Consider the following 72,089-nt stretch of genomic DNA (forward strand, 5'->3'; position numbering starts at 1 on the left):
ATATATTGTGACAATAACACTCCTCTGAATCCAGCGAGAATGCAGAAAACTTTCGGAAACTTCACAGTAAGATGCACACTTCCATTCTTGCAAAGTAGGGTAGTTCCAGTTTAAAGAGATACTGTGCTCCTGTAGATGATATACAGTTCTTTCTCTGTAACAGAGAATCTTAGTTTCCATGGGTGTCCTTTAAAATTTTCCCTATCCTGACTTGCCAACACCATTTTTGTTCAGGTTTGTACTGTAAACAAGATAATGGTTCTCCCAGCGATGTTGAAATTGGTCAAACATAACCTAAATTTGCAGATTCTACCAAGTGTTTACTGCGCTTTCCTCTTTGTCTGCCTTTGAAAAGATGCTCAGCCAAGAAAACATTGGTCTGCCAGTAAGTTTACCATGCCAACTAATATCTCTGGGGTCTGATCTTTTTCAGATAAACGCAAACACTTACATGAGTTTTCCAGAATTGCTATTATTATCTACACTCTGAATATCACTTAACTTGGTTAATTATGCCTGGTAATTTACTTTAGGAAAGCATCAAAGGTGTGCTTTTTTATCTATTTGAGAATAAATTATATAATGATTTTGGCAATGTCTTCCAGTAAACAATTCTCTGAAAACTGAATTCAGAGTGACCACATTTATTATTGTAATCCTAAACCATCCAGAGTCACTTAACTCAGATGGGCATTATTGAAATTTAATAAAGGAAGGAAGGAAGGAAGGAAGGAAGGAAGGAAGGAAGGAAGGAAGGAAGGAAGGAAGGAAGGAAGGAAGGATGAGCCAGTGAAAGAAAGATATAATTGAAAAATGAGCCATCTTCAGCTTGGGCTTCTAAAAACTTTTTCACAATATGTAGCTACAGAGGAGATAAATTTGGGCAATTACTTGGAGTGTAGCTGATTACTTAGTTCTCAAGCCATCCCTTCCTCTTGTCATATGACTCAAAGTGAAAGTATTAACTTCCCTGTGCTTCCTATGCACCTAGATATAATGACAAAGTGGAAACATACATACAGATACACAATATTTTTCTTTGTTACAAAATACACTATACATACACAATATATTCTTTAAATATACACAATATATTCTTTGTTACAAAAATAAAAAAATACAATGCTCTCAAGGCCATATCTCTAAAATGGTTCAAAAGAATTCTAGCAGCTATGCCTGGAATGTTTTACTTAACAACTTGCTGGAGTTTTTTTACTATTTTTTTTTTAGTTTTACAGGTAGGTCCAAATTCCACATTTTTAAACATTATAGAGAAGTATAATAATGTACTTCAAAGAGTTAACTTTACACTTGTAAATTAATGCCCTGCCTACATATTCCTGATATAGTCCCTATTAGACAGACGGATGGATAGTTTATAGCTACCCAGATAGCTGAATGTAAATTCAGCAGAAAACATGACAAATTAATTTCAGTAACAAATTTATTTTCAATAATTTAACAAAGATAATTCCCTGCAAATCTTGGTTTTATTATTAATTGGATTTTTTAAAAAATGGACAAGTAAATGTTTCTTTATACATACTAATTTCGCTAGAGAACCTTCACTAGGAAATGTATTGTATTAGTAGCTCCTAGTTGGTGAGATGCAGATAATAGTATGTTGGCTTGCAAGATACTCACCAATTTTCAGGGAATAGTGTTAGCATGGACCTTGGTTGCATTTGTAGTATATACCGTCCAAAACTCAGCCACATACGCTTCCCTAATAATCTGGTTCTGCAACCCAATTGATTCTGCAATCCAACAAGACAGACACAGACTTCAGAGGATAATTAGAACTGCAGAAAAAACAATTACTACCAACCTGCCTTCCATTGAGGACTTGTATACTGCACAAGTCAAAAAGAGGACTGTAAAAATATTTACAGACCCCTCGCATCCTGGACATAAACTGTTTCAACTCCTACCCTCAAAACGATGCTATAGAGCACTGCACACCAGAACAATTAGACACAAGAACAGTTTTTCCCCAAATGCCATCACTCTGTTAAACAAATAATTCCCTCAACACTGTCAAACTAGTTATTAAATCTGCATTACTATTAATCTTCTCATCGTTCCTATCACCCATCTCCTCCCACTTATGACTGTATGACTGTAACCTTGTTGCTGGTATCCTTACAATTTATATTATTGTTTCCTAATATGTCTATCATTAAGTGTTGTACCTTATGATTCTTGAATGTATCTTTTCTTTTATGTACACTGAGAGCCTATGCATCAAGATAAATTCCTTGTGTGTCCAATCACACTTGGCCAATAAAGAATTCTATTCTATTCTATTCTATTCTATTCTATTCTATTCTATTCTATTCTATTCTATTCTATTCTATTCTATTCTATTCTATTCTATTCTATTCTATTTATAACACAACTCACTTCTACTTGTCATGAAAGCCTTATTTGACCAAACCCATGAAGAATCATAGAAGTCATTTTGATCCATCCAAGGATGATTATGACATATAGCAGTTTATGATTTGGGATTTTTATGTATTTGTTCAACTTGTAAACTTAATGTTTACATTTAATTATGAACGAAAGGGCTAGAGTGTATGTCATGAAAAATGAATTGGCATCATCTAATTGTTATGGATGTGTATGAAAGTAGAAAGGCATTGGTTATTGATAGTAGCATGTTACTCTGTAGTGAAGAGCAATAATGAAGACTTTGGTAAATGCAGAAAGAATGAATCAGGATCAAATCACTAAACAAATGTATAACTAAAGAGTGAACGAACTAAGAGGAAGTTGCAGAAAGAGGAAGCCGAGGTTAAAAATTGGAGATGAGTTCCTTAGAAAAGGAAAAATTAGGTTTAATTAACAGAAAGTTATGTACGGAGTAGGGCAGTGAATCTCCCAATTCCCTTTACTCCAGTGTTTCATAACCTTGGCAGCTTGAAGATGGATGGACTTCAATTCCCAGAATTCTGTGCTAGCTGTGGGGAATTCTGGATGTTGAAGTCCACTCATCTTCAAGCTGCTAAAGTTGAGAAACACTGGAGTAGGGGGAAGCAAGTTTCCCTCTTTGAGGGAATTGGAAGGTTCATAAATGTAATAAATAAGTAATGGATACTTTGCAAGGATAGAAAGATATGACAGGTATTGTCATTGATGTTGGTGTAAACCAGTTTTAGCTTTATTTATTTTTATTTTTTCTTTGTTCCATGGTTTTGAATACTACTCCTTAGCCCCTACTCTGCATTTTGCATAATGCTTCCTTGCAAAAGAAAGAGTGTATGGATGCATAATTCCAAAGCGGAACCCACAGGTTGCTTGTATTTCAAATCAATAATCTACAACACAATTCACATCACTTCCACCTCATTCATTACATTTACTGAATATATTCTTTCTATGTAAAAATGCACTGACTAATTTCATAACTTTATGAACAAATATATAAAGTAAAATAAATGTAGAATTGATTATTTTAAGATATTTAAAAGGATCTGGATCAACAGCTAACAAACAGAGTTAGAATTGAGGAAATCTAGATGCAGGTCTGACCTCTGAATTATGTAGTTTCCAGCTTGACTTTATTTAGCTTTATTGAATTTCTGTAAAATTAGCTCTGCCTCACAGGAGTATTTGGAAAATAAGCAAAATTATGAACACTGAATAAAAGTGAAAAATTGCAGTGCTTTAAATATGGCTGGAAATTTATTATTTCTCTATTTTGGATAACTTTGTGATAATATAACCCATAGATCTAATTGACAGGTTATATTAATAAACATAAGTGTGGTTCTCCAAAGAAGATTCACTTCCATAGACAAAAGCTTGCCAGTTGTCACTTTGCCCAAACATATTAGTTATTGTAGAGAAATTATTTTGACTAAGCCTCATTCCTAAAGGTCAAGGCCAAGGTTATTTTACTTGTTTTTTGTGCAATCAAGTAGGAATACAATCACTAGAAGAAGTGGCTATTTTCTCAAACCTTGTGTACATAAATACCATCCTTTAAATCACTATCTTTTAAGATGCGGCCTCTGGATCATAGTGGGTCTGTGAGTCCTTGCTAACTGGCCTTCTGAAACTCTGCTTCCTTATCTGTGTTTTTATACCTTACCAGTTGCCATCCCTGCTGTATTCTTTTTAATACATGCTAGCATAAAATAAAACAACAATCATATGTAAATGACCAATATCTTAAGCCATAGGTTCGATACAAAACTGATCACGAACATTGGTAAAATTACTTTTAAGTATTAAATTATTAGAAATTGCAGTTATCCCAACTTTGTGCAGAGATCTTCTCTAGAGAACTCTAAAAGCACTGAACACATTTATCAGGTGGTTTATTTTCATGTTGATACCATATTTTATTTCTGTGTACCTCTTGTCCTGTGAATGGAGATAAGGCAAAGTAATTGATAGCCCTGAAGTGAGCAAAAGATCATTACAGTTATAAGTCTAAGATTTTAATTGTTAGAAATAACTAAATTATAATTAAAGAGGATTTTTTTCCTCATTCATGAAAGGACCACACACCTCTTGAAAGATCCTGTTAACAGCTTCAGGGTTTTCTGAACCCCACAATGTCTTAAGTACTCAGGTAAGCACAACGGCAAATGATGTCTTCTTTCAGTTGTTCATAATATTATTGGTGCTTCTGGGATTGACCTGGCATTTGTAGTCCATGCACTGATTACTTCCCAAATATATTATTATAATAGACTTCGTGTGGGACACCTTCTCAAGGAATCATGGAAACTGCAATGGAGCCAAAACACAGTCATCTCTCTCTCTGGAGTTCCTTGGTGACAGCATTCTATACTTTCCTTGATTCAGCTTCATTGCCTTTCAACTGCAGGAATTACAGTACAGGCAAGGATCATAATCGATCAAGAACTTCTCCTAAGAAAACCGGACGATGATTGAGGACAATCAATGCTATGGATTATCTAAATGAAACTGTAGTGATGGAGGCCACAGCATCCCTCATATACTAATCTATAAACTAATTGAACTGAGTGGGATCCAGTACAAGCATAACTGCATAGGTTGGTTTTGTGAGTATGTATCTTTGTCTATGCCTATACAAAGAATGCTTCTACTAGGTCATTCAACAAACAGTAAAATAATTGTAGATGGGTTTCAAAGCAGGTGCATGAGCCTTACATAAGATGCAGCTGATTTACCATTTCAAATTGAGGTGCTTTGTTTGCCTAGAGCAGCGGTGGGCAAGTGTGGCCCTTTTACAACCTGTGGACTTCAACTCCCAGAATTCCTGAGACAGCCAAGCTGGCCTAGAGAGTGCTGCAATTTCACCTTTTTCAAATGCTTTTTACATCCCTAGAAAAAACAGTACCGTATTTTACAGTTTTCCCTTAAACTAGAGCCAGCACAATCAAGGATAGCATTGACTGGGGAGAGGCTGGGGCAGTAAATTATCATGGCATCATCACCATCATTTTGGATTGTCAAAAAACACAGATTGGCCAAAGCTGCGCTATTTTTTGTCCAACACACTTTGGGCTGCATTTAATCCAACCCTGCACAACATTCTGCAATTAATTACCCGTTGCTTTAACCAAATGGTGTCCAAAGAAGAAACTAATGGCACAGATCCGTTGTATTGAAGGCCAGCCTTATTCATTGGGTTTGGGGAAGCTGGTTTTGTGCAAATGTGACATACTGGAGTGGTGTAGGCAAGGAACTCCAGTTTTTCAGCATTGATTTTCTCGGTTCCCGTTGTTAATGATAAACCACTGTAGCACACAATGGAATAATTCAGCATTAAATACATGAAATGAGCTGCCTGACAAAGACAGCCACAGAAAAGGTGGCTATTACCACATAATTGTCTAACTTCCTACATCAGCAAAAGGATGTGTATTTCACATGCCTCATTATAACTCTGTCCCCATTATAATTTTGCAGTTAGTTGCTATGAGTGCTGGTCATGAAAACATGCCAGATTTTACCCAGGATTGAAGCCTGCCTAATTTTAGCAAATTGAGAGTTGCACAAAAGAAAAGAGATAACTACTATGTTGTTATTTTTCATTAGAGAATTGCTATATTAAGAGGATGTGATCCAGCTGTGTTTGTTTAAATAAAAGTGTGATTTGAATACCTCCTACAGCTATGCTCCTGCCAATGAATAAAAGATAAAATGCAGCTCTCCTTGGATGCTCAGCTCCCAAGTTTGAGCTGACTCAGAGATTTATTGTTTAACATAAGGAAGGGGAAAAAGCATGTTGAGCAGACCACACACAGGGCTCTTTTGTGTATTGTTTCAAGCCATACTGCTAATAGATTTGTTCCAGTAAGGCTCACAGCAATTCAGCTGTATTAAAATGCTCCACTTAACTGGGAAAAAAATAAAAAATAAAATAAGTCATTATCTCTAAATAGTAAATGTTGCTTAGATCAAGGCCATGACTAAGATAAACAGGAAATAGAGCCATTCAAAGCTGCAAGGAATCGTCTTTCTGATAATGAAAGCAAGGTTTCCTGGCCTCGGTGCTTCTAGCACTTCACAGCAACCAGGATACAATCCGTAACATTGCTTGAAATCACATTCGCTTTATAAGCTTTACCTTTTGCAGAATAGCTTCAAAGGGTGATGGTGGTGGCCGCCAGATGTAGTATTTCTGATGGCTGTTTCCAGATCACAAATTCAGCAGCACAAAAATACATCCTGGAAAAAAAATGAAGGAATCATCACACTGGGGAGATGGAATTGGTGGCAAACATTAAAAAGTTATTGGCCTTCTACAGTTCTAATTCCCAGTTACTGAATATTATAAATACATCTGTGCTGTGGCAAAGTCTTACAGTGCATTTTACTGAGAATTTTAAAACGAGGTGTCCCTCCGTGCATTACAGGTTTTCAGGCCAATGAAACTCACTTATGAGGATGTGTTAGGTAGACATGATTAAATCAGGGGTGAAATCCAGCAGGTTCTGACAGGTTCTGGAGAACCGGTAGTGGAAATTTTGAGTAGTTTGGAGAACCGGCAGCAGAAATTTTGAGTAGTTTGGAGAACCGGCAAATACCACCTCTGGCTGGCCCCAGAGTGCGGTGGGAATGGAGATTTTGCAATATCCTTCCGCCAGGAGTGGGGAAGGAATGGGGATTTTGCAGTATCCTTCCCCTGGAGTGGGGTGGGAATGGAGATTTTGCAGTATCCTTCCCCTGCCATGCCCACCAAGCCACACCACACCCACCAAGTCACATCCACAGAACCACTAGTAAAAAAAAAATGGATTTCACCACTGGATTAAATGTATTTGGCATTAGCTTTTGAGGAGACTCACTCACTTCATCAGAGGAAAGTTCATCAAATAAAATGACTTTAAGATTCAACATTAAAGCATCACAATCGTATTAGCATTTAAGATGCCACAGAGCATTTTGTAAGTAAGCAGAATATATTGTAGCTTTAGAGTAATTCTCCATTCAAGCATGTGCTCATTCTGATTTTGCTGAAGGTTCTAATTATTTGACCAAATATGGAAGCCAGTTGGAGCAATCCAACAATACTTTATTGTTATATGGATTTATGATCTGGTCTAGTTGAATTCAGCTAAATAACATCAATATTTTCATGCTTCTTCAACCATCTATCCAAGCTTTTCCTTCTAATTAAAGCAATGTGGGTTCCTAATTTGTTCTTGTAGACCAGGGGTATCAAACTCACATCATCACAACAGGATCATATTTATTTATTTATTTATTTATTTAAATGGATTTATATGCCACCCTATCTCCACAGGACTCAGGGCGGCTCACAACAATAAGCAAAACAAGCAGACCATTAAAAACAAAGTCCATGATAAAATTGACAAAAAATCCAGTAAAACCCAATTAGGTTCTATTAAAAACCCCATCAGTCTAGGGCGGCTAGATGAAATAGCCATGTTTTCAGCCCATGGTGGAAGGAGTGAAGGTCGGGGGCCACCCGGAGCTCCAGAGGGAGTTGATTCCAAAGGGTGGGTGCACCTACAGAGAAAGCTCTCTCCCTGGGGGTTGCCAGACGACACTGTCTGGCTGACGGCACCTTGAATAGGCCCTCCCTGTGAGAGCACACCGGGCGATGGGAAGCTGTTGCTGGCTGCAGATGGTCTGCCAAGTATCCCGGGCCTAAGACATGTAGGGCTTTATGACATACTGGGACTTTTTTCCCCTTCCCCCCCTTTTTTTCTCCCTTCGCTAAACCAAGGGGTGGGCATGGCCAGCACATGACGCATCCGGCCATGGGCCAGGAGTTTGACAGCCCTGTTGTAGACCCTGGAAGAATGGTGACCATAATCTGAAGTGCAGGACAACTTTCACTAAATGAAACTATGTGCATTCATTGGGGAGCCTTACATAGGCATGCAATAATAATATAATTAATTCAGTCTGTGCTGGTTCTATAATTGTATCGACATTGCTAATGGGCATTGCATGCCAAAACACAGTTTTTCTCCCTCGTGCCATCACTCTGCTGAACACCTAATTACCATAGTACTATTTTATGTCTAAGGATATTTACTCATGTAGCATGGTTATATTACTATTATCCTTCTTATCTTTCGTACTACAATCTCCTATTGGTACCTTGTTGTTTGTATGTAGACAGAGAGCTTATGCACCAAACATAAGAGACAAATTCCTTGTGTGTCCAATCCAGTGGTGGGTTTCAAATTTTTTTACTACCGGTTCTGTGGGTGTGGCTTGGTGGGCGTGGTAGGGGAAAGATACTGTAAAATGTCCATTCTCACCCCACTCCAGGGGAAAGATACTGTAAAATCTCCATTCCCTCCCCAATCCAGGGGAAGTTTACTGCAAAATCCCCATTTCCTCCCGATCGGCTGGGACTTGGGAGGCAGAGAATAGTTGGGGTGGGGCCAGTCAGAATTTTTACTACTGGTTCTCCAAACTACTCAAAATTTCCGCTACCGGTTCTCCAGAACTGGTCAAAACCTGCTGAAACCCACCTCTGATCCAATCACACTTGGCCAATAAAAGTATTCTGTTCTGTTCTGTAAAGTATTTTATCTTATGATGGGTTAAGCAGTTCATTATATGATATTTTCTCTAATACTGTAAATCTTGTCCACTTGTAGTAAGGTTCTAGTTTTCTAAGTTTGGTGAGAGTGACTGGCATGTAAAAATAGAGCCCTTTCCAGTCTGTTGGAAAAGCACAGTGATTCACAGGAGATAATTACCACAGACACTACATCTTAAAAAGACACAGAATTCCAAATCGAATCTATTTCTGATGTTGATGTTTGTGTTCACATGCTGATGGATTTTGGAATGGGGGTGAGTGAGCCAATTGTCTTCCAATTCAGTTACTTCTATTCTCCATTTAATAATTGGAGATCCTTATTTCTGCAAAGTTTTCTAGGATGGCTGGCCTGGTTCTCTTCGTTTCCTTGGCTGTGATGTTTCTAGAATATTCCAATATCCTTGAATTGTATTGTTCCCCTGTTCCATGGACCATCATGATACAGGAAAGAAGGAAGGTGGGGGGTTTTTTGTTAGAAAGTTGCTAAATTCTGCTGTTGGTCAGCTAGTGGGTACACAGCTCATTTCTCATTCTTCAATTCACAACAGAGACGAGCACAATTGTGCAGTTTTGCAAGAACTTGTTTAAAACTTTGGAAAGTATCATGGGGAGTGTGTGATGGTGGCTTCTTGAAAGTGCCAGGAACTTTGTATTCATTCAGAACTGTTTTTCTTTTTTCATCGATTGGCTTCTGCGCCAAGAAATAATGACTTTCCTAGCATATGTACACAGCTTAGGCTGCATCATTAGAGATAGTTCATTAAGTCTTGTTGAATCCAGAGAGCTATTTCTAATAACCTTGCTTAAAGTGGGGGTGAGAACACTAGTATAATAGACATTTTCTGAAAATAAATATAAATATCAAAATTTATATTTTGTACTTTAACAAAGTCACGTCACCAGTATCACTTAAATATAGAAAGCACGGAACAATTAACCAGCAGAACAGCCTTTGTGGACATTGTGGGAGCTCCATTACTGGAGGTTTTCAAGAAGAGACTGGACAGCATTTGTCCATAGTGGTATAGGATTTCCTGCTTTGGGTTGGGGGTAGGACTAAAAGACCTCCAAGGTCCCTTCCCACCCTATTATTCTATGTTGTAAGACACACAGAGATTTTGATCAGACTGGACAAAGGCATTATTCAGGAAATATACCTGCATTTCATTTCCTCGAGTGCCTTCTCCCATGAAATTAAGAAGTCACTTTGCTCATGTGATGGGTGGACGCATCAAGAGTCAATGGAACCATGGATTGAAACTACAGAAGCAGTAAGAATGGGATTGTTACTATGTACAGGTAGTCCTCAACTTACAACCGTTCATTTAGCGATCGTTCAAAGTTACAATGACTCTGAAAGAAGTGACTTATAACCGTTTTTCACACTTATCACCATTGCAGTATCCCCATAGTCACATGATCGAAATTTGGATGCTTGGCAACTGACTCATATTTATGACAGTTGCAGTGTCCCTGGGCCATGTGATCACCTTTTGTAACCTTCTGACAAGCAAAGTCGATGGGGAAGCTGGGTTCACTTAACAACCATGTTACTTACTTAACAACTGCAGTGATTCACTTAACAATTGTGGCACAAAACGTCATAAAATGGAACAAAGTTCACTTAACAAATGTTTCACTTAGCAACAAAAAAATTGGGCTCAGTCATAGTCGTAAATCAAGGACTATCTGTAATCTCCTTGATTTGGTTGTGACATCTTTGTTCCTTCCCTTTACCTCAGACCTAAACCCAAATCAATTTTAAAACTAGAGGTGAAACTGTATATTAATAGTGGGGAAAGATAGTTTCTTTTTTTTCCCCCTTTCTTTTTCCTGCTACCGCATACAGTCCACGCCTACACAAACTCTTAACAATTATTGGGAAACTGTTAGCAACAGAAATAGTAGGGATGTTTTCCTTATTATGTTTGGTGTTGTCCCATTTCCTTTTCTCAGCAAGCACACAGTACTGATTAATGAAAATTTTTCTGGCTTCTTTTCAGTGTCTGGCTTCAGAACATTTGCTATTTGATATCCGAGATATGTACAACATGTTCACAGTGAATTCTCCAACTGAAAACAGCAGAGTTCAAACCAAGTCAATTAATTCACAGAGTGAATGGATTTGAGCCCAGAATCTCATGCCTTGTGGAGGGCCTCTTTGATATTCCTGCCAAAAGATATCTGGTTATAAATGCAGTCAATGTAACTATTTGGTACTTATAGCTCTTACAGTCGATTTCCCTCCCACCCCCCCAACCCTCCCTTGTTATGGCTGATCTCCGATAATTGAGTTACATTTTGCAGACATTTCAAGCATTTTTCTCTCCCTCTGTAGTCTGCTCTCCTTCTCTCTGACACTACAACTCAGACAGTACTTTCAGTGGTTTCACGTTTCCTCTCTCGGCCCCCCTCCCACCCTCGTTGCCTTGGATATTCTGCTGAAGTCAGGCATAATAAAAGACCTATCCAATATCTGTTCATCCAGCCAGCCTCTTTCTTGGATCTGTTTTTGTTACTTTGGAATCTGAGGGAGCCTGCCTTATCTGGGAAAGCAGGACAGTTGCGTATGCCCTTGATGAAAAGGCACACAATAAATGCTCTAAAACACTCGTAAACGTGTTTCATTTACAGAAGACATGTTTCTTCCATTGAACACCAGAAAAGGAGCTGCCGCTGAAATTCAGCAGGAAAAATCAGGTTCTTATAAGCAAAGAATAATTTTTAATAGCTCCCACAGACAGCTGTTCTCAAATTGGGGAAAAAAATGGAATAGCCTGAATGGAACTATGGAAGGTGAACACCAAGTACTCTTGTTGGAGTCCTTCAAAAGGGACACGAACAGGACAGGCCTTCAAAAAAATGAGGGAAGTGGGAAACAATAGTGTAGGGAATGAAAAGCTAAGGTTGACAAGAAGGCCAATCTTCCTCCAAGAACTGGTGGGAAGACGGACACTTGTTTCTTGTTCTGGATGAGATCGTTGAGGGAGTGAGAAAAAGGACTTCCCTTTTCAGACATCGACTTGAATGAGTGAGGGCTTGGAAGTGAATTTTTTTTTAAAAAAGTGAGAAGTCTGAAGAAGAGCTGAATTAACTTTGTTTCAGTGCTAACACAGCTATCGTCATGATCTAGGATCTTGAATTTAAGCAAATAGCTGTCCTTCAGATTTCCAGTTGAATGTGTGTTGTGTTAGAGGTCAAAGAAAGCAGAGAACAAATTGTGAGCATCTGTCTTCCAGCTTCCGAGTGGTACTTTTCAAGATTATTACAGTCTTTACATATTTTCAGTTTAATTCTTTTCACAAGAAATTATGTTTCTTTCTTAGGAAGAAATTAAATAATACACAGCCTTTTTATTAATTTGGCCTACTTCTGTTTTGTTTTTGTTTTTTTTGTTTTTTGTTTTACTTAAACCAGAAGCCCATACCACATAAATTCTCCAGTGAAATCTCTCTTCCTGCTAAGGTAGGAAACCTTATGCCTCCATATTCAGTATTTTTAAGATATTTTTTGTCTTCAGTACCCAACAACTATGATTAATGAGATAGGATTCTGGGACTTATAATTCAAAACCTGTGGAGCACACCACATGGCATATACCTTGTCTCAGGGGTGCTTTTCCGCAGGTTCTGACAGGTTCTGGAGAACCGGTAGCAGAAATTTTGAGTAGTTCTGAAAACCGGCAAATACCACCTCTGGCTGACCCCCAAGTGGGGTGGGAATGGAGATTTTGCAGTATCCTTCCCCTGCCAGGCCCATCAAGCCATGCCCACCAAGCTACACCATGCCCACCAAGCCATGCCCCCAGAACCGGTAGTAAAAAAATTTGAATTCCACCACTGCGGGCTTGTCTACATTTACCCATCATAGTGAAAAAGAAGAGGCAGAGCCTGGGGTTGGAGTCAAGAGAGGAATCAGATAGGAATCATTGTGTTCCCACAAGCGATCAAAGTCCAGCCCCCTTTGAATTCCATTATCTCTTATCTAGTGCCAGTTTAGTCATGATTCTGGTCCTGATTCTTTGTGCCTGACACATACCTATCTATGACACAACCAGTCATGATGATGCCAAAATGATGAAATATGCCTTATTATGTCATAATTAAAGTCCACACTTTCAGATTTGTGTTAAAATGCTGAAGACAAGTATGTAAGTTAGTTTTATCAAACTGTAATATGCATTTCATCATTTGTCCCTCCCCTGAAAGCTGTACTAATCAGCTCACATTTTTCAACAGTTTATCAGCAAAATTCCTTCCTTGATTTTCAACCATCCTATAATCTGCATAAATTACCTCAGCAATATAAATTCAATAGCTTCATCATCTGTATATATTTTGGGAAAACTGAGAGTTTTCAAGTAAATAAAATATCATTTATACAATAATTAAGGCAATATAATAATGCTTTTGAATGCAAATGCCTTAGAACTGCAGCCCAGCATATTGGGAAAGCTAATAATTGTACCATACTGATATTAAAAATCTCAAAACGGCATATAATAACATGAAGAGTTTAGCAATTTATTGCTACATGTCTCTGGGTAGCTGATTGTAACCTTTCTGACTATGAAAGAGGTATTGTTTTCTTTTCTTTTTTTTTAAAAAAAAAATTCTAAATCTTGAAACACTACAAACAAAAAGGTCTATTCATTATGGATATGGATGAGGAATTCGATCTTTGCAGAAATTAACCTGCTCCTCTTGTCTTGAGTCAATTTATGAATTAAAATTTAGCTATCCTTCAATTTGAAACCTATACATGGAAACTTCCAATATGCAATATTGAACAATTGATAAAACCAATGCTGTTGTTTTACTGGAGTATTCCAAGCCCAATAGATCTGCAAGACAAAAAAAATGGCATATAGTCTGTGTTTTGTTTTGTTTTGTTTTGTTTTGTTTTGTTTTGTTTTGTTTTGTTTTGTTTTGTTTTGTTTTGTTTCGTTTCGTTTCGTTTCGTTTCGTTTCGTTAAAAAAAAAATCCCATTGCTTGCAATATATCTTCTAGTGCACATAAGAAATATGCTCAGAATAAATAGTATCTTGAAGGTTTTTTTAATCAGATTAAAACTGAAAATGGTTTGAATCAGTGGTGAAATCCAAATTTTTTTACTACCGGTTCTGTAGGCGTGGCTTGGTGGCCATTGTGTGGCTTGGTGGGCGTGGCTTGGTGGGCATGGCAAGGGAAGGATACTACAAAACCTCCATTCCCACCCCACTCCAGGGGAAGGATACTGCAAAATCCCCATTCCTTCCCCACTCCTGGGAGAAGGATATTGCAAAATCTCCATTCCCACCTCATTCTGGGGCCATTTAGAGTTGGTATTTGCTGTTTCTCCGAACTACTCAACATTTCCGCTACCGGTTCTCCGAACTGCTCAAAATTCCTGTTACCGGTTCTCCAGAACCTGTCAGAACCTGCTGGATTTCACCCCTGGTTTGAATGTTTTATTTCACTTTTAAAATAAAACTTTGAGCAAATACCGGTATATATTGTTTTGAGATTGGAACATTCTATTTTGTCTAATTGAAGGTTAATATAAAGTATTTTGGGGGTGAAATTGTGTGTTTTCATTGTTTCCTCAACTCAGACTATTCAAAAGGCCCCTACCCACAAGTGAGTTTAGTTCTTACCTTACGAAAGGAACATACACATTTTCAAAATGGTTGAAACAATCATGTTACAATCAACCCTTTTTGTATACAGAGAGCCCTTGACTTACAATTACTATTGGGAAGATAATTTTTATTGCTAAACAGTGCCATTAAGTGCGTGGTACCCAATGTTATAAGCTTTTTTGCCATGGTTGTTAAGTGACTCAATCAATTAATTAAGTGAATCTAGCTTTCTCCCATTGGCTTTGCTTGCTGGAAATTGACTGGAAAGATCACAAATGGTGATCATATGACCTCTGGACAAAGCAACTATTGTAAATACATACTGGTTGCCAATTGCCCCAATGCTGATCATGTGACCATGGGGATTCCCTTGTACAATTGTAACTTTAAATGGATACTAAGCAAATGTATTTTTAATTGATAGTTAAAACTGGATAATCTAAATATTTTCCCATATTTATTTATTTATTTATTTAATTAAATTTCTATACCGCCCTTCTCCAAATAGGACTCAGGGCGGTGCACAGCCTAAGTAAAAACAGAGCATACAAAATTTAAAAACAGTGTTAAAATAATTAAATATTTTGGCCGTAATTAAAACAACCCAATTTAAAATCAATTTAAAATTTAGCTCAAGCCAGCCCAGCTAGTTGAAATAAATAAGTTTTCAGGGCCCGACGAAAAATCCGGAGGTCTGTTATTATGCGTAACTCTGGGGGAAGGTTGTTCCAGAGGGTGGGCGCCGTCACAGAGAAGGCTCTCCCCCTGGGGGTCGCCAGCCGACATTGTCTGGCGGACGGCACCCTGAGGAGGCCCACTCTGTGCGAGCGTACTGGCCGGTGGGAGGCTATTGGTGGCAGAAGGCGGTCTCATAAGTACCCCGGCCCTAAGCCAGGTACTTGTTATATTGTTACTGTGAAGAAAGCTGGGAATGTTAAATGTTCCTCCCTAATAGTCCAGCCCAGGAAAGAAATATTGGAGCAGGATTCACATTTTAATACAGAAGATCCTTAAAGTGAATATAAAGATAAAGCCCGAGACTTTTCTTTGGGGCTTAATGGGTATGGAACTTGGGAATAAAATGGAACTTTGATGTTATATATGGCGACAGAAGCAATGATACCCTATGCACAAAAATGGAAGGACCACAATGGATGAATGTGGTTCAAAAGTTGATGGATTTAGCAAAAAATAGCTACATTGATTGCTTTCATCAAAGAGAAGAAGACATTTAACTTTGTTTCTACTTGGAAACCAAAGATGGGTTTCAGCAGGTTCTGACCAGTTCTGGAGAACTGGTAGCAGAAATTTTGAGTAGTTTGGAAAACTGGTAAATACTACCTCTGACTGGCCCCGTCCCCATCTATTCTCTGCCTCCCAAGTTCCAGCTGATTGGGAGGAAATGGGGATTTTGCAGTAACATTCCCCTAGAGTGGGGTGGGAATGGAAATTTTACAGTATCCTTCCCCTGCCACACCCAATAAGCCATGCCCACCAAGCCATACCCACAAAACTGGTAGTAAAAATTTTTGAAACCCACTACTGTTGGAAACCCCTTTTGGATTTTGTGCTTGAGGTGGGAAAAAAATGAAACTTTGATTTCGGATTTTGCAGATTAGAGAGACTTGTTGTTATAGAAATGGCTAGTATATATTATTGTGTAAAAGTAGAAAGCTGAGATGATATGTTATTACCTTATTCTACTGTACTGAAAAGAGTTTGAAGTCAATGCTTTTCCCTTTCTTTTCCTCTTTACCCTTTTGCCCACACTTTTTTCTTTTTCCTTTCCCCTCCCCTATTTTCCCATTATTTTCATTTTTTTTCTTTGTATTTCTGTATTTTACACTTTGATAAACTAATAAAATGTGAAAGCTGGTAGTTCAGCCCAATCTCTTGAATGCTTCTGTTTGTGAATATAGAGCCAGAATGGACATTTGATGGGAATAACCAAGAGCAGATTGACAGCTATAAACCATCTGCCCATCGCATCCAGAGTTCAGATCTCTTCTAAAAATATTATTTATCTGATCAGATAAAACTTGCCAGTACTGTACACATAACAATGGACTAACACAGGGGCTGGCAACTACAGCATGGCTGACTCAGGAATTCTAGGAGTTGAAGTCCACGGGTCGTAACATTGCCATAGTTTCCCATCCTGGAACTAACATCTGAAATCTTTGACTTTTGTGAAGAGATGGCAATTGAAAGAGAAGATGAAATCAGCTTGCTCTGGGTGGGATTTAAAACCACTGGTAGATTGAAACAATACCCACAGTTCTGCAATAAAAGCTAGTGATTTTTATCTTGAAATGTCACGGATTGTATTAGCATTGATTGTCTTTGCTAATAATATAATCAAGACCATGGTGTTAAAAAGTTATTCATTTGTTTGGACACAGCTTTTATGTGAGCACAAGGGTTGTGATTTATTAAGCTTGGGATTGGGGATTTAGTCCACCCATTACTGAAGGCTTCACTTGCCACCTAAAGGACATCTGTTTCTTTCTAGATTAAAATAAGAATAATAACAATGCCACTAGCTATATTTTGATAACTTTTGAATTTAAAAAGTGTGATGCCCTGTCTAAGGCCTTCAGCTGAAAAGTAAGAAATTTAAACTGATCGAAAACTTACAACTTTTTTGCATTAGCAATATGTCCAATATTTTCATTAGAATAGTTTTTTAGAGTTAAAAAACAATGACCTGTTTATATTTTTTGAACTTTCTGACTTGAGACTAAACCGATAGCATCTGACACTAGAAGATTCCTAAAGTATCTAAATCCAACTTCAGAGAGTATATAAAATTAGTAACCTCTTGCCCTTCCAGTATTTATTTTCTTAATTACTGTCAAATTATGGCCTAATCCATGTTAAGATAACATGAATATGGTGGAGGGAACCAAGCCTTTTCCTCTGACCATTTTTCAATGGAATGAATGAATGAACAAATGAATGGATGGATGGATGGATGGATGGATTTTATGGGCAAATGATAAACTTTACTAACATAAATCCAAATGTGAATGATATGACCTCTTTCTCGATATCCTTTAGGTCTATGGTTTTTGGGTTTGTTTTTTTTTTGTTTATTTTGCTTATGTGGATCTATGAAAGAAATTAGACTAATAACTATTTGCTTGTTTTTTTATTGAATGTGCTCATTTCTACTGTGCCATTTGCAACATTACAACAGAATATAGTAGTAATATACCTATACTTACAGTTTCTTTCTATATTTCTATTTAAGTGTGTGTACGCACACGTATCACACACATATACATACACAGAGAGAGATTAAAACATTTTACTTGGTTCATTCTTGGGGATAGAATTGTTTGGGTCCTGGTTTAGAAGGAAGAATAGGTGTAGGTTCTTTCTGAGAGTGAACAAGGTCATCTGCGAGAAAGGGTGAAGTTGGATTTTTTAAAAAAGTCAAATCGATAGCTGTGACTGGATGCTCGAAGGCCTCATATATCAAAATGTGTATGATGTCTTTGTGACATAAATTCTGCTTCTTTTGTACATACTTCGTGACACCACACACAGAGATGTAAAGGAAAAGGATGCACATCGCAATACACATTTGTCCTTTTGATAAAAAGGTTGGATTCTTCTGGAATTTAAGTGTTATTTTTTTACTTTCCTTCATACTGTAAATACTCCAAAATAATTCCTGGAGAATCAACAGACATCATGGATAGAGTATTGATTCTTAGCTGCAACTCAAGAAATTTAAAAGGCTGGATTTTCTGCTGGAGTGGATCTTGAAAATCTGAATGTGTAAAAACCTCCAATTTCTGAAAAACAAATAGAGGGAAATTTGTACAAACTTGTATTTTTTATTTGCAGATCCCTTACCATACTATTTGTGAACAATTTGATTGACCCCAAGCTTCAGTCCAATTCTGGTTATATGTTTGATGAGCAACATTCAGAATAAAGACTCCATGATGGATACGCTCTGGGTTATATTTTATCACAAGCAAATGACATAGCCATTTACTTGGGCTGACTTGGCACCCATAAATCATTTTTAAAAGGACAATCATGTCCTTTCCAATAACAATTAATGGAGGGAAATCTCTCAGTAAAGAAAAGTGTATTGTAAGCACTGTATGACTTCTAAATAAATTGGTTCTGAATTTCTTGTTTAATGATCTAAGAACATAAAAAGAGAAAAGCACCTGCCCTAAATTGTGAAATATTACACAACTGCAGCAAATCATTCCAGATAATACTAAGCAAAGAATTTTATTAATTTGCAGAGAATTGCATAGTATCTATTCATATATATTCAGCCCAGCCTAACCTGGTGTCCTTCAAATGTACTGAATCAAAAATTCCCGAAAAATTATGCCTTAAGTCAGACTTAACTCCTGCAGGTCCCCACAATTTTCTTTGCAAGGTTTTCAGATAAAACCTTAAAATACTATTCATCATCAGATCAAGATGGATTTTTATAATAGTGTAACAGTTAGAATTACCAGCATCCAGAGAGGGATAGAGAGCCAAAAAAGGCAAGATGGCGGCTGCAGCAGTGCAACCAAAGTCCTACCTGAGGCCTTTGGTTCAACTGCTATAACGGCTATCTTATTAGCCCTGCAAGGTTGTCCAGACAATAAATACAACCAGGAGTATTAGCTCTATCTTTATTGTAAGATTACATTTGCAGAATGTTGCAAGACTGAAAATATTTATCTCCTTTCCTTTTACTCTGTAGAAAATTAGGAAGGGTCCCTTCTGAAACATTTCCCATGTATTTCCCTTTCCTTGGGCTGAGATACCTTATACACACCAGTTGTCCAGTCTGTCCAGCTCTTCCTCTTGTGTTACAAGGTCATTCCCAAAAAAATACATTACTTTTCTTTTTTTCAACCCTCATGCCCACCTTCACTGGAATCCAGTGTTTAGAACTTGGGCAGTAGATTCTATTTGAAACAAATAAAAAAGAGTGAGTTTTAGCACTGTAAAACCTATTGTGGTGTTGCAGAGTAGATATTGCAAGTGTACAAATATTTTGTGTCCACTCAAATCACTTATTTTTTTTCCTCCCTTGGTAGCTTAGTGTACAGTTCATCCAAATGTACGTGTCAGATTTAGTCTGATAAAAGTCTATTTTGTTATGACATTTCAAGGTCACTATTTTAAATGGGTAATGACACTAAGGATCAATAATGCAAGAAGAGGCTATATATTGTTTCAAAGAGAAAAGTAGCTACCACCAAAGTGAGAAAGTGTGAATCCATGTCTAATATACAGGTAATCCTCGATTTATAACTGTTCATTTAGTGACCATTCAAAGTTACAACAGCACTGAAAAAAGTGACATGACATAGGCTTCAGAAATTGTGGGTGGTTCATCACTGGAGTTTTTTAAGAAGAGACTGGACAGCCTCTTGTCTCAAATTGTCTCCTGCTTGAACAGACTAGAAATCCTCCATGGTCTCTTCCAGCTCTATTCTGATTACAATGACTGCACTTTTTGAAGATCAGACTGGAGGTAGCTCATCCTGGAAGAAAGTCTAATCATGTGATCAATAGGATTGACACTAAGGACCAATAGTGCATTAGGGGTTGACCCTAATTTAATGTTGGTATAGTTAGATATACTCAATCATATATTAGGGAATGGGGATAGTAAAGAACCATCTTGTAGATGGTTGCAAGACTCTTCATTTGCAAATATTTTTCTTTTAGACTGCAATCTATATATATTCGATACATTCAAATGCCAAATAACAGAATAACAGAATTGGAAGGACCTTGTAGGTCTTGTAGTCCAACCCTCTGCTCAAGTAGGAAACGGTAAACTTCATAAATACACAACATTGTTGATTTAGTTTTGATTTAGCACACTATAAAAATAGTCATTGTGGCTAATGTGTGAACCAGACTGTTGTTGAGAAAATCATGTCTAAAGCATATTATAGCTTAGAGTGATGTAAAAGCCTAAATCTCACTAGATATCTCCATAGTTGCATATAGCTAACAATCAAACTAACACATTTTAAATGTTTAAATCAGTCTTCAGATTAATTTTAAAAAACCCTTTCATCTTAATCTACTTATGAATTCTTTTTTTCTTTCCACTTAGTAAGTAAGCAGACAGAAAGAGAGAGAGAAAGAGAGAGGGGGGCTTTACATCTTATTATTGTCTAGTATTATGTGTTTACATTTGTTTTACTTAAACACATTACAGAAAAGAATGGCATTTATCCATTTTAAAACAAGGTGAAGGTATCTCTCCATTATTACTTGCTGAAATAAGGTTGATAAATTACTTACATTTATCAGTTGGGAAGCCGTCTTAGCTTCCCAATTTCACAAGTGGCTTTGGAAAGAATGCATCTTTTTCTTGATTTTAAAATGTGGATTGAAAAAGATCCGCACAACCATCCAATGGCAGGACATTCTTTCTCTTTGTTCCCATCTTGTGGTCATTCAGATTTTTGCAGCCCAGATGTACCTACATACCTGCAGCCCAGGTATACCTACATCTACTTGAATGACTGACAAACTTCAAGATCTTCGACATTCAGCCCAGGTGTAGTATGCCTATTTTAAAATGATCTTTTTAAATCTTACATCACAAGCCATCAATTCAATTTATTTACATATTTTAATCTCGTTCCCCTCTTTGGTCCCACTCCCCTTGCAATCTTCCAGTTTTCTCTTCCCAAAATCAAACATTTGCTGTCTGACAGCAGCAAGGTAAATGCAGCACGTTGATCATGGCTTAAAGTCAAAGCAGTTTCTCTAAACCCAGCAGGGGTCACTCTTGGGCAACCATTCCAAGCTACTTGGAGGCCTTGAGCTGATTTTACTTGCCTTTGGCTACCCCAAGGAAAGGATGGCCTCTGGAGGGAACTCCGTTATTTGTTTCATGGAATACTCTGCCCTTGCCTTTAAGATCAACCTCTAAAGAGGGACAGTAATGCTTTTGCAGCATTATTTGCTTCTCCTGTTCTGTAGCCAGATTCACAGTTCAGAGTTTCTTTAGCCACAAAGTGCTTTCTGCTTGTACTATAATCCCAGTGCCGTGGGTTGGGAGCATTGGTCTCTTATTGTCCAAATAAATCTGGGTATAGAGAGCTGACAGACCGAGCACAATTAAAGAATCAATTTTAAAGTTCAACTATAGCTATGGGTTGCTGGCATCAGGCCAAAATAATCCAATACCAAAGTCTGGTTGACAACATTGTTAAATATCATGGGAAACAGGATGCTTGATAAAGTGCTAGGCTTGTCTTACATTTTGGCACTCCTACGTTTAGCAATCTTAAATGTACTGACAAGGGAGTGAGCAGTAGGGCTGGGCTAAGCATTTGAAAGACGTGTTTTACATAGCAAGTTAGCCTAAGCCAAGCATCCTTCCCAACAAATAAAAAAACAACTGAGTGTGATTGTCCCCAGCTGTCTGAATTTGCATGCATGTTGACCCAATGAAAGTGTTGTCCGAATGTGCACAGAGCCATAGTCAACTACCTGCACAGATAACTAGGATGAGCTTCAAAGTTGAGTGAGCTGTGCAAATGACACAGCTGCTTTAAATGTCTCAGAGTCAGTCTTCATGTACAATTATGACTGTACATGGCAAAGAAGGTTTTGAGAATGGTTGGGCAGCCCTGCAGAGAGAAGTCTTGAAGCATTTTTCTTTAAGCATGGAGTGAAAGGGGTATTGCTGTCTTCCAACACTGGTGAGAACAGATCCTTAGGAACATCAGAATTCTCAAATGCTCACTAAGCTCTTTCACAATAGTGTCATTATTAAAGTACAGAGAATGGATGTCCACTAAGACAGAGAAGGAGGCTCTGATTTCCTACCTCATTCTCAGCTTTCATCTTAATCTCTTTCTAATGTCATTCTTGCAGTGTTTAGAGACCACATTCTTGGTTTTTTTAATTGTGACGATGTGGCAGATGATGTTGTTGTTTGGCATTTTTTTGCTTTTTATTTTTCTTTTGCTAGACTTATCTCCGTGGGATTAAGCCCCCTTAGGTGTCCTCTGTTTTCTGGTCTAAAACAGACCCACAGGAGGAGGTCCTCCCAGATTTATTTCCATGGGATTTAATTAAAGTGTGGGAAGCCAGACATGAGTTGTGGATCCCCGGAGAGACAGTTAGTTGTATAATGGAAAATAGAGTCCTTTCCAGCTGTGAAACTGACTTGAGAATTAGAACTGATTATTTCTTCATTGGAGGGAGGGGGGATTCTACGAGCTATTTTTCACCAATTTGAAATAGTGTGGTAAAAATGTACACAAATATTTGTCACTGTATTAATAAGAAGTCTACTTAATGATGATATCAGTTGCATAACTATTTCTTCCAGTAGTAACATATCAGGCAAGCTGTTGTAATGCAGGGCGGGTATTTTCCCAAGTTTCCTCCAGAGTTTTTAATTTTTTGTTTGTTTTTTGTTGAGTTATTTCTCTCTTTCCCATTATAGAACCTCAGAATTTAGAGTAGCAGTTGTGTTTAAAGGGCAGTCTACTGCCTGCAGCATTAATCAGGAACTTGAGTGGTATATTAAAGTGGCCAGTAAATCCTTCATTCCCTTCCCATCAACACTTTCTGGAATCTTGTACCTCTTAACATTAGTTTTCACAATGGGAAATGGTCACTGTGGGTTGAGAGATGTATCTCCAAGTTGAAAGCAATGGGTCAGTTTATATTCAGATATGGCAAGAGGCATGCCCTTCATAAAAATGACACTGGAGGAAAAGAACATGAGAAACAAAACTGGATCTGTCTACTATGATTGTAAAAGTGGAGCCATATGGGGTTATGCTACATTTTGTGTCTTTACTAAAAGGAACAGGACTGAAGGAATTTGGGGGATAAGAATAACATAATGACAGCATTGGAAGGGACCTTAGAGGTCTTCTAGTCCAAACCCCTGCTCAGACAGGAAACCATATTTCATTTCTGACAAATGGCTCTTCAATCTCTTCTTAAAAACTTTCAGTGTTGGAGCAGCCACAACTTCTGGAGGCAACTTGTTCCACTAATTAATTGTTCTCGCTGTCAGGAAATTTCTCCTTAGTTTCAGGTTGCTTCTCTCTTTGATTAGTTCCAATCCATTGTTTCTTTTTTTTTAAAACAAAAGTTTTTATTTTTTTATATTCAAAGAACCAAACACTACACAGTCAATTATTATACTTCATTTTATCCCCACCCAAACCCACCTCTCCCCCATTCCCCCCCCCATTTCCCAGAGCAAAAACAGGATATAGCATTTAACAAACATAAGCTAAAATATGCTATTACAGAATTCAAAACTCTCTCACACTTGTTAACTCCCCTTTTAAAAATTACACTTCAACCTTCCTTTTATAAATTCTCTTATCACATTTCACATTTATAAAAAAAAGAGAAAAAACAAAACAAAACCATAATCTTATTTTAAACATTTTAAAATCTCTTAATACATTAGCAGAACGTTCTCCAAAATATAAGTTTCAAAACTTTCAAAAAATTATCCAATAAATTTTAAGTTATCCACCTTTAAACTTCAATACTTTAAAACTACAATAAAATTCAGAAAGTTATCCAACTTTAATTAGATCTTTTAACATCATGAGACAATCTCCAAAATATAACCAGTCTTTCTTTCTTTCTATATTTTTTCCAGTCCTTCTTCAATAATACTTTCTTCTTCAGCATTGCTCCTCCCCGTGCTTTTATTTTCGAAAATTTTTTGTTTTGAAATTGTAGTTGGTGTGTCTTTGGAATTCATTCTCTTCTTGGGGTTGTTTCCTTTAATTTGAAGCCCTCATTTCGACTCTTCATGCATTTGTAGTCCATCAGTTCGTTCCTTATATATTGATTCTGTCTGTAGAGCCAAAACTTGTCAAAATATTTATCAACCTGCAGTAAAGAGTCTTCTTGCTGTTTCTCAGTTAATTGAATGGAAGCCTCTTCCAGAACCTGTATTTTCGGTATAATAACCTCCATTTTAGCCCCAACAATATCTCTTTTATCCTCCAAAGGCACATTGTCCTGATTAATTTCTTCCTCTTTTCCAGCCAGGAAGTCATTATTATTCCTCAATTTAAAATCTTGAATAGTTCTTTTAATTATCTGTCTTATCTCAGCAGTAAAAGATTTTAAAAAGTCTTTTAAGTCCTTCGCAGTCACTACTTGTAAGTTTGTTGACTCATATAATCCACCTTTAATTTCAGCCATTTTTCAATTGTCTCTTTATGTTTGTATTAATTCAGCTATCAGGTCATTAACTCCAATTATTTCCACGCAAATTAAGGATGTAAATTAGTTAAAATCAATACCACAGTCTTTTCTATTCCACTTCCACTTTAAATCATTTTCTTGAATAACCTGATAGCTTTAACAATGTTACTGATGTTAACAAGGACTTTCACTTATAAGTTTCATTTTCATGCCCTAAGGCGCCATCTTTCCCTTTTTAAACAGAGTTAACATACAATACTTGCATTTTTAGTCTCCTGGATTAACTCTGCCAGCATCCAAAATCCAAAATCCAAATTCTTTATAATCTTTCTAGTTGCTTTGCTGGTGTGGTCGCGACGCTTAGGTCTGCTTTAAGCAGACTCGTCCTGGCTCCGGAGCTCTGAAGGGCTTTCAGGGAGCTCTCACCCTGTAAACCCCAGGCTTAAAAAAAAAAAGCCTGGGGGGTCTGGGGGAGCTCTACCCAGACCCTTCTGCTCTTCTCTTCCCCTTTCCCCTGGGGGAGAGTTTTTAAGCCGCTAGACAGCTGATTTTCGCTGTTCTAGCAGCTATACGGAGTCACGGGGCTGGAGCTCCTAAAAGGAGCTCCATCGGCATTTCGCGGAGCCACCCCCAATCCATTGTTTCTTGTCCTGCCTTCAGATGCTTTGAAGAATAGGTTGACACCCTCTTCTTTCTGGCAGCCCCTCAAATATTGGTACACTACTATCATGTCTCCCCTAGTTCTTCTTTTCATTAATGTAGGTTGTATGGCAGGAGTGAATGCAAACCAAGAGAGAACTATTAAAAAAAATATAACATGACTTAGTTTCATCTTAGTGTTATTGATTAGTGTCATCTTCAGATGGCTGAAAATGATGGAGGCAAACATTTTTTTTTTTTTTTAATTTGATTTATATGCCGCCCTTCTCCGGAGACTCAGGGCGGCTTACAATGCGTTAAGCAATAGCCTTCATCCTTTTGTATATTTATACAAAGTCAGCTTATTGCCCCCACAATCTGGGTCCTCATTTTACCGACCTTAGAAAGGATGGAAGGCTGAGTCAACCTTGAGCCTTGGAGAGATTCAAACCAGCAGTAAATTGCAAGCAGCTGTGTTAATAACAGGGTGCTTTAAACCACTGTAGTACCAAGGCTCTAGTAGTACATTCATTCACACAGAAGTCTTCACACTGTGTTTAGAAGGGGAAAGGAAAAAAAATAAGAAGAAATTATATCCACTCTAGCATTATCTCAGGCAAGCTAAATACCTTCCATAACAAAGAAAGGCTAAAAAAAAGACTATGTTCAAAGGGTTATGAACTTTCTAGTTTTACTGGACAGACTAGTCAACACATTAACCAAGTAACTTAACACAAACATTTCACAAAATGTAACAGCTCAAAGACAACGTAACAGCTCAAAGACAAATAAAGTCTATGTTCAGATTATCAGTTTTCAATTGCCTGTGCAATTACTCTCTAATTTTCCCTCAACTAATATTCTTATTTTATTATTTGAAATTCCTACACGGAAAAACCTTGAAGGATATAGCTCCCAAATTATTACTTGATGCATATTTGAGGTTCTGAAACATAGTGATGGATGCTAGAGCAGTCAACAGCAGAGCTTTCCAATGCCCTGCCAGCTGGCTAGGGAATTCTGGGAGTTGAAGTCCAGACATTTTAAAGTCGCCAAAGTTGAGAAACACTGCTGTAGAAGACTTAGCAAGGTTCCCCTCCCCATTTATAATTGGCTTGTCTGATGATCAGTCACTACTAAAACCCACTACTAAAACATATTTCAATATAATACAAGTATACAAGTATAAAACTGTACAGGTTTTAGACATGCATCTTGATGTGCAAGCCTGGGCTGTCTTAAATGGGAGGTGAGGACTATCTTTGTTTCTCTGACTGTTGTCATAATGGGACTTTCAAGGCAGAAATATGAAATGTGCTGTCTTACCGGGCAGCTACTAAAATGCCCTATAACATCTAATGCTGTCTTACTGCTAGGTTCAGTCCCTTTCTCACTTTCCCCCTCTTTCTCTCCCTCCCTCTCTCTTTCTTTCTCTCTCTTTCTTTCCTTCATTCCTTCTCTTTCCCTTTCTCTCTCATTCTCTCTTCCTTCCTCTTTCTCTCTTTCTTTCTTTCCTTTCTTTTCCTTTCTGTCTCTCTCTCTCTCTTTCTTTCTTTCTCTTTCTCTCTCTTTCTGGGTCTCTTTTTCTGTCTCTCTCTTTCTGTTTCTTTCTTTCTCTCTCTGTCTCTCTCTCAAGCCATCTCTTTTCTTTTATTACACTGTGTGTGCTCAATAACAGCAAGTGGCTTTAGGCTTTCCTTCCCACCCACCCACCCCTTCCCACTTGAAACCTGCACAGTTTCCAGCCTTGGAAGAAAGAGGGCAACTGGTTCTCCGTGGTTGCAGCATAGCGACTCACAGCTCCGTCCCAGATGCTGTCACTGTCACTACCAGAGCAGATTTGCAACATCTTGTCACAGGCACACATCAATGCCTGTGCCTGCTGCCTTTTTTCCCAGAGGACAGGCTAACACCTGCTGCTGGCAGTGTGCCGGGCCTTCAGGGAACAAATGTTCGATTGCTGCTCGGTGATAGGATGGGACAGATTCTAAATTTCAAGTGAACTGGCTAAAGGCACCCTAGGCTCATCGCAGCCAGGCCTGCACCCAGATGGTTCCAGGTTTTATGGAGTCTGGGGGAGGTGGGGGGAGAAGGGGTGAGTCATGTACATGCAGCAGTGTTTGAAAAAAAATCAGAAAGAAATCACACCAACAATAAAGTTGTAGGATTAGATTTGTAGAGAAAAAATATTTCTTGCTAAGCATTGTTACATGGATGGGAATTTTAATTTTGGGCATTTCTTATCTGTGATATAATATTGTGCGGCCATCCTTTCCTTCCTTCCTTCCTTCCTTCCTTCCTTCCCTCCCTCCCTCCCTCCTGCTGTCCCTTCCTTCCAAACTAAACCACAAATATACAATGACAGTTATTTCAGGATATAATGCGTGTATCATGAGCTAAACAGCTAACCCTTAAAGGTTTATAGGCTTTGGAAAATATAAGTTATATAAAATACAAATTGCCTCTTGCTTCTTCAGAATTTCTTATAATTTTATAATCTTTTAAAATTTAAATTTTAACATGAACATTTCAATTCTCATATACTGTTTTATATTTTTTTACTGTACTGTACATTACCCAGAGTCCCTCTTTGAAGGAAATGAATTGTCCAGAAATATGAATATAAAGAAAATAAACAAATAAATAAATTGCTTTTGAGAATTGTTTTGGTTCTGAACTTTTTTCTTGGTAGTGAAATAAGATATCACAGTTCAAGACAATGGAAGACAAGCAAAAGGAAGTTAATTTTATTTAGTGGAGGAAAGCGTCTTTTCTGTGAAAATGATAAACTTTTGTTGAACATATGCAGGACAGCAAGAAGATACAATTCCTTCTTTCAGTTTCATGCACTTTCAGTTAGACTGAAATATTCCAGAAAATAAATTTGGCTTTAGGCCTGGGTTTGGAACGAACACTGTTTTGGTTGCACTCAAATTCTGAGATTTCACAAAGAGTCTCAGAAGCATTGTTTTTTTTTTTTATCATCAACTGGAGTGCTGTTGGCATCTGCGGATGGTTGGGGTTTTAATAATTCCTTTCCCACTTAAGTGGAAATTTTCAGAAGCTGCTTCCCATGGGTTTTGCGTGCTTGTGTGTGTTTGTGTGTGTTTGTCTTCAATACTCTTGGCAACTGCTTTGACAAGTCCCTGTAGTTTCCTTGGCAAAGCTTTTCCAAAATGGATTGCCATTGCCATGTTCCTTGGGTGAAGAGAGTGTGGCTGGCCCATCTAGCTTTGTCCCTCAGATGGGGACTATAACTCACTATCTCTCAATTTCTAGCCTGGGGCCTTCACCAGGACACTAGATTGGCTGTTATTCCCATGAATTGAAAAACTACATAAATATTCTTGAGGAGGTTACCTAGCAGAGGTAGCACATGGCTTTCCCTCTTTTTGCAACTCATCTTGGTATGACAATAAATATCCTAAATTAGTTTAAACAGCACATATTTAATGTGCACGTTTGGAAGGATGTCTTGTTGGCAGGTGGTTTGTCTGTCCATAGCTTGTTTTTCATCTCATCCTGATTTAATTCAATCCTAAGGCTTCCAGTTCCAAATAATTAAAGGACAGGAGTCCCTGACTTCTGGATGGGTAGATATCTGTATCTGGTGATAGAAAAGATGAGCCACTCTGTCTTGGAGGGGTTGAGCCTGAGCCTTTAAGGTTTAAGGTTGCAGAGCCATGGTATAGATGCAGACAAATGTGAACACAGAATCTAAGAAGAAATGTATCTTGATATCAATTCCTCAGATATGATTAAAGTCTTACTCTATTTGTATATAATAAAGATAGATCATAATCCTTCCAACGTGAGAACAATGTCTTTCTTGCTATTATGTAGGATTTCATGGTTTAAGCAAGCTTCTGTTCTCAGGATAGCAGCAGGGAATATAACATGATTGTTCCTGAAGACAAACCAGATATAGCCATAACTACTGAATTGGAAGGAAAATGGTTATAGCCATAGAGCAGCTTGTTAGCATATTATTACCTAGATAAAGAAAACAAGTCTTGACAACGTTCAGTGTTACAGTGTTCACATATGACAAATGTAACAGGGGAAACAAATGAATAAGCATATACTTGTATTTATATTGAAAAGAAGTTACCTAAAAATGACTTCATGTAAAATATTTCTACTTTGGAACTGACTTTAAGAAAACAAATCATGTTCAGTTACAAAAATAATCAAGATCTCAACTAACATCTTCTGGGTTACCGTTACCAGATGTGCAATTTTCAGCTGACATGTAAAATAGAAAGGGGGAGAAGAAGGCATACATCTGCATTTTCTAGGTGTTTATTTTTAAATAGAGGCTCAGCACCTCTACCCTGCCTACCTCATAATAATATTAATTGGGGGAAAAAAAACACACTTCATTGTTTAAATGCTTTAGTGCTTTTTTTTAAAATTAATCGCAAACTGTCATTTGAACTTAGTATAATTTTAATAAAACCAAAAAGATAGATAGATAGATAGATAGATAGATAGATAGATAGATAGATAGATAGATATTGATATTGATATATTGATATTCTATCAAAGTATTTTGTTATGGAAAGGAAGCCAGTGACAATGCAAACTGTTAGATATGTGATTGTCCAGTAAAAAACGGGACTTTCTCGCCACCTCTTAATTAAATAAATGGGGAAAAAATATTTCAACGCATTAGAAAAGAAGAGAAGAGAAGAGAAGAGAAGAGAAGAGAAGAGAAGAGAAGAGATTTTTTTCTATTTTGAATAAAAAAAATATTGAATATTTTTGAATAGAATCAAAATGCGTTTTTAAAAAAAATATTAGAAATACAGGGACTGATGAAATAGGATTTCTAGTGTTAGATCCCTGGATGAAAATCATACCAGTGAGATAATTACCAAGGGCTATTTACAGTATATGTGATTACTCGTTGCATTCTTCAATTCATACTCTGATAACTGACTTTTCTTCCCTTTGCTGTAAATAGATTTAACTATATAATCAGCATGTTTCTGTAGAGAAGGCCTTAAATTTTGTAGGCCAAGATATGTATTTTGAAGAAAAATCCCTTGCTGTTTTTGATAAAGCAAGCAGCTAAACAAAACATAGTCACTTTCAGCTGGTCCATGTATTTAGTATGTGTTTATTTTATTAGATTTTTATTCTGCCTTTATTACTTTATAAGTAAATCAAGGTAGCGAACAGGGGTGGGCTTCAAAAATTTTAGCAAAGGGTTCTCTGCCTGGTTGCTGGGTGGGCGTGGCCATGGTGGGCGTGGCCTAGTCAGCCTCCTGCACCATGGGAGTCATTTTTGCCCTCTCTGGGCTCCGGAGGCTTTCCCTGAGCCTCCAGGAGGGAGAAAACGGCCTCCCCAGGCCCCTGAGGCCCTCTGGAGGCCAGAAACAGGCCCATTTCTGGCCTTCCCAAACTTCCTGTAGGCCCATTTTTCACCCACCCAGAGCCTCCGTGAGCATCCTGCACTTACCTGCATCCAAAATGGGCCACATGAGGACTCCTGGGAGGAGAGGGGCAGGGGATGGTAGGGCAGGCCCAGCCAGGAGTGGGATTTGGGGGTTCTCCGAACTGCACAGAATCTTAGCTAGAGGTTCTTCCGAACCCCTGCAAACCGCCACAACAATATGTTCTTGTAGCAAACATATTTAATATTTTGTCCTCCACCTATGCATCCCACAACAACCCTGTGAGATGGATAGGGTTAAGAGAGAGTGACCGGCCCAAAGTCACATAGTCAGCTTTTATGGCTAAGGCAGGACTAGAACTCACAGTCCTGGTTTCTGGACTGATAAGTCTTCGTGCCAACCAGACATTATTTAGCATTTTTTTTCTTTTTAAAAAATGCCCTGTTAATTCAATTTGATAGAACATAACTTAGATGGGTTTTTTTTCCTGATTTGAGGAAAATATTCCATGATTTGAGGGAAATCATGTGTGCCTATGAAATTGCCTTGTCATTTATGTACTGGAGAAGTGTCTTTCTAGTTTTCAGCACTCTATTATGCTTCTTAAGTCTCAACTCAATGGTAGACCTCGACTTACAACAGTTCGTTTAGTGACTGTTCAAAGTTACAACAGCCCTGAAAAAAGTGACTTATGACCATTTTTCACAGTTATGACTGTTGCAGCATCCTTCTGCTCACATGATCAAAATTCAGATGCTTGACAACTGACTCATATTTATGACAGTTGCAGTGTCCTGGGGTCTTTTGTGACATTCTGGCAAGCAAAGTCAACGGGGAAGCCAGATTCACTTAACAACCATGTTACTAACCAAAACCTGCAGTGTTTCACTTAACACTGTGTCAAGAGAGGTTGTAAAATGGGATAGTCATTTCACTGAACAACTGTCTCGCTTAGCAACAGAAATTTTGGGCTCGATTTTAGTGGTAAATTGAGGACTACCTGTAATGGTTTGCATTTTTTGGCAATAAAAATGTATAGATACAGGTTTTGTTTATAATTTGTTGTTGACAAAAATATATTGTTTTTAAAAACTATCAGGTGCAATCCTGATTTTCACCAGAATGGCAGCCCACAACTGCAGTCTCAGCAAAACTTTCCACAACATCAATTAGCTTTGGGGCAGGATGGCGGGGGGGGGGGGAATAACCACTGGTAGCAGCTTAGAAAGATGTTTCTTATGTTAATTGCCTTGAAACTAGGACATTTTTGTCAGTATCATGGCCTCATGCTCAGGGTTAGTGTTAGAGGCCTCTTTAGCTGGCATTAACATTAGAAATGGAAGTGAGGAGCCCTAAAAATATTATTAATTGCACATTAGCAATATGCAGGTCCGTGTAAATCCAGACCATTTTACTGCTCACTTAAAAAAAAACAACAACTAGAAATATATTTATTGTTCCATTAGGGACATTACTTTTGAAAATGCCTGTGATGTCCAGAGTTATTGGTTTATGTTCAATCACTTTCACAAAGGTTTAATTTTGTAGCACTTCCTGGAATCACCATATTGTTTAGACGATAAGGTGACATGTAGATTTCAATCCATCCACCCATTCCAGCAATGGAAACCTGACTGGGAAGCCGAATTCCATGAGTGCCTGACTACAGTCCCATGATACTGTGTGGATGCATATTCTTCCAGGAAGTGCTGATGCTAGAAGAAACAGGTTCTTCCAAGAAGCCTAGATTACTATGCGTGCTTGGGAATCTGAAAGAAGGGAAGGGAAGGGAAGGGAAGGGAAGGGAAGGGAAGGGGCACTAATGAAATAGTGCCCATTCTCTTTTCATTTTCAAAGCTAAGTCTTTGGTTGCTGGTTGCTGGGCTTATTTCTGTTATATTTTATTATATCTCCATATAAAACCCTCAAATCCTTTCGCAGGAACTTCCAAAGGAAACTCCATTTACATCTCTAAATAAAAGTAAAATACAATTTGGCTGTCTTAAGTTCACCAATTTAGAAACACAGTTACAAAAAAAATCCATGATACAGGCTCAATAGTATAATATATACAATTATAGTTACTGATAATATGGATGATAAAAGATACTCTTCCAGCCTGCTTCTCTCAAGTACTGTGATACTACCAGTATAATAGCATACTTTGTATTCAAGGAAGTTGTGGTTGAGCATATTTGGAGGATGCCAAGTTAGCTAAACCTTGGAGAAAGCAAGATATTGCATGATACAGGAGTGAAATCTAAAAATTTTCTCTACAGATTCTGTGGGCGTGGCTTAATTGGTGGGCATGGCTTGGTGGTCAGGTGATCTGGTGGGCATGGCTTGGTGGTCAGGTGACTGGGTGGGCATGGCCAATAATAATAAATACTAAAAATAATAAACAAAGTACACAAAACAATAAGAGATACCAAAAACCAACTTTCACACTTTACACAGACAAAATGCCACATACAGCTTTGTGAGATTTTGTGTGTTTGTGTAGTTAGAGTGAAACACTACAGAAACACACCAAATCTCAGAAAGCTGCACAAATATTTTATTTTATTATTTTATTTTATTTATATTTTTAGATAAAAGCAGCTAAATTTAAAACTTCCTTAATTTTAAATTGCTATGTCTAAAAATAATAATAAAACTCCTAAAAAAAAACCAATTAACTATTTTTTTAAAGCTCTCCCCCCCCACAAAAAAAACCAGTTACTTACCAAATTGAAGGCACAAGGCAGGCAGATTGAGTTGCTCAGCGATTGGATTGATTGCAGGCAGGCACATTGAGTTGCTAGCTGATGCAATCAATTGCAGCAGCCGAAGCAAGGCCGGAAAAGCGAGCAACCCCAAAAGAAGCAGCAAGCTGCCAAGTGGGCAAGTGGGAACCGGGCAATTGGGTGGGCATGGGCGGGGGGGGGGGCAGGGATTCTTGCTACCGGTTCTCCGAACTACCCGCCTCCATCGCTAACAGATCCGCCGATCCGGTCTGAACCGGGAGCATTTTACCCCTGGTATGATATCTGTACATTTGGATAGTTTGAGATAAAGCAAGACATCTTTGATCTTGAATTAATTGCAAAAGACCGGAACAAGATTTCTTCATTTACATTATTGAGGGTGTGGGAAGTTGAATGTAGATCTTTTTGTCAGAGAATTGCATCCATATCCTCATTTGCCTTGACTTCCTAGGGAAAGTGATTTCAGACAAATTAATTAAGCAATAAGACATGACAGTGTGTGAATCATCTTGTAATGATTTACACTTTATTGTGGTGTTAGGCACAAGGCCAAAGGCCAGAGTGCTGTCAAAGCATCTAGGTGTAAATTATTTGATTATCCAAGCCCTAGAGTATTTTCCAGTAATTAAAAATACTATAAAACTTTGCATTAAGAATTCAGGGGATCGTACTTTATTGTTGTTTAGCAAATTTCTAGGAAGGCTTTCATATTGGCTCAAACATTGTATAAATAACTAGTTTTCCCCACCTATAGCACACCCATATCTTCAGTGCACAGATGATTATATTTTCTCCTCTGTGCCAAAATCCAGTCTACTTAGAGAGAGACCAATCATATGAAGTGTTTTGTACATCCTCTTCAATTGTTAACACTGAACCTTATATTGTTGCTGTAGTTGTTACTCATACTCATGAAATATCACTCTAATATAAATTTTATTATTACTTTTTTTTGTGGTCAACCTCTTCTCCCAATTCTATAAATGGCACCATTCAGACATGTTGTAGGGTCAAAATTATTTACTGAGGGATTTCTACATGCTAGTTCAAATATTAAGTGTGACCTATTTTACTCTGACTTTTCTGTTATTTCTTTTTTCATTTGTATGTCCTTAAATGTCTGAAGCCCCTAGAAAGACATGGTTATGTTATATTAAGTTATGTTTGGAAGATCCTAAGTTGTATAGCGACAAAGAAGTGATTACACAAATTACTAACAGCTAATCTGTTGTTGAATCATCATCTAGCAGTGATCATTTTTGCCTTTGAGTATTTACAGAGAAAACATAGTACAGGTAGTTCTCAATTTACAATCATTCATATAATGATTGTTCACAGTTACAATGGCATTGAGAAAAGTGACTTTTGACCAGTCGTTGCACTTACGACTGTTGCTGTATCCCCATGGTCATGTGATCAAACATTGGGCCCTTGGTAACTGGCATATATTTATGATGTATTGAATAATGGAGCACCACAACTTCTGGAGACAAGTCATTCCACTGATTAATTGTTCTAATTGTCAAGAAATTTCTCCTTAGTTCTATGTTGCTTCTCTCTTTGGTTAGTTTTCATCCATTGCTCCTTGTCCTGCCTCCAGGTACTTTGGAGACCCCCTCTTCTTTGTGGCAGTGCCTTAGATATTCAGACTATTCCAAATCAACTTTTAGGTGAGCCACCATTTTCAATTTTCAATGGTAGCAGCCTAGAAATATGTTAAATCAATAAACAAACATAATCTGCAAGTTATTGTTCAGCTGTACATTTATAGATGATTATAGAATCTATCTAGATGCCATGAAATAGAAATGGAACATTTCCACATCATTCAGTCTTTCCTTTCAGAGCTTGTTGCTGAGTATTACCATTTTTTTTCATGTAAGCCTCAATTACCCAGAATACTATGCAAGCATTTGGAGAAACTGAGATATGAACAATAAACTGATGACATTAGGCTGAAAGCAAGATAAAGATCAAGCACTTTTTACCTGCACATTAATTCCTTTTGTAACAGGATGGAGAGTATCTTCTAGCAGATGTCAACTTTGAAAAAAAGAAAACTGTTGCAACAGAACTTCCCATATAAGTCACAATATTGTGATGATTATGAGTAATATAATGAGAGAACAGGGCATGATTTTTAAATGGAATAACTTTCTAAGTAATGAACGACGTAAGTAGAGGAATAAAGCATGGATTTTATTTCATTTTGGATTAATTAAAAACATTTTTTGTAAGTCAAGTTTTCCAGGCAAGTTCCTGGAGAAAGTTTCATGAGAGAAACTCAAGAAGGACATCCAAAGCATTATTGCAGATTGAGCTGGAATAGCATCATGCTTGTGTTTTGCTCAGTGTATCTTGGCCAGTCCTGGATATGTTAAATAAAATAAGCACCTGGATTAACCATTAAACAATAAAACAAAACAAAAAATGTTGCTTAGGACACCAAGGAAAGAAGGAAATTACAGAGTCCCTCCCATCCTTGGCTATTATGCCCTTAACTCTTTCATAGCCACACTCAACTTTAGTCATATTTTTGTAATTCTCCTTATCTCACGTTTAGATTTAATCTACTTCATTTTTTTAAAAAAAATTACTTTGACATGGTGAGTGACTAAATTGAAAAGTTTGGTTTGAAGGTGTTGTCAGATATCATCTTTGTTTCCATTTCATGATGCAAGAATCTCACTTCCATTGTTGGGCTGTGCTTAGGGGATCAGTTGGCTTTAATCCACGCCTGATCTTGTCTGTAAGAGTTGCTACAGAGAAATTAGAGAATTATTGGTCCTGAACACAGATGCCAATTCTCATAAATGCCACTCAGCCTTTTACATTCTTTTTATCATTCTGTCACTGAAAAAACTTAAGTTGGTAGGGACAAGAATAATATTCACAACCCTGTCCACTCTTGCTTCCTAGTTATCGGTATTTCAGATATGCTACCTTTGATAAAGAAGTTAATATATTACAAATCTCCAAACCTTAAGTGTATTTCTATGAAGCCATATTCTGAAGGGGCACTATGTTTCAAAAGTTGGGGTTGGCCAGCTGCTTTCAACTGATAAGCCTGTTGAATTGGATATGATCCTAGTCATCAAAAACCCATCCAGATTGCAGGCTTCCTCCATAACTGAGAGCAGTGAATTCCTGTTCTGACTTTCCCCATCTTTACTTGTAACATTGACCCCAGTTTTAATGCCCTTTCAGTAATCTGCACAACTGTAGTATTCTATGCACTTTTAAATGCTGCATTGACCACATAGACTGAAATTACCATCGGATCTGATACAAAATATAGTACCGACAATGTGCTGCACATATAAGATTACTGCAACACATAGAATAAGATTTTACCCAGAGGATTTAAAATTGTCAGCTATAGCATAGAGGCTTAAGGGACAAAGGGGAATCCCCAAGGAACATTTTTTCCTAAGTGATACTTCATCTCTCTGTCTGTCTCTGTCTCTCTGTCACTTTCTCTGTCTCTGTCTCTCTGTCACTGTCACTCTGTCTCTTTCTTTCTTTCTCTCTCTCTCTCTCTTTCCTGCCTTCATTATTTTTACAAATAATTTAAGATGGCAAACATATCCACCACACCCGCCTCCTCCTATTTGCCCCACAACAACTCTGTGAAGTGGGTTGGGCTGAGAGACTGGTTCAAGATCACCCAGCTGGCTTTTATGGTTGAGGTGGGACTTGAACTCATGGTCTTTTGCTTTCTAGCCATCTCTGCTTAATGTGAAGGATCTTTTAGTCTCTTTCTCTTTCTACCATAGAAAATTAGAGAATCAGTTTGGTCTAGTGGTTTAGGCACCAGACCTGAAACCGGGTGACTGTGAGTTCTAGTTCCACTTTAGACATAAAACCCTACTGGGTGATTTTGGGCCAGTCACTCTCTCAGCTCAACCCATCTCACAGCGTTGTTGTTATGGGTGAAAATAGGAAAAAGAAAGAGCATTAAGTATGTTCACTGCCATGAGTTAGTTATATAAATAATAAAGGTGATATAACATAAATTTTAAAAAATAGTTCACCTTATCCAAGAGAGTTTCTTCACCCACTCTGAAACATTTTTAAGGCATTCTAGGAAGTCCTGGGAAAAATCAGAAAAATACGCTTCTATGAATTCTCATCAATCAGCCAAAGACTGATTATCTTGAAATGGAATTATGCTATATTGGACTCATCTGGTTTTACAATATTCCCATGTAAATCATTTTTGTGCAAAGTATCAAGAATGGGAATAAATCCACAGTTCTTATAATAGAGTAGTAAATATAATGAAATCCACTAAAGCTGTCTGTTAGGATAAGGGCTTTTTAATTTGTTTCTAACTGATTTGGAGATAGATGTGAGCTAATGAAGTAGCAAAGTACCAAATGAAAGCAACATATTTAGGACAGTTTTTTAAAAGGAGGAACTTCAAGTGTACCTCCAAATCAAAGAAATTGACTTGAACAATCTTGAATTCTCAGAAAGCATGATAAAGTCTTCCAGTGACTGACCCCAAAAGAGATTTGTAACTGTGATAAATAGTTCTGTACAAATGTCAGCTAAATGGTGGAATCTTGAAAGAAGATCAATTATTTTGGTTGGCGGTAGGAATGTCTAGAAGAGAATTGAAAACAAGATTGTCACGTGATTGTATAATTTGTATATTTATGGTATGATTACATATAGTCAGTGCCTCTTAAAAATATACTACACAGCTGGTCTCTATGATGGGCAAATATCAGATTTGAAGTTTTTACATGTTGTGGTAATATATAGTCAATAGCAACATTCTGTGCAATAACAGGTTTGAGCTTTGTGTCTTGAATGTTGAAGTTTTGCCCAGATCCTAGAATGAAGGAACTTCATTGAATGCCATTACATTGATCAGAGGTGAATATAAATCTCCCTTTCTATTTTTTTTTTCATGTTTTACTTTGGATTCACTTTGGATTTCTGCCATAGTTATAACTCTTGTTCAATACAAAAATATATTTTAACCGCTTTAGGACTTAATTGCTTTCAAGGACAAATAATCAAATCCTCTGACACATATTGGTTCTACTGTGGTTTATCTTAGTGCTTTTGAAATATTGGCTAATGCTGTAGTACAAAGGAAAGAACCATGCTTAACTAGTCTTTAGGTTGCATCTGTCTCCACCTCAGGCTCTATTCTCTGGCTTTCATTTACCATCTGATTCCTCCACAAAATGCAAAATCTCATATGGTTTGACTACCAATTTGGAAATTCCAGCAACACCGTTTTAAATCTTAGGTTCTTACTTATCTGGATGCATTTAAATCTTAGGTTCTTGACTTTCAGTACCACCATATGCTGCTCATTCCATCCATCTGCTACAACATGCCCCCAAGTTTATTTGCCTCTATTGTGCAATTTTTCAATAGCTATACTCCTAGCATAATGACCCTTAGACATATTTTAATTTGTGCCATAATAAGTGTATTTGTTTTTGCAAGGTCCCAAAACTCCTTGCTGTTTTGCTGCAACAGATGAATGTAGCCACATCTCTGGAAAATGATTTAGAGACAGTTCATTATGGATGAAATCCCTACCTAGGAAGTATGTCAGGTCTCTCTATTTTAGCCTCTTATTTCGTAAGTTTCTGTTTAAGCAAGTTGAAATTTACATCTAAGTATGAAGACATACTTTCTTCCTTAGTGTCACAGCTTCATGAAATAAATAATTACTGAATAACCCAAGAGCTGTTGGAAATGAATTCAGCATGGAAGTAAATGTGTATTGAAAATAAATATTTGGGTTAGTGTCCAGCACTTATTTATTTTGCAAAAGATTTTGAAATGGAACAATATGCATTTCAAATTGCAGCAATATACACATTCTGTAATAAAATAAAAACCATTTACAGCATCACAGCATAACTGCATTATTAAACAAACAATTTGACTACAAAACTATTTGTAGTATAATGATTAGGCTAGAAATCAGGAGGTGGTGAATTCTAATCCTGCCTTAGCCATGAAAGCCAGCTGGGAAACTCTGGGCCAGTCACTTTCTCCCAGTCCAACTCACCTCCTGGGGAAAAGAGGAGGAGGAATGAATATTTGGTATATTCACTGCCTTGAGTTATTTATTAAAATAAAGGTGGAATTAAAAAAAATTAAAATAATGAGGTGACATAAAACTGAAATTAAATTCTCATGTACTGCCTTACCTGCAGAAAAATTCATTCATAGTATTCTTCAGAAAGCCGAGCAAAAATTCCATTTGAAACACCCTGGGTATATGCTGAAAACATCATGGTGTTAAAAATGAGTAATTATCACATTCAATATAAGGTTGCTTCTTATCACCGTAGCTTGGACTGGCTATTTTGTTCAAACAATAATAATCTTTTTGAACAACTTTTTCACCTCATGTTCACATACCTTCAAGCATAACGAACATACACATATACACCACTTCTTAATTCTTATCTTGTGTTTTTTCGTCTTCACTACTTGTGCAAGTCTCCTTCATATTCAAAGATTGGAGGTATATGATGATACTGTATGATACTAATTACTCCTCATGTATAAAAGACATTCCCAACTAAATGCCCATCAGGGTGTTCTAACCAGGATCTGGCAGTAAATCAAGATTCCCACTTACTACATGGCTTGGCTTGAATCCTCCAGGAGATTTAATAGGAGACTCAGAGATACAGTTTTCCTAAATTAGAATCTTCATTGTAGATAAGAAAGGAGCTGTGCAAAACAGTTCATTGTCCATTGTCATTGAAAAGATGTAAATGACTTGTATAGCATTGCTGACTAAGCTCACGGCTTGTGCTTACAGCTTTTCTAAAATGCATATTTGATGTGGAATTTGCTGGAACTTGAAGCTGTGCAGTTGTAATAAGTTTATATAATGAGTATCTGGGAACCAGTGGTTCTCACCTCAGTCCTTACACCATGTTTGCCAAAACTCCACATTACAATGGTATCAACTCCAACATTACTCATGCATATTGGAACTTAACCATGATAGATTTATATATGCACACCCTGATTTTCATTATTATTCTGCTCTAAAGAAAATCTAGTCAACTACCAGGATATAAAATAACTCAGAGCTAAGAAAATAACTTTTTACAAAATAGTTCTATTCTACACAAACAGGGTTATGCTGGCAACACATGGCAAAATCAAGTAACTCTTGCCTAATTTAAATGCATTGTCGTTTTATGCAACATATGTTCATTTTTTAAATACTTGCCTTGCCAGAAGCTAAGGAACCAGCCATAAAAATAAATTAAACCAGACATTGTCTGGTAAAGTTTAGGGGGAAGGGGACCTGGCACTAAGATACACTAGATTTACTGTACTGATCTCTGCTATATCCTAAAAAGTGGGACACTTCAACTGACATTTATTAGGCTACTGCATACATAGTTAGATTGAAATTAATAGGATTACTACAAATGACTTGAGATTGTAGGGGAAGGCAAAGCTGGAAGGGATTTGTTTAATATCTCTACGTTCAGAGATGGATTAATTAGAATCCAATGGGGTAATTCATTTCTTCTCCTGGATTTGAACTTCTGAGGAGAAGGAGAACAGCTTTCAAGCATTCCTAAAGCCTCTAGCCCTTAAGCACTAGAATGAAATGTGTGGGGATTAATCGTTTAATCACCTTCAGCCAAGTTTGTGTCAAGTTTCCTTCACCTGAAGACTCCCTGATGATACTGAGGGTCACGGAAAGAATAATTTTAAAAATTAGAAGGGGAGGACTGTGGAAAGGGATATTTTCTGGAAAAAAGGCATGGCAAAATTACACTCTGATCTGGCTTTTTTTTTTTTTTTTTTTTACCGTATTCTCAGGCAGAAAGTTTTCAAATTGGTAGAGGAGGGGAAATGAGTCCAGAAAAGGAGAATTGAAGGGAAAGACAGAAAAGAAAAGAGGGAAAGAAAAAAAACCGAATTAACCATAGCATTATACTGCCATTGCTATGGAAATATATCACTAATAAAGACAAGGCTGCAGGAATCACTGGGTAATACTTCAAATTACTAAGGCAGAAATGTTCTGGAGAAAAAAAAAGAGGTTCCTAACATAGTTTATTTTCTGATAAAGGAGAATATTTGTAGCTTTGAATATTTGAAATGAGGGGTCCTTGGTGATCTCTGAGCCTGCTTGTTTTCTTGCAGATATTTTATTATCCAAGCTAGGTAACATCAGCACTGCATTGAAATGTCTGCACTTATATATATTATATATACTTTGTTTGTTGTTTGTTGATACTGTTGATTGTATTTTAAGGTTGTGAATGTTTTATACAATTTTATTTTTTTTAAATCTAATAAAGTTTGTTTTTTAAAAACTAAAAAAAAAAGAAAAGAAAGAAATGTCTGCAAGAAAACAACCAAGCTCAGAGAGGACTCCTCACAGCTTCTTTTAATCATAGATTATTTGTTTATTTATAATTGATTTTATACATAGGCTTTCTAAGGCCAATTGTAACAATACCAGTAAAATATAAAACAAAGAGCTACTTTTTAAAAATTAAAAATAAAAAGCAGATAAAACAGAATATAAGGGTGAGCAAAACAACTAATTAAAGAATGTTTTGATATATTTATATCCGTTTAGAGACCAATGTAATGTCTAAATAAGAAAATTCAAATAGCAGATGTTCAGCAGAAATTGGACTAACTACGTATCCCTAGACGAGGAGTGCTACAAAATAGGGCTTTTCAAGTAGAGCTAGCCCTCAACTTACGACCACAATTGAGCCCAAAATTTCTGTTGGATTTTTTTTTGCCCACTTTATGACCTGCCACAGTTGTTAAGTGAATCATTACAGTTGTTCAGTTAGTAACATGGTTGTTAAGTGAATCTGGCTTCCCCATTGACTTTACTTATCAGATGGTTGCAAAAAGTGATCACACGACCCAGGATAGTGTATCTGTGCTTGAACTTGCTGGTGCAGAAATGCTCAGGGAAAAGAGAGAACTTCTTACCACAGTTTCTTTGCCAGGTAAGGTTGTGTCACACATCTGCATCAAGAGATGTGTGGGGACACAGTTAAAAGCAGCAGGATCATGAGAAATAATAAGGCCAAATTCACCCCTGTCTCTTGATCCATTACTACCCTTAGTAGTAGAAATGCTTTAATTTAAACAGCTATAAAGCTTAGATCCCCTGACCTTTATTTGAACTTTTGACTACAATATAATTGACATGCAGAATTAAAATAGCTATTAAGACCTGGAACTGAACTTCTTCAGACACCACACTTGATTTATGCAGCTCACAGTATTATAGAAGCTTCTATGAATGTAATAGAAAGATACCAACCTGGCACAAATTAACAAAATCTGCCCTCACGCTGAAAGGCTATAATTTGAACATGATGTTCAGTTCCTACTGTTGTCTCAGATTTCCCCAAGGCACCTAGGCTATTTCTTCCCTTCCTCTATGAATTTTATGCCCCATTCTCCATGCTGGTATTTTGGGGATGAGGCTTTGTTTATTTCAATTCACAATAATAACAAATGGGAAGACTAATACCTGTGATACGGAACTATAGAAACCAAAAGCGGATTGTTTGCTTAATTATGCCTTGCTTTGGTGCATTGGTTATCTAAATGATGCTCAGCGCATGTAAGAGCAATGATAAAAGTGTAAATAAATAAAAGAGTAAAACAACAAAAACATTTTATTTTTTTTATTTTTTTTGCAAAAAATAAAACTTGAAGAAAAATAGCCCATTCAAAACATTTATACATCAATCAATTTATACAGCTGCCTTATCGTTATCTGGCTCAAGCTGACAATAACATACTTTCTGAAAACCTTTTAAAAACGTAAAACATTCAATGCAACTTCACCTAGTCCAAGGGTCAGCAACCTGCAGCTCTGGAGCCGCATGTGGCTCTTTCACCACTCTGCTGCAGCTCCCTGTCACTCAAAATATGCATCCCAACTGCCAATGTGTGACACCTGCCGGCACACGATTTATTGAGCTTTTCAACCCCCAGTAGGCCAACCATGGATAAATCCAAGAATAGAAAAGTTTCAGAAGAAAACAAAATGTTTAATTCAACATTTTGAATTTTTGTGGCCGCTCAAGAAATAGTCAGGCACGGGAAGGGTTTGTGACTCCCAATGTTTTCTTTTCTGTGGGAAACGTGTCCAAATGGCTCTTTGAGTATTTAAGGTTGCAGACCCGTGACGTAGTCCCCCACAATCCAAAAATGCACGCAAACTCCTAATCTAATCCCTGAGAGAAAAACAGATCCTCTGCTCGTTCTAAAAGTAAGACAGAATGAGAGCCATTTAAATCTTGGGAGGAATGCAGTTCTATAGGGCAGGTGCAGCACCAGAGAAGACACATCTCCTGGGTCCTGCCAGGTGACTCCATTTAAGTGACAGGACATGGATCGTGGCCACTCTCTCAGAGATCATTGCATGGGTAGAAGGAATTGGAAGGAAGCAGCCCCAGAAATAACCACCCCCTGTGCCACAAAGGACTTTATAGGACACAACAAGCATCTTGAATTGTAATTCAGAAATGGACTAGTAACCAATGAAATAGCAGTGTAAACTAATGCTATTTGCACTGCTCCATTTTAGGCTAGCTGTACTTTCTGAATGGTCTTCAAAGGGGAGGCCCCATGTAGAATGCATTGCAATGATAACAAGTGGCTCAGACGTCCATGACTATGTGTAGGGTTTCATATGGCACATAATACGGATCAGTGATGAAATCCAAATTTTTTTACTGTGGGCGTGGTGTGGCTTGGTGGGCGTGGCAGGGGAAGGATACTGCAAAATCCCCATTCCCTCCCCACTCCTGGGGGAAGGATATTGCAAAATCTCCATTCCCACTCCACTCTGGGGCCAGCCAGAGGTGGTATTTGCCGGTTCTCCAAACTACTCAAAACTTCCGCTACCGGTTCTCCAAACTGCTCAAAATTTCTGCTACCGGTTCTCCAGAACCTGTCAGAACCTGCTGGATTTCACCCCTGATATGGATGCTCCTGATCAAAATGGAGGCAACTGGCACACAAGATGGGTTTCTGCAAAGGCCCTCTGAGACATGACTACTGCCTGCTTTTCAACTCGTATTCCCTTATCCAAATCTAGACACTAAGAAAGCACTTTTACAGAGGAATTATTGAGTCTGTCATCTGCACCTCTATATCACAGCCTTCAGAGGATAATTAGAACTGCAAAAAACAAAACAAAAAACAATTACTACCAACCTGCCTTCCATTGAGGATCTGTATACTGCACAAGTCAAAAAGAGGGCTGTGAAAATATTTACAGACCCCTCGCATCCTGGCCATAAACCGTTTCAACTGCTACCCTCACAATGACGTTATAGAGCACTGCACACCAGAACAACTAGACACAAGAACAGTTTTTTCCTGAATGCCATCACTCTGCTAAACAAATAATCCCCTCAACACTGTCAAACTATTCACTAAGTCTGCACTACTATTAATCTTCTCATTGTTCCTATCACCCATCTCCTCCCACTTATGACTGTATGACTGGTATCCTTACTATTTATATTGACTGTTTCCTAATATGATTTGATTGCTTATATGTTTCCTATGACTATCATGAAGTGTTGTACCTTATGATTCTTGATGAATGTTTCTTTTCTGAGAGCATATGCACCAAGACAAATTCCTTGTGTGTCCAATCACACTTGGCCAATAAAGAATTCTATTCTATTCTATTCTATTCTATTCTATTCTATTCTATTCTATTCTATTCTATTCTATTCTATTCTACGCTACGCTACGCTACGCTACGCTACTCTACTCTACTCTACTCTACTCTACTCTACTCTACTCTACTCTACTCTATTCTATTCTATTCTATTCTATTCTATTCTATTCTATTCTATTCTATTCTATTCTATTCCTAGCAACATCACTTGGATTGCCAAGGGTTGAACAGTATAACTGAGTATCAAAAGCATACTGCTACTGAATGACTTCACCTAGCAGCCTCATGTATGGTTTAAATTGGAGCAAGGAAATAATTCAGTGTTGAAATACAATACAGAGCAGAAATATCTTCTCTCCGTTAACACTGATTGGAACTGACCTATGGAAGAGAACCACAATAATACTTGTGTCTTACACTCCAAACCCACTGAGCCTGAGCAGAAATATAATATGATCAAAAAATGAAGGCAGGCCAGATGGATGCATAATTTCATCCTAATTCTACTATAAGTCATGTACAAATGTATACAATTCTGTTTCAGTAGTATGTCCAGGACTGAAAATTCAGACAGTCCATTTCCTCCAATGTCCTCTGGAGCTACAGGCCAGCCACCTTCTCAGCAAACTTCCTCTGAAGGAAAGTTGGAAACAGGTCAGAAATTATTGAACACTGGAAGATAAATTAAGCCCAAGTCTTAATAGAAAAAATCTCCAAGTGAAATAGAGTTTTGTACGTTGTATCTGGAAATATAAATTTTGTTTCATGTATATTGCAACTCTTAGTACTGCAACTGACGTGAGTAATCTATTTTCCCCCCCATAGTACACTTCTTTTGGCTTTGCCACACAGGAAGACTCATAATATTTTAATTATCCTAATCATGTACTTTACTGGAATGATATTTTAAACAAATTGTGGTTTATCAATTAATTCATGAGGCTACAGATTAAAAGTATGAAACACTAATGAGTTTTGATTTACTCTCTTGGGGATTTTTATTTTAAAAATACTGATAATACAGTAGGTGCATTTTCAGATTTAATGAAGACCTTTTAACAGAAGAAAATGTGATGACCAGATGGGATCCTCAAGCTTTCTATATACAAGGTATGTATTGGCATCATCTTTTCTCGTGCATCCCCCTTCATGACTTTAAAGGAAAAAGGTAATTGTCTCCATGAATTTTTATCTACATAAGAAATTTTCAAACTTTTTCATGCTATGGAATCTGTTTGTCTAAAACAAAAATTCCTCAGAACATTTGATCAAGAGGGCTGGGCCTTTTAAATATCAGCTGATAACTTCCATCCTTTTTGTTATGGTTTACACACACACACACACATACACACATAAACACACAATCTCTACAAGAGACTAAAGGAAAACTCTCCATAAGGGTGTAAAGGGAAAAAGAAACCTCTTGTAGACAGTTTTCCCTTTAGTTCCCTGTATATATTTTCTATGAATATCTAAGGATTAAAAATCCCTTCTTGTGAGGGACTAGGGAAAAAAACATTCTCCACAAAGGAATAAGAACCTTATTGTGTATCTCTATTTTATTAAAGAACAGAAGATATGTCTGCTATTCCTCTCTGTGACACAGACTTTTAAATTGTCAAGTACTTCTACCTGAGAGGTGTTATACTTCTGACTAACAGACCTAAACCATCCAAACTGTTAAGATAAAGCCCACTTCTCACAGTCTGAGCCATGCTTAGAAGAGCTCTGTCTGTTTATTGGTTTATGGCCTATCCAATTTTTCAAGGGGATTACATACAAGAAATTCAGAAGTCACCCAAAATGTCAAACAAGAAGTGCTTTGGGGGATATATATATACCCTTTCTATTTCCAAACCAATAATGTTCTTTCAACACCCTATTTGCATTTTACTCTTCATAGAACAAGCATTGAAATAAGAGTTTGCTTTGTCTGCTATAGGGCACATGTCTTAATACCAATCTGTTTTTTCTTTAGTATAAACCGGAAACAGAGAGCATGTGTGAGATGTGGAAACGCCATAGCATTTTAGTGATATGTTGTCTCAAATGGCTTATTTCATACTAGGTGTGAAGAATTCCAAGACTTTTATGGAAATCATAATGGATGACTCTTCAAGCTGTCATCTTCCATGCACTCAGTCTTTCCAGAAGATTAAGAGCATCAGGAACATTAATACTGCAAGCCAAGTTTTAAGCATGTCTGTTTCATAAGTTTCCCAAGAGAATGTATCTGTCTACATTTCAAATGAGTTTTCAATCTGGAGAGCCCACGGACAACCGTAATTCTTATATTAGCTGTCAATAAGCTATCTGTGCATATTTGACCTTATGCATCGCTATACAGAAAATCTATAAATCTGTGCAATTGTTATTACATAAATCTTGATTGAACTAAAAAAAAACAACCCACTGTCTGCTAAATTCCTTTTCTGGAAATACTGTTCTTAACTTATCTGATTTAGAGTAGTGTCATATCATATCTTGACATCTGTTTGGTTGACTGGATGAATTGGTTTCAGTTGATTCAGACTTAACACATACAGATTCAACATTCTTCTATCCTCTTGGTGAAAGTTGCTTAATAAGAGTTTTCCATCCAGTTTAGGATAGGGAGGGACAGCCAGAAGTCAATAGAGTGCCTGCTTCTCCGAGAACAGAGAGAGAAAAACAAAGAATAGAAAAAAGAAGTTACTCCCAGTCTTCTTTGCAACAAGTACAAGAAAATTAATATTTTCCCACCTCTTATGCACCTCTTGAAGAAATAAGATCTGCCTATCTAAAGGACCTCTTATGTCCAGTTGTCTTTGCCCATTCACTTTGGCCCAGGAAGGTTCCAGGTCCTGTCAATTTAATAATGTCAACTGTCCGGACCCAGGAAATATGTTTATACTGTCCTCCGGAGGAATCTCCAGAAAGATTCATGTGGCTCCCACACTTAGCTTTCTTTTTTCTTTTTACAATCCCGTAGACTCTATTCAGGGTACAGTTGGGGTGACTAGATGGAGTTGAGCATTTACTAGCCAGATGCCATTCCTGATGCCTATGCAGAGTTCACAGCAGATATTTTTTCTTTGCCCACTAAGAGAGAAACATCTGCTGCTACCTAAGATTGAACTCTCAACTTTCCAAGTGGGAGGCAAGTGTCTTCACTACAAGGCCACCTTGCTGCTCCCACAATTACATCTTTTTTTAAAAAAATCTATTAAAGCTCTTTTTTCCTCCAGACCTTGGGAATAGATTATCAACTTATTGATTTTTGTTTTTGTTTTCATTTTTTTGTTCTTCTGATCCACTGTATCTCATATCTACATTTTTATCTGTATTTTGATTACTAACTGTAAGCCACCCAGACCAGTATGAGAGATGGGCAGCCTATAAATTAAATAAAAAGGAGAAATAGGGGGAGGAAGAAGAGGAGGAGGAAGAGGAGGAGAAGAAGAAGCAGCAGTCAGTTCCTAGTCCAGCATTTCTAACATCTGGGACTGAAAAGAAAAACAGGCTTGAAATATGTGGCAATGTTTAATGAATTAACCAGAATGGGAAAATAGAATAAAACTCCAACTCAAAGGCAGTTGTTTTTCTAATCTTTTGCACTCCTATCATAATCCGAAGACCATCTCAGTTGTGAAGTTCCCTTTCTCACAAATAACATTTGGAAAATCAATATCAAGTTTTAGGCATATCAAACTATTTGCATAAACAATTAGACTATTGATTTTGTCTGACTGTTTAAATGCTTTAGAAGCATCTTAGGACAGGAAGCCCCTCCCAAGTAAATAAGTAAATAAATAAGTGTGTGTTTGTGTGTATGTGTGTGTGTGTGTGTGTGTGTGTAAATTTTAAAAATTAAAAATGTGAAATATGGAGATGCGTGTGCATCTGTCAACCTTTGCATAATATATAATTGGCTACATATTTGATATCACTACAGAATGTTTATTTTCAGCATCTATGCATCTCAAGGTCAAATTTCAGAAAGGAAATCTTGTTAGTTAACAACAAGGCCTTGTCAGTGAAGAACTTAACAGGGGAATAAGGGTATTGGGTAAACAGCTCATAGTCATCAAAATTTTCCATCAATATTTTGATCTTTTTAAGTTGTTCTTATATTAAATTTGTTATCTATCTAGAAGCTTGCCCAAGCCCTAAGGTAGAGTATAAATAAAATCAGTAAATAATTGCTTTTAATTTCATTTTTATGGGGTGATTTGGGGCTGTTTCGTAGAGTTTAATGGTAGAGATGGGAATAGGAGGACCTGGGAGATAAACTGTTCCTATCCCTTCTCAGAAAATCTTTTTCACACTTACATATTGTGTCTAAAATCAACCCATGGCTTGTTTGATAAGTAAAAGGTTCAATTTTGAGTGAAAAGCAAAAGAGATGGCTTTTGCCACACTGAATTATAAAGAGAAAGAGAGAAGATAGCTTAATTTTCTTATGTGCCATGTTTCCCTCTCATTCTAACATTTAAGTCTCATGGGCTATTAAAAAAAAATTAAAGGATGGATATAGCTGGACATCAGCCAATAAGTGGATGATAAACAAGGAGGAAAAAACACTAATGAAATCCAAGAATGGTTGGAGGTATAAAAAATAGTGAACCTAAATGTTATGATATGTTCATTGTGTAGCTGAAAAGGAAACATATTCTAGCATAAAGAAAATATTCAAAACAGGATAGGAACCTTACGTTTGTTTGTTTTCTGAATTTTAAAATACTGGGATTTTAAACTCTTTTATAAACTCTTGCCTTCACACCTTTAATCATCTTCAGTCTTCAATTGTGTTTTTGTACATGAATTTATCCCTGCACACAAACATGTGAGAAAAGTGGAAATAATCACAAGTAGAATTGACACTGGGCCTAATCAGCATGAGAAAATTACCCCCTTCCCTAAGTAAAAGCATTGGTAAAAATTTAATAATAAAATAAAATGCAAGATCATTTGAAACATGTAATACCTGTTTTACCATAAATATTTATTCAAAAGGAATCTTGTTTGATCTACTGCGTCCACTGTAGGCTATTCCCAATGACAGCAATACAGAAATAATATAGTAATACAAGAAAACAAACAGAGGCAGGAGTCAAGATTTTCCAGGCATTAGAAAAAAGGTGAAACCAAGGGGTTAAGATGGAGTGGCGTCCCCACTGCAGACAACCCTATAGTCGTTTGTGACCTCAGCTTAACTTTCAGATTCTTTTGCAACTCATTGATTGAACTTTCTTTGAAGAACCATCTGCTCCCTTTTCAGCAGCTTTATCCACGGAAAAGGAAAGGGGAATCAAAGAGAGTTCTGTTCATATGGGGGCTTTGGACATGTTTCAGCCCTGCTGATTATTGTGATATAATTATAAAGATAATGTGGTCCTCAGAAAAGATAGTCCAATCTTGTTCGGTATAGGATGGGCATATATAAGCTTCAGCGATGTTTTGGCAGGATAGTTTTGCAAAACCAGCAGATATTGATCTGGAGAATATTGGAAAAGCAAGAATATAGGAATCTCAGGTATGTTTAGCTGATTGAGAAGAAGTGAAATATTCAAGACATGGGCATCCGACGAAAATTCAATTTTCGTTGAATTTTGCTAGATGGCAACTTTGCAATTAAAGCTTAGGTCCTTCAGTAAATGTAAATAACACTTCCACATATAGAAGGAAGGCAACTCTTCAATTGCATAGTTGTAGCATCATTTTGATTTTTTTATATACACATGCATAGACATCCTAGGCCATACAGCTGGGACTTGGACAAAGAATATAAAAGGCAATTGGGTGGATAAATGGTAGACTGAATCTGTTGAATCCATGTAGTGCTAAATACAATTTTTAAAACCAGAAAATGAAATTCCAGTTAGTTAAATGAGCATACGGGGATTTTATTCACAAAATCCTTCATTGGTTTTGATTCATAAGTTCCTCCCCGCTGAGGAGCTTGCAAAACACTTTGCTTTCCTTTAGAATGATGTCATTTATATATAATCAAGTGCCATTATTAAATTATTAATAGCTAATGATCGCCATTATTCATGTAGTCTGTGACAGTCAGATCTCCGATACTATGATTCAGCTGTTTTGATAGTTATATCTAAATTCCACATGGGGCATAGAAGATTATAAATGAGTTGGGCTAAATTAAGGAATGGCTTGAATCTTTGCCAATGTTGCCATTTGCAATCATTCAAACATAATGAACTGAATCCTTTAAAAATGGCTGAAAATTAATGAGCAAGACTCATATCATCCATTATGAAGGTTTGGAAAACCAGATGTGTAAATGACATGTACTAACCAGGTTATATGTAAAGCCTGGGCTGGTATGTCCTCTGGGATGTATATGTTCCAATTTCCAAGTATATATGAGAGGAGATAGAAACATTTCCCATATTATAAATCGCATATGAAGTTTGAGATTAATTCTAATGGGAAATTAAAACAGAAGTATGTCTTCAAATTTTTATATTTTGGTTCTTCCGTGTTATACATTTTGTAGACTTTATATGACTTATGAACATTCACATGTACTTGTCGGACCTGAAAATAAATGCTACATCAGGAGTGTCCAACCTTGATGTCTTTAAGACCTGTGGACTTCAACTCCCAGAATTATGAGATTGAAGTCCGCAAGTCTTAAAGATGCCAAGGTTGGACATCCCTGTTCTGCATTATGAGTCACGGTGATGCAGTGGTTAGAGTGCAGTACTGCAGGCTACTTCTGCTGACTGCTGGCTGCTTGCAATTTGGCAGTTCAAATCACACCGGCTCAAGGTTGACTCGTCCTTCCATCCTTCTGAGGTGGGTAAAAGGAAGACCCAGATTGTTGGGGGCAATAGGCTGACTCTGTAAACCACTTAGAGAGAGCTGTAAAGCACTGTAAAATGGTATATAAGTCTAAGTGCTATTGCTATTGCTATTATGAAATGAAGTTCTCCTATTTGGGGCTCAGCAACCCTTTTCTAAAGTAGATACCTCAAAATGAATGAATGGAGGCGATGAACAACTAAGATCATTTATATACCAAATGAATCAGCAGAGAGAAGCTTCCATCATTATTGACTATTCAATAAGCAAAGTTTTCTGCTGTAATAGCTCTTTGTATGCTCTTAACTATAAGAATAGCACATTATATCATACCAGAAGCAGTTATTGGGTTTGGAAGAGCAGCTCAACAAATGTCCCATGGAAACCCAAATATCTTAATTATCTTCATTCTGGGTTATAATAGCTCCCTCTAGTGTTTATGCAACAAGGAGGATCAGAAAGTAACAGGAATCACACCTATGATTTTGAGGAAAGGAATACAATATTAATTACACTATTATATTCTATAAAAATTTAGAGAACTATCCATGGCCCTGTTATGGCAGGAATGATGACAGGGGAATTTTGGCCCAATCTTAATCTTCGGCTAACTCTTTACCATCTAGGTTCTTTATATTATATAGGTAGTCCTTGACTTACAATCATTCATTTTACAACTGTTATTAGTTATAGCCACACTGGAAAAGTGACTTATGACCGATCCTCGCACTTATGACTGTTGTAGCATCCTCACTGTCATATGACAAATATGTGCACTCAGCAGCTGGCATGTATTTACTGAGGTTGCAGCATCGTGGGGTTATGTTATCACCACCTCAGCTGGCTTCCAACAAGCAAAGTTAAGGGAGAAAATTGAATTCACTTAATGACTGCATAATCTACTTAATTATTGCAATGTTTCACTTAACAACAGTGGCAAAAAGGATGTAAAATTGTGGATAACCAAGTGCCTTGCTTAGCAATAAAAAGTCTGGTCCCAATTGTGATAAAGGGCTACCTTATAGATAGCCTTTTTTCCAGTATTAAATGCCATGATGGTCTTGTTTGTGTGTTTGTTTGATTCATGATTTTATATGCTTCCCATTTCCAACAGGCAATGTATGTAATGAAAAGGTAGATGGAATAAAATAGGAGCATACCACAATGAACAATTTATGTAAAAAGCATTCCAAGAACAATTATACCCAAATATTCTAATGGCTTATTTACAAAAGGCATGGAAAAATCAGGGTGTTCTGTATCTCTGGGGAATTTGATTCCACCTCAAAGAGCAACTAACAGAGGAAGTACATTGTTGGTCCCTGATTCCTTTGACTTCATATGCAATGATGAATCTCAGTAATTTCTTGTTGCAAAATTCATGGACAAGTCAGATCTTGACAGAAGAGGTAGTCCTGAGGATACTGAGGAAGTATCCAGGAACCAAGCCATGTAAAACAACCAGACCTTTTATTTTTATTTTATTTATTTATTTTGTCAAGCATGTATTTTATGACAGATACAAGTGTAAACATAATTATAAATATATGAAAAGGATAGGAATAAAAGAAAACATTAGGACAGGGACGGTAGGCACACTGGTGCGCTTATGCACGCCCCTTACAGACCTCTTAAGAATGGGGTGAAATCTAGAGTAGAAAGTCTAAGGTTAAAGTTAAAGTAAACACACTTTGGACTAATTGAAGCTTCTCCAGCAAGCATTTGGAGTTGCCTAATCATGAAATGTCAAGAGCATATGTCACAGCCATCAGGTAATTCCACATCCCCAGCCATAATTCTATCAAGAGTTGCAAGCCCAGGAGAGCCTCCCCTCAAAGAGTGAACTGTCACAGCCATTCATAGGGATGACATCAACCCTCTACTGAGTGTAATAGAAAGCAGTTTCGTTTTTGTTTTTTTAAACTGATAAATGAAGCTTCTTGGACAACTCACATGGTGCCAGTATTGTACTGTACTTTAAGAGATGGATTGTTAATCATCAGTTGCTCAACATGTCAGCTCTCTCTGAGGCTCTTCGAAAGAGGTGGCTGGGTTAGATATGAGTGTATGTCTTATATACTCATGCATACATAACTATTATCTACCTTTTTGTCTATATGCTACATTCCTCCAAGTACTCTTTTGCAAACTGAATCTGGAATGCCGATTGCTGTTGCAATTATAGGTGCTATTTCAGATTTCAGGCAGGCAGGTGTTAGCTGAATTAGCTTGTTGAAAAATCCTTTACTGTGTTATATACGGTGCCACTTGCCTATTTAGCGTAGCGCCATTGGTCATATTAATCAGGGCTGTTAAGGATGCTTCCCTGCACAGTGTTTGATAAATAATATCCACTTCAGAGCTGAGTATGTACGAGCAAAGGTTAATGGTTTGGCTGATGCATTGTTTCATTTACACTGGCTGCGATTCAGTTTGCTGGCGCTGAAATGGGACAAGAGACCATATGCTGTATGACACATGTTATAGAGTATTGGCAGCCAAGAGTTTTAACTTTGCTCCCCAAAGAACAGTACGAGAGCATAAAGAGATACCTTTCTGCTAATTCTTGACCATGTGTCCTTCCTTCCTTCCTTCCTTCCTTCCTTCCTTCCTTCCTTCCTTCCTTCCTTCCTTCCTTCCTTCCTTCCTTCTTTATCTATGAAACTCCTATTGAGAGCTTAAGGGGTTGCAAAAAACATGAATGAATGATGGAGCATGAGAAGAGCCAAATCCATAGCAAACAGTAAAGATAACAATAGTATTCCTGTGTTCCTGTGAGTTTGTCAAAAAAAGTTGGGATGGCAAGTACACTCAAAGCCCTATCCCATTTTCATACATTAAAAAACAATTTTAAAAAAAGGAATGAGCTTCTATCACACAGCCACAACTGGAATCTTGACATTATTTTACTCAGAGCCACCCCCATTCCCATGGACATCCCTAAAAGACAGGCATAGACAACAAATCTGTAAACATATAACGCTTACCCAAAACCCAAAATGCTGGGGGAGATAATAACACTTATAATTATTTTATGCGAAGCCATTGGATGTGCTCTAACATTTTGTTTTGTTTTTATTAGTGTCACTGAAGGAAAGACCAGTAACAACAGACAAACTTTTTTTTGCTTTCAATTTCTGAGCCAAGTAAAAAGCAGTAGACTCTTCTGTAAAAATGTGCCATGGTCTCCATGTCTTATTTATTGCTTTATTTATTGGTTCGATTTATATGCCGCCCTTCTCCGGAGACTCAGGGCGGCTGACAATGCGTTAAGCAATAGCCTTCATACTTTTGTATATACCTGCTTAGTAGGGCTTTCAGCCCCCCCCCCTAAGCGGTGTTCTTTTTTATACAAAGTCAGCTTATTGCCCCCACAATCCGGGTCCTCATTTTACCTACCTCGAAAGGATGGAAGGCTGAGTCAACCTTGAGCCTGGTGAGATTTGAATTTGCAGTAATTGCAGGCAGCTAGTGCTACTTAACAGCACTTTAGTCTGCTGCGCCACCAAGGCTCTTGGTGTTGCCAGAAATTGTCCTAGGTACAGAGGGGAAAGGGGAAATCTGCTGTCTGCTAGCTTCTTGATTTCCCACTTCTATATTTAAAAATGGATAAACCCCCTCCCCCTCCCATTAGTATAAGCCACAATTGTCTGGTTCAAATTAAAAATGCCTTTCCTTCTTCTCTTTCCCCCTTATTACGTGAAACTTTTGTTCAGTTTATACTGATTATTAGTGAAGGAAGCCATGGGTCATGAGGGGAAGGCTGGAAAGATTAGAAGATGCAGTCACGGATTTCTTCAATAATATTAAAATACATTGGGTTGGATCCAGAGTTGAGTCTGAAATTCTCCATCTGGTTCACAGGAGCTGAAATGGGGTGAAGCACTTAGCTGGCTACTCTCCAAGTGAGGAATGGGATATTTTTCAAAAAGGAAAATTCTCAGAGAATTTCTGCCCGTTCGGAACCATGATATATGGGAGGCCAATGATTTACTGCCCAGAAAAATGTAGGCTGGAGACTGCTAAATATGGTAATATTTAATCAAAAGGGCTTGGAGAATAAGCAACCAGTCCAAATGGACTATAACTGCTTACATTAAACTACTGTTTCCAAAATGGTAGTTATCCAAAAGTGTAAAAATAATATATATTTTTCACCATGATCCAAAAACGTTAGCTATAAAAGACTTCCACAGTACTTTTGGATCTAAATTTGAGATATAAAGCACTGAGGCCAAATACAATTTTATCTGGCATCATAAAAGGTCTCTATGTAACTTGTGAACTGACTATCATTTCTAGCCCAGCAGCTGAATTAATAAATGGGAATTCTGCTTTATTCCGTTAAGGTTCCAATTTAGTTTTCAAATCGCAGCTTCATGTCTGCTCAGGAATCCAGTACGTCCCACTGATTTCAGTAGGTCTTACTTTGTGTTTTGGGGAAGAAAAAAAAAGCAGAATAATGAACCCCAATTTTGTTTTTTAAAAAAGAATTAATTCTTAAATTACAGCAAAACAATATTGAATAAGCTATCTTTAAAATTTATAATTTATAAATAATTTGATAAATAACTACATCTGAAATATTACATGCATGGATAATTTTATAAACAACTATATCTGAATTAAATTTACCTATGTATAGACATACATTTACCTATGCATAGGCACATAGACACATAGAGAGAGAGGTGTGTGCCATTTATTTCTGACTGTTTTAATTTTATTAAATGAGTGGCCACATACAAGATGCATTTAAAAATTTTGGTGATCACTTTTCTAATAAAATTTCATCCCAGGAAATAATCATTTAGAGTAAAGAAGTGCAAAAGAGGTCTCCGTTTTAACTTTTACCTATAATTTTTACATGAACCAATAAACCACCTCTTCTCACGTAATGTTCTATAGGCAACTTCTACAAGGAAGGAAGAGGAGGAGGAGATGGAGACACTGAGTGGAAGAAAGCAGCTACCAAGGAAAGTTTTTAATATCCTCTTTTCCCCCAGCCCATCATTTGATCTGTTGCCAAAGCTGCTTTTCTATCAACAAAGCTTAGCAGTTTCAAAGCGAAGATAATCACACATGCCTGTCTGAAATTTTCTACCCTTCTGCAGTGAATCATGTCAGATGATCACAACCTCCAACGCCGCACACATGTCACTCGCTAACCCGTGTCCTTAACTTTATCAAAGTTATTTTGTCTGTCAGTTCAGAGTGCTAATTGCGCAGGCATTCCTCTAGAAAATATAAAACATAGAATGGTTCCACTATTAAGCCTTTTTAATTCTGGCTAAGCAGATGGTCTGGGCAATGTACAGCCTTCCAGAGAGTGTCAAACTTCAACTACTAGCCAGGGTGGCAAATCATGAGCGATGACAATTGTATTCCCACAATACCCAGTGGATTGAACCCTTGTCCCAAACTAGATGAAACGGGGTCTCATGGAAATGATATTTTCTAGCATTGCAAATGCAGGACAACTCTGATTTTTCTATTTTAGGATTGTTCAATATAACCCATATCTGATGGATCTCAGCTGCTTTGAGGATGATCCACATTTTCTGTCTGTGCAGTAGGTTTTCCATCATGCCTCATTCTTATCTTTCTTTAGATTCATTTTTATACCCTTGCTTCACACATTCTAGAACCTTAATAAATATTTTCATGGAAATTTATTTCCCTTTGATGCCTATAATATTCTATAACAGATGTATAGGCTAAACAATCTTTGGGGGCCATTGAACAATTTTGTAGCAATCAAATCACATAGTTGTATTTTTGTGCATTTTTATCCTTCAAGACTGGTATTATTGAAGGTTCTGGAAGATACAGAAAATCTTCAGCTCTCTCAATAGACATAAAAACCACTGATCACTTTCAATAGCCACACTCATTGTAAATGAAACATTGACTATTGAGTAATTGTGGAAATTTGCTTAACCACATCAAAGTGCCTGTGCTATCTAGTTCTGGGAATAGACTCTGTAAATCAATTTTGAAGGACGAAAGCAATATTGCAGGTGATTTATACAAGGATATCCATCCCTTAGAATTTAACAATGGATCTATTGTAAGCAAAAAGTTGATTTTTTTTAAAAAAAAATATTAGCTTATACACAAAGGCCAGTAGTATTTATTATGTTGGTATTTAATTAACATGTTTCTAAATACATAGGTGAGAGAGGGAGTGGTTCTAATTATATAGATCTGGAGGTTACAGATTACTTGGGTTCTCTTTTGTGGTTTTAAGGATTACCCATTCATTAAAAATGATGCATGTTTAAGAACAGAGTTTACTCACATAGTGCTCTTCCTTAACACTTACACCGATCAGGAGAACTCTAATGCAATAGTTAGTGAAGGAGAATAAAAATATTGAACTTGACACTGCTGCCCTAACAAAAGCTGAAGAGATAACATGGAGCAAATTCCCGATAACATATTGACTAAAACAATTACAATTTCAGTTACTACAACCATTTAAAACAGGATCACCTGCAGGTGTTTATTAAATATGCCCACAATTTTACACACAGTTTTAGGAGAAACTATTCATGAAAGTCAACCTAGGAAGAGCTAGACGTCTTGAAAATGACAATCACAGGACAAATGGAGGTTCGATCCGGTTTTATGTATCACAAACTAACCAGAGATGTACTTGCGTTATGTGTGTAAGTCCAATTGCTAAGTTTCAGCCACAAGTGAATTTCTATCACCAACTTAATCTATTATGCCTGGAAATAAGAGCTCACAACAGAACTGCTGACACAATCTTCGCAATGGCAAGCAGAACTGTTTGTGCTGTTGCAGCACAGATTCAATTGTGCTTCAGCCAAGAACACCTTGACAATCTTGTTTGGGCCTTGTGATTAGTTTTTTGCTCCTGTTTGCTAGAACTCAATAGAACTAATAGAACAGGGAGGGGTTGTTGTTGGGTTGTTTTTTGTTTTTTTTTTTTGCAAAGGTTTGATGATTACACTGTACCCCGGAATGCTTCAGAAGCAGAATCAGCCAGGGTGCAAATAACAAATGAATTGTCAGCACTGCTCCGTGAAGTCAGTACAATGTTGTTCAAACAGACGCTTATTTATATTCAGGCAGCTCCTTCTTCCTTGCTCCCTTTGTTAACATTATTGAAGGAAACTGACTCCAGCTGCCAGGGCTATAGAAGTCAGTGCCAACAATTTAAAGGCACAGTATAGTGGAACTGAAGATAAACATATAGTCACCAGCTGACGGGGGCGAAACATGTGTAGGGCTGCTAATGTTTTGCAATTCTATTTCTGGCCAGGAGGAATTAATGAGACACTTCATAGAGAAAGATTAATTAACACCTGGGAAATAGAAAGATTTATGGGGCCAAATTTTGCTCAATGGTATCCCAGGACAAATCCATTTGTAGTTCTTTCAAAAGAAAGGGTTTTAAATAGTGTCACGGAGACTAGAAAGAGTTTCTTCTAAATTTATTGATTCACTGTGTTCATCAAAGCTGGGAGTGTTCCTCTGAAATAATTTTAGGGAAAAAAAACTCTGAAAAGTTAGAAATTTCTATCAGTGGCAATTTCACCAATCCCTGGTGGAGTTTAGACTATTACATGGATAAAGCAAACTCTCATCTTTGGGGCCTAGAGACAATCATTGGTCCCTGCAAATTAAAAAAAAACATTATATTTCTCCAGGCTCATTCCTTTACATTTTCTTCCTCAAAAGTCGTTTTAACTTTTATATACATTACTTTCACCACTATTACATGCATAAGTAATGGTACAGGGAATTATATGCTGGTTCTGCTTAGGCATCATTATTCAACACTCATAACTGTCTAAAGGTGCTTTTTCAAAAGGCAACTGGATTGTTTTTTTTCCTTAAGGAGGAAGAAGAAAACATTTCGCTTCTTACCCAAGAAGCTTCATTGGTTCTAATGGTGGCAGGATAGAAGGATAAATTCCATCTCCCCACCATTAGAATTGATGAAGCTTATTGGATAAGAAGTGAAATGTTTTCTTCTTCCTCAAGAAAAAAAAAAACCCAATCCAGTTGCCTTTTGAAAAAGCACATTTGAGACAACTATGGCCTCAGTGACTAGAATTTCCACAAACACTCACAACTGTTTTATTCAGTGGTGAAATCCAATTTTTTTTTACTACCGGTTCTGTGGGAGTGGCTTGGTGGGCATGGCTTGGTAAGCGTGGCAGGGGAAGGATACTGCAAAATCTCCATTCCCACCCCACTCCAGGGGAAGGATAATGCAAAATCCCCATTCTCTCCCCACTCCAGGGGGAAGGATATTGCAAAATCTCCATTCCCACCCCACTTTGGGGCCAGCCAAAGGTGGTATTTGCTGGTTCTCTGAACTACTCAAAATTTCCGCTACCAGTTCTCTGAACTGCTCAAAATTTCCGCTAACGGTTCTCCAGAACCTATCGGAACCTGCTGGTTTTCACCCCTGGTTATATTCCTGTGTTATTAAATTATAACCTCAGGTTATAATTGGTCAGGTTATAATAAGGTCATGGCTCTCAAGACCTGTACCCAATGTCACCCAATCATGCCAGTCCATTCTGAGTTTCCTACCTCATGCTTTTCATTTGAAATTTAAGTGTAATGTTGTTCATTTAACTGCATGTTTCTGTTAGTCTTTCTTAAAGGTATCTTGAATGGGGAATAAATCTCAGGAAATTCTAAACATACCTGCCTATGAGCAGGTTCTCAGCCCAAATGAACTTTCTAAGCAGATTCAGACAAACACGCACAAATCTTCCTACTAGGGCCTGCATACAGATAATATACTCCTATTCTAGAGATACAGTTTAGGAAGGCACATGTGATAATCCCTATTGGGATACTTCAGGATGTCCTAAATTCCACTAGCTTTTGTGCATTCACAGCAACATGTTTTATATCAAATAAAGGATGACCGCCCCCCCCAATGTCCACATGGGTAGGAAAGGGAGAGTGGGGACATGATTAAAGCAGTGTTGTGCTCTTGCAACACAAGCTTTGTCCTTCTACAAAAGAGCTGAAATTTGCACCTGCAATGTTGTAAGCTAATTTTCTCATGAAGTGTCCTATATGCAATATGAATAGTGAATTATTTGATTAGGGTTCAAGACTTCTTCAATAAAGCTATAATGTGCCTTGTTTGATTTTAGGTCATTGTATTGCATGAACCAAGTCAGGGCTTAAAATACATGGGTTATAGGTTAGGGTAATGTCAGTGGTGGGATTCAGCCAGTTCGCACCACTTCGGGAGAACCGGTTGTTAACTTTCTGAGCAGTTTGGCAAACTGGTTGTTGGAAGAAATCATTAGGCAGAGAACCGGTTGTTAAATTATTTGAATCCCACCACTGGGTAATGTGTGAACCCAACCAGGTTTTATTTAGTAAACTACAGTGGTGGGATTCAAGTAATTTAACAACCGGTTCTCTGCCCTAATGATTTCTTCCAACAACCAGTTTGCCAAACTGCTCAGAAAGTTAACAACCGGTTCTCCCGAAGTGGTGCGAACCGGCTGAATCCCACCACTGGTAAACTTTGATTAAATAAACTATAGCTAAGCAGAGTGAGCCAAACTCTATATGTATATACTGTACATAACAATACATCTGTATCCTACAACAATTTAGATGTTCAGGCAGTTATAGCAAAGTAACGTCTGAAGTAGATAGTGTTCTCAAAATTAAGAGAATCAAGAAACATTTACAATAGATGTTTTTGATTATGTATTCCTTTTTATATTATTTATTTACTAAATTTGTATGCCACCCATTTGATGAACTGTATGCATGAAGCAAGAGAAAGAGATAGTAAACATAATAAACCAAAAATTAAATAAATGGAAAAATTATAAAAACAATTATTTCACCCAAGATAGCATATTCCTCTCTTCTCCTTCTGTCATATTATGCTAACTTGATTTTTGCATCATTGAACAACAAAATAGAGCCAGTCTACAAGGTGTGGGACAGAGGTTCAATTTTCCAGTACAAATGAAATGTAATATCCATTCATACTGGAAACTTTTAACTTAAAAGAGTAACTCAAAAGACTGAAGGAAATAATTTTATGCAGCATAGAAAGCTACAAACCAGAACTCCTTGTGCATGCAGCCAAAAATATTGGATGAAGTCACAGAAAGTCTGACTTTAAAATACTGATAAAACGTGTATTAATAATAATCAACTGATCAAACAATATGCACAAGTATATTTTTAATAAGATCAAAATAACTGTTATTTAGTAACTTAATGTTATGCCATTAATTAATTAATTTAAATTTTCCTGCCCAGCATACATCTGAAAATGATCAAGCTATGAAAGGCCAGATGTAACCTTGTAACACTATATACCTGAGCATTTGAGATCCCTACCCAAGACATTTGAATTCAAGATATTTGGGAGGTAAAGGGTAATGAAAACAAAAGAGGAACTTTCAGTTTAGTCTATAAATGGATATTTCACAGAACAGATGTTTATGTGTACTCCAAGTGATCAGTTATTTAAACATAATTTATTGAATAATCCATAGTTGGCTGAATTTACACCATATGCAAAGCTAAAATCATATCAAATATATGGCTTGGAGCAATGTATGGACATTTCGTTATTTCTTCAACACAACTGACAATGTGGCTCACAGTTTAGTGGCCAAAGGTATTTGGGCTTCTCCGTAACACCACCTCAGTTATTCAATTGAACCAGGGGTGGGTTCTACTTACCTTTACTACCGGTTCGCAAAGGGGCTGCACAGAAGCGTTCTGATGATGTCGGGGCTGGTGGGCGGAGCCTCCTGCCGGTTTTACTACCGGTTCTATAGAACCAGTCTGAACCGGGGGCAACCCACCACTGAACTGAACCCCAGAATGTCTTCCTCAAAACAACAACCAAAGATATGGCAAAATGTCTATGGAGATTCTCAGTCATCCAGGCCATGGTTGTCCTAAAGGTGCTTTTTCAAAAGGCAACTGGGCTTTGTTTTGCTTGAAGATGTTTCGCTTCTCATCCAAGAAACTTCTTCACTTCAGTCAAGTCACTGAATGAGAAGTGAACATCTTCAAGCAAAACAAAGAAAGTCCAGTTGCCTTTTAAAAAAGGAACTTTGGGACCAATATCAATAGAAATAGCACTTAGACTTATATACTGCTTTACAGTGCTTTACAGCCCTCTCTAAGTGGTTTACAGAGTCAGCATATTGTCCCCAACAATTTGGGCCCTCGTTTTACTCACCTCGGAAGGATGGAAGGCTGAGTCAACCATGAGCCTGGTGAGATTTGAACTGCCAAATTGCAGACAGCAGAAGTAGCCTGCAGTACTGCACTCTAACCACTGTGCCACCATGGCTCATAATGGCAGTTCATGCCACTGCCATGGCTTTCAATCTGTTCAAGCAGCTTCACTGCTGAGTCAAATAAAATTTGCCAAGTTCTTATTTTCTGAGGGTGTTCCAGCATGTGGTACTTACTTAGATGTTCTGCTAAGAATACTTTACTCTAACTAACAAAACTATTGAGAAAGCATGGGAGCCGGAAGGAAGGAGGTTCCCACATTTCCTGGTTTAAAGCTGAGAAAGATAAAAGAGTAGAATAAACTGTCTTTTTTAAAAGAAAAAAAAATTAAAAATGCATCTGTTGACCCAAATGTTTGACATAACGAAAGAGCATGTTTATGATTAGACAAGTGTTTAAAGAATAAAGACTTGTCCAATAATAAACACTGCGTTCTTCTAGATTAGTTCTTGTTGAAAGTAAGAATCACGTTTTGGACAGTGGTGAGAAGGAGGTGCATTTGTCTAATGACATCTAGTGGGATCTTTGCAACTTGTCAGAGCTGGAAGTAGTTATCTATGCTTTGATTCCCGTGACTGTCACAATTCATTATCATAGGGATAACCTTCAGAATACTAGAAAGCAGCACTGTTGTAAAACACAGCCTCTCTGCTGCTGTCTGGTGAGCTGTTTTGTGATTATTATCAGAGCCATGTGCACCGAAAGATGCTACGGATTACATAAAATATTTAAACATTTTAAAGTTTTGCATTTAAAATATTTCAAAGCATTGATTAAAGGTTGAGTGAAATGTAATAGGTAAGATAACCTTAGCACTGTATTTTGTTCTTATTGGTGATGCCTTGAACAACTGTTGCATTTTGAACATTTTGGACATATACAACCAATAGAGTTGTGGGAATTAAAGTGGTTGAAGTTCAAAATACTTTAACATTGGGCACAAAACCAGGCAGAGTTAACTAAATACTCTTTTATTTTTCTAGTTTCTTCTGCAGTTTAGTGATTCACCTTGTTTTTAGAGCACTTAAAGAACACTTGTTGCACCCATTTTAATGTTCCAATATCTTACCTAAAATATAGTTAGGTCAAGGACATTGTGGAAGAGTTAAAATAATTCCCAAATCAATTCTTCCTTCCTTCCTCCCTCCCTCCCTCTCTTGGCAATTAAAGATATGTTGTGGCCCGTACACAGCCTATGCAGCTAGTAGCTGATTCAGACAGCGAGGAGGCTAGTGTGGTGCTGTGCCAGCAGCCTGTGCAGCTGGCACTCGAGTTGGACAATGAGGAGGCTGGAGAAGATGTGGTGCCAGAGACAGGGATTCAGCCAAGGCCTTCAGAACCTCCAGAAGCTCCCTTAAGTGAAGAGGACGAAGAGGAGGAGCCTCTTTCCGATGCACGGGTGCGCAGAGCTGCCAAAAGGCAGGAGTGGCTCCTCAGGAAGAGGTTTCCTCGAGTGTAAGACTTGGGGCTAATTGGCCACTCCCTTAACCTATTTAAGGAGGAACGCCGACTGAAGCAATTTGCAGGGAACAACTTTGTGTCTTGTCTTGCTTGTGTGCTGCGTTTTTTGGGGTCTGTAGCTGGGGCAGAACAAGATAGGGAGGGATGGGCAAAAGGACTTTCTGGTGGTATCTTCAATTGGTCTTTCAGGAAGCATTGTGAAGTTAGGTCACAGAAATCAGAAGAATGACCTCTGGCAATAAATTGAATTTCACATGTATTATTTTGCTGTTCCGTTTTAAATTTACAGAAATGCATTCTCCATATGTCACGTTCCACAAAAACCAGCAAGCAATAATTGTCTATGATCATGAAAATTAGCTATATCTTTGCAAAATATTTTTAAAGTCAATCCAAGAAATGCTTTCAACTGAACGCTAGACTTACTGCTAATAATTTCACTCCACCACTGAGTAATGTTAGCTCTTCTGTTAACTATGTCATATTTTGAACTGAAGATTGCAAGAAGAAAATTCTTCAACTGGAGAAACCAACAACAAAAATTAGATAAGATTGTATTTCCAGATGCTATGACAGATAGATGCTGGTTTTTATATCAACACACACACACATACACACACACACACACACACACACACACACACACACACACAAGACAACACACACATGCAAAAAGGCTTAAGTTCATATCAAACAGCTGGCTGCATTGTGTTCATGCCAAATGACTATGTGATCCATTAGCTAGGCTGAGAAGTCAAGGTTATGCTGGCTGTTGTCGCAGCAGATTTTAACTTCAGCCAATTCGATAAGATAACTAAAATAAGGATAAATTAAATGATGGTACCACTTCAATCTCATTGAAAAAGTATTGCTCTATTTTTCTTCCTTTCTACCTATCTGTTACCACAATTTTGCACTGATTTTCTAACTAGTTTAAACACCATTTTCTTACAGCCCCCACATAAATTAGTTCACTGCATTTTCTAATCCCTGATGCCATAAGTAGACTCCCGATTTCCTTTCCAAATTCTTATTAGTATGAAAGGCCAGCGTGACAACTGAAGATGTAAAAAAATGTAAAAATAAGACTATAAAACAGAAAACCTCAAGTCTATATAAAGTCACAACTTATGCACCATTTATTGTTTAGCGTTATGGTTTCTGTGCCACAAGCAGTGCTGACAACAGTACATAAATGAGAATGCTAAAAGTTATCACCAACAGATTAAAAACTCAAATACATTTTTTTAAAATCTCAGAAGGCCACTGAAGTGCAACTAGGAGAAAAGACATGCAAGCTTCCAATAGATGCTATTCCAATTCCAGGTATTCCACCTGTTTCCTATCTGTAGGGTAGATTGGACAACAGAAAGCTGGAAGAAGCTGGAAAAAGATAAAGGTTAAAAGAGAACCAGTACAATGACTAACAACATTTAATATGGCATTTTGGCAACACATAGTGGCATTTGCCATGGCACTATTGAAATAATTTCAATTAAAGGAGAAAAATCAGTGGTGAAATCCAATTTTCTTTACTACCGGTTCTGTGGGCATGGCTTGGTGGATGTGGCAGGGGAAGGATACTGCAAAATCCCCATTCCCACCCCACTCTGGGGCCAGACAGAGGTAGTATTTGCCAGTTCTCTGAACTACTCAAAATTTCCGCTACCAGTTCTCCAGAACCTGTCAGAACCTGCTGGATTTCACCCCTGAGAAGAATGCAAACATTTCAGAATGGCGCAAAATATTCCAACATTGGAAATATTGAAGGACAATTTTGAAAAATTGAGTCAAAAGTTAATATTAACAATGTCAACAATGATATCTGCTTTTTGGGGGCAGGCTGATAAGTTTTACCTGACAAGACAAAGACTGAGTTGAAAGTGCATTTAAAAATGGCAGGCTACAAGAATGACATGGAAAAAGATGTTACACCTGACATACAAAAGAAACTGGACAATGTTTTAATAATTAAAAGAGAATACAAACAATAAACCAAAACAATAAACCAAAACTTGCTAAATCTTTGAAGAATCTCATGAGGAGGAATAAAGAAGAAATGAAAAGAATCAAGTTTAAGTCATTATTGGACTAGAGATTAAGATTAGTAGAAGTAAAAGGATGAATAGAGCAATAGCCCTTACACTTATATACCACTTCATAATGCTTTACAGCACTCTCTGAACAGTTTCCAATGACAACATATTGCCCCCAACAATCTGAGCCCTCATTTTACCAAATTGGAAGAATGGAAGGCTGAGTCAACCTTGAGCTGGTCAGGATCAAACTGCTGGCTGTGGGGCCGAGTTTGCCTGCAATACTACATTCTAACCACTGCACCATTACGAGATGAATATAAAGTTAGTTTGTTTGACCAAGATTGAAATAGACATGATGTTATTTTTAGTAACCCTTAACGGATTTTGGCTGACATCTGGACTGAAATGGTGATGCTTTATGGATTTGCTTATGGAGAAGAGATGGGATATGGGAAGGAGAGCTCATTTATTGTAATTTAAGAAGAGGTGTAAAGTTACTAAACTTGTTTATACTTGTGTTGGAAGTCTCTTATACATTGCTTTTCCTTGTTTTTAGTAATAACTTTCTTTCTTTTTTATTATTTACATTTTTTCTTTTCCTAGCGTACATTTTACTCTATTTTATTTTTATTTTTATTAGTTTTTACTATTGTAATTTAATAAAATCAAATGGCAAAAAAATCCCAACTCCAAATGTATATCTGCATGCGTTGCAGAAAACTGCATTCATTTCAGAAACTGGTTTTTTGTTACAGGATAGGGCAACCATCCACCTGCACCCTCTTTAAAATGATATAGGAACCTAATAGAAAAAGCTATTGTGGCTGGCTTCACTTTCCTTCTGAAGAGCAAAGGACAAAATTGATTGAGAAAAGAATGTTATTTTTCAGTCTGTAGAGGGCAAGGACATCGCACACAATGGAGAGGAGAAAAAAGGAGCGAAACTATAAATGAAACTATAAAGAAGCACCTGACAGCATGTTTTCAGTAGCCATCATAAGATGCTGTACAAGCAAAAAAATGGTACCAAAGAGAAAGCGAAATCTTTGCCCTACTGTTTCCGTTTAATATGATCATATTTCTGCCTCCTAGCCCCACCAGACCACTGAATAAATCTACTCTGAATCTAACAGAAGCTCTCCTCATTATGTACAGAGAAATACTGACATCTTCAGAAGGTTTATTAGAGGAAGGTATGTGTAAACAGAGAGAGAGGGAGAAATATATAGATACTCTCCTAACTGTGAGAGCTATTAAACAGTGAAGGAGCCAGATTCATGGTGCTCCATCGCTGGAGTTCTTCAAGGTCAGGCAGGTATTTTGTCTGGGCTGCTCTAAGGATTTCTATCCTGACTGGATTCGAGGACCTCAAAAGAAACCTTCCAGCTCAATGATTTTCATATCCATTCATTCTGTTAATCCTTTACTTAACTCTCGTCTTCTCTTCATTCCTAAATTTAAAATATTTTTCTTACTCCAGAAGCATATGCGAAGAAGGCTACATTGATTTCTTCGAACAGAGAAAAGTCAATATCTATGTTTATTGCTGACTGGAAAGCCCTCATAAACTTTTTTTGCGTGAAACAGGGAAAAAAATGAATTGATGATGTATGGTTTTGGTAATTAGACAGGATAGGTTATAGAAAGAAGAGACTTACGCTTTAACCAGAGTAAGATGCAAATTTATAATTGTACTTATAACTGCTGCAAAGAAGATTGGAAGCTGGTTCTTTATAACTTTTTTCTTTTCTTTTTTTAGCTTTTAGCGTTCTTTTTTCTTTTTCTTACTTTATATTAATCTGCATTCATTTTTATCTTTCTTTCTTTTTAATAGAAATTACATATAAAAATACAAAAGTGATTTGACTATGACTAGGAGGTAGTATTTCACTACTATTGGAGAATCTGGGGGGCGGGGAGGTTTCCCCTCCCGTGTGGTCATCCCCTGGTAGAAAAAGTCAATGCATTTTAGCAGCTTCCATTATTGAAAAATCAGGAACTTGTACTGGAGCAAAGGATAAATCATTCTCTCTCTCTCTCTCTCTTCTCTCTCTCCCTCCCTCCCTCTCTCTTTCTTTCCTTGCCTCTCTCTCTCCCCCTGTCTCTCTCTCTGAAAAAGAAATCAGGTTCACTGCATTATTTCAGAGGCTCCAAACAAAATAATGCTTTGTTCCTGAGTGAAATGTATCTGCAAAGGAGGGGCGCTACTTCCTGTGAAATAGAGATCCGCAGATGTGCTTTGCACGGTGTTGCCCTGCCTTCCCTTCCTTTGGTCCAATCGTTAAAGAATAGGCACTTTGTGCAGCAGTGAAAATTAAGCTGGTGGGCTTCCCTGATCACAGCTGAGATTATGCCTTTGTCAAGCAATGACACAACTTCCTGGTAGACTTTCTTTTTATCTGGATGGGGGTGGATGGAATTGGTCTTGTTTTGTATTTGCTCGTAGGGCCTTCTGCTTGAATTTGCAGCCTACAGTGGAGTTGCTGTAACAAAAGTAAAAGGAGTTCATTCCTGGTCACATACGCAATTAAGCGTGCAGAGAGAGAGCTGACTGCCACCACACTAATAATCCACAAAAGAATAATTTGTATCCGGAGCTTTGCATTTTGAGCCTCTCCAGAAGAGGCTGCTCAGAAACCATTTCTGCTTTGCAAGGGCCAGGCAGAGAGGAAGGTAAGGAGGCAAAGCAGCACAAACCAGGGTGACCTGACTCTGACCCTTGGCTCTGGGATGCAAGGGCACCATGATGCTTCATGGAGCAGTTTCAAAGAAGGGCTAGGCTTGAACTTGCCTCGATGTGAAACACACCTGGAAGATCTGCATTTAGCAATAGCAATAGCACTTAGACTTATATAGCACTTCATAGTGCTTTTACAGCCCTCTCTAAACGGTTTTACAGAATCAGCATATTGCCCCCAACAAACTGGGTCCTCATTTTACCATTGGAAAGGATGGAAGGTTGAGTCAACCTTGAGCCATTTGCCGAGCTGCAGCTAGCAGTCAGCTGAAGTAACCTGCAGTACTGCACTCTAACCACTGCATGACCTCGGCTCTATAATTTGTATTTCACCTATGCTTGATAATTATCTATAGCCAGAATTTTAATTCTGGTGATCCACAGGGTGTAATGGCTAAGTTTTTAGATCACTGCTGGAGAGGGCGCCAGCTATGGGAGCTCCATGGGGGAGTTTGGGCCCAAACTGCTTCACAGGAATGTTATGAAGAAAGGCAACAATAAGCAATTTTTTTAAAAAAAATAAAAGAGCATCCAGTGCTGCTGCATAGCTTCTATTCTCACTTATTGCATCACAATGGTTTGCTGGGACCCTTGATTGATTGATTGATCACATTTTCTATTTAAACCACTCCTCAGAGAGCCACTCTAATATATACGTTCCAGCCATTCCTGTAATCGTAGCTTTAGAGTGGAGGGGTGTGTGTGTGTGTGTCCAACCTTGGCAATTTTAAGACTTATGGATTTCAACTCTCAGAATTCCCAGGAGGAGCTTTGAGATAGACACTTGAGTTCCCAAATGAAAGGTGCGAGAACATCTAACAAATAAGGAAATAAATTCTCTGGTGCCACGGACACCTAGGGCCATAAATTGTCATAAATCAAACAAGTCACATTACACCTTCACAATGTAGGAGCACAACGTTCGAATTTTTCAGGAAACTGTAGTTAAAACTGGTGATACATAAACCCTATTTACTAAAACATTTGAAGACTTTTGTTTTCTTGTTCCTCTCCGGCTCTTTTGCAAAGTGACAACGGATGCAATGCAACCATCCTTGAACTATAGCTCTCTTTGAGATATATAAATCGTTGAAATCTCCAACCATTCTTTAAACCCTGCCTTCTGGGTTAAAATCGGAATACAGTGGGTACGCTAGATATTTTCCCAGGATCATGCTGAGAAAATGCAATTTTTATTTAAATAAAAGAGTTTGAACTGCTGCCACTTAGCTTCTATTTTCACTTATGGCATCACAGGAATTTGCTAGATTTATGTATTTATTTTTCACATATTCTTTTTGAACCGCCCATCTCCCTCATGAATGACTTTAATATGTATGTGCCAGCTATTCCTACATCCAAGCTTTAGAGCAGGGGCATCCAACCTTGGCAACTTTAAGACTAATGGACTTCAACTCAAGCCAGCAATATACTCAATGTTTTCACAATGCAAATGGTGGCCTCAATAGACTAGGTGTCTATTATTTCCTTAAAAAAAGAGACATCTGTCAATGATTGAACATTTGATACCCTAAATACTCTAGTTCTGTGATGGCGAACCTATGGCACGCATGCCAGAAGTGGCATGCAGAGCCATCTCTCCAGACACGCGAGCCATTGCCCCTTGCTGTTCCGGGGTCCGGTGTGCTCACCAGCTGGTCTTCACGCACATAGGAGTGCCAGAAACCGGAGAAGCAGCTGCCCGGTGCGCATGTGCGCACCTGGAAGATGAAGTTCTGGTTTCCGGCACGTGCATGCACACCGAACGGCTGCTCTTCCGGTTTCCAGTGCACGCATGCACACTGGCCAGCTGGTCTTCGCGTGTGCATGCGTGCCAGAAACCGGAAGACCAGGTGGCCTGCGTGCATGCACACGCTGGAAACCAGAATATCATCTTCCTGGCATATGCATGCACACCAGGCAGCTACTCTTCCAGTTTCCGGCATACATGCACTCCCATGCGCTCCCATTTTGGCACTCGGTGCTGAAAAGTTTCGTCAACACTGCTCTAGTTAATGCATTTAAATATTGGTTAATTACAAACGCTTGTAGTGTATATTTCCCTGTGAAATTGAGCCATGCAATGTCTGTTTGTTCTCTTTCAAAACATCAATTAAAAAAGACAACCTAAAATTAGCTGATTGGATGTGAACAACTTTACCCATCAAGCTAAGATGCCCTCTTCTTCCTTCAAAGGTGATTGTGAAGACTAGTGGACTTCAACTCAAGCCAGCAATATACATGAAACATGTATTTACATGAGAAAGGTTGCAATTCAGAGTGCAAGCAAGTTTCCATTTCCTACAACTCTGACGAAAAAAAAAAAAGGGAGAGAGAGATCCGTATCTTTTAAGTCTCTTTCCATATGGATTATGGCTCCCCTGCTGTTTGGAAAAGATAATTTCACTTGTAACCCCTAATAACTTGAGC

General features: G+C 37.6%; 2 long non-coding RNA genes across 4 annotated transcripts; one reads left to right on the top strand and one right to left on the bottom strand.

Annotated features, from left to right (window-relative positions):
• Positions 1–33,609: 33,609 nt before the first annotated feature.
• Positions 33,610–40,518, bottom strand: LOC148114624 (uncharacterized). Of its 2 annotated transcripts, none has more exons than XR_015732864.1 (3): positions 40,257–40,420; positions 39,820–39,893; positions 33,610–34,081 (listed from the first exon to the last, which is right to left on the bottom strand). It is a non-coding gene; the product is annotated as an uncharacterized LOC148114624 (long non-coding RNA). The 2 variants fall into 2 exon arrangements; XR_015732865.1 differs by lacking the exon at positions 33,610–34,081 and adding an exon at positions 37,669–38,242 and having other exon boundaries at positions 40,257–40,518.
• LOC117664415 (uncharacterized) lies at positions 35,235–49,520 on the top strand. Of its 2 annotated transcripts, none has more exons than XR_015732863.1 (4): positions 35,235–35,304; positions 38,433–38,518; positions 46,369–46,439; positions 47,398–49,520. It is a non-coding gene; the product is annotated as an uncharacterized LOC117664415 (long non-coding RNA). The 2 variants fall into 2 exon arrangements; XR_004591043.1 differs by having other exon boundaries at positions 35,239–35,304; positions 46,354–46,439; positions 47,398–47,724.
• Positions 49,521–72,089: the final 22,569 nt, after the last annotated feature.

The sequence above is a fragment of the Pantherophis guttatus genome, chromosome 3, assembly GCF_059756535.1.
Source record: "Pantherophis guttatus breed Tessera chromosome 3, ASM5975653v1, whole genome shotgun sequence".
NCBI classification, from domain to species: Eukaryota; Metazoa; Chordata; class Lepidosauria; order Squamata; family Colubridae; genus Pantherophis; species Pantherophis guttatus.